Here is a 72,089-nt window from a genome sequence, read left to right on the forward strand (position 1 = left end):
ATTTTCCACCCTACTGTATGTGCATAAAAAATGCAATTCCACACCTCAATCGGTATGTCTAATCTCAAAACATTTGTTGGGACATATGCCCTATTGGTTTATAAATATTTGCATTTATTTCTATGCATGTGCCCTGTTAAAATACCACAGTATTGGTGGCCTGTTGCCATCAATTAAAACTGCATGCTGTTGTAATGTCCACTATTGTTCTATATATGCATGTGTTATGCTTGCTTTTCAACTGTTGAAAATCTGGTGTATTGGGTTAATGGGAATACTTCTACATGCTGTTATAACTAATTGGGAATGCTGTTGACTGTTACTAACCCATATCTTTATTAAACTCTCCAAAACATAGTTCGTATGGGAAGGCCGGTCCCAGCGGACCCACCTGTCCCACCTCAGCTGGCCATGGCACCTGGCACCAGCAGATCCAGTGCCCAGCCTGGGACCTCCTTCTCCATTGGCCCTGTGCCACCTTTGGGTGGAAGTGCTGCAGGGGATGGGGCTTGACCCCCCATGCAAGCGTGGGTGGAGAGGCACCTATCACCCTTCATATGGTCTGGGCTGTGGTGCATAGAGAGATTGAACGTTCTGTTGCAGAACCTCTATGCCAGCTTGAGGCCCCAGTGGCGCAACTCACGGGTCAGCCTGTCCCTCCTACACAGCCCCAACACAGCCACCTTCTGTGCTGTGAAGGTGCAGTGGTGACTGCCCATGGGTGGGGACCTCAGTCCCACTGTTTCCTTCTGGGGGCTCATGGGCTTGTGATTTCCAAACATCTCTTCCCGTCAAAGGTGTTCACCCACCACATGTGTCATATACTGCCCCTGTATGCGTCTTGTTTGTCTTGTCTGTTTACCTCCCCAACCTACCTCCCCAAATATACCTACTTCCCCTACCCCACATTCCACTCTCACCTGAAGAAAAAAAAAAGGGCAATATGTTCACAAAAAAAAAAATTACACGCCATACATAGCTGCCCATTTTGCACACATGTCCACTGGACACATGAAATGTTTACTTGGCATTACAACATACTTTGCTGTCCTCGCCCCTCTCTCAGGGGTTGAAGGGTTCATATCTACCTCCAAATTTATTGCATATGCACAGCTGTTGCTGTTGAAGAAATGGGCAGCTAAGGACCTTCCCTACACCCATCCTGTAATTCCCGAGCTACTTTCCATACTGTCTTTCCCTCTTTGTGACCCTTTTTCACCACTTTCCTATCTCCCCATTTTTCTTTTCTTTCAAAGAAATTAGCACAGGGGTGAGCGGGAGTAAACACTATTAAGCAGTAGTTAGCAGGTTTGGGCGAGTTTGTGCAGGTTTACGCTTGGCTAAGCAATGCGAGGCATTGAGCAAACCTGTGCAAACCCACTCACAACTGCTTAAAAGTGCCTTAGTCACTCTGTATGTGAGGGCCCTTGTTCTACTCAGGAACAAAATAAAACACCTCTGTAAGTCTCGAACCCCGGACCTTGCACACACTACGAAGTACCACTAAGCCACAGTAGATATACATTAAATTGGTGCTTAAATAATTAAATCATGCATCAGAATGAGTGAATGTAAAGGAAAGTTAGGAATACCATACCACATAACTTGTTCTGTGGATGTTGACCAACAGTTGTTGTGGGATTACATTACATGACTGCGATAAGAGAAGCAGACATTCTAGCAGGAAATAATGTTACACCATCACCTTACAACCCCACACAGTATCACAGCAGGACAAACACTGGCATATCTGTTTAGGGCAGAGGCCATACCTCTCAACTGTCCCTAATTTTCAGCGACGTCCCTGATTTTGACTCAAATTTAGCTCTGTCCCTCTGAATCCCTCCTAAAACTAGTGACTTTGGGCAGAAAGATGGTGAATTACACTTAATGAATAATGACAATAATTAAGAGTTACTTCAGAAAAGGTGTATTAATTCATATGCTTTGATTCTTTCTCTCAATGTTTCAATGTAATAGCACTAATATTTTAAATGTGTCCCTTATTGTCCCTGATTTTTTCCTGACTTTTCCCTGATTCTGTTCAAAATTTTCCCCGATTGGTTGAGAGGTCTGGCAGAGGCAGAAACACAGAGGCATATTAGCCTTTCTGCTGTTACACACCTTGCAAATATCTTTGGAAGGAGTTTTGGAAACATACCCTTATGTATGAATAAAACACTGAAATGCAAATGGATGTAGCCATGTACTGGTAGCAACCAACTGTAAGAATGCCATTGCTCTAGTAAGACCTGTGTGGTGCACAGACAAAAAATAACAGGCTATTCTCTGGCTACCATGTGGATAGGTCCACAGTTGGGAGTTACACAGACAGACTACATCCCTTGATGAAGTAACATGTACACAGCAACCCTGTAAGTCCAGCAAGATAAAATGCACACAATACTATTTACGCTCTCTGTACTTCTGCAATCCTACCCAAATGTAGAATTTACCTGTGTGTGCAGGGTCTACCAAGGATGTAGGTAAGCATACTCACTGTACTGAAATGAGTTGTGCTAATATCAACACTAAAAAAGCACAAAATGTTTAGAACTGTGTAAATGAATATTCACAGTATAGCAGTTCTCAAATAATTCTTGTGCCAAATGAATACATCTCTATAACTAACTTTGTATGGCAGTTAATTGTAACAGTTGCAAAGAAAGTACATCTTTCCATGTATCCTGGGGTAGCATTTTGAGGGGTGAGTACATTTTTACACTGACAAGTGGGTACTGGAAGCAGCAACATTAGGTGTGAGTACAGAATGTAAATCTCTGACTACATCCCTGGCTTCTGATATAAGAACAATTCCTACCTTCTGTCTTAAACAATGATGTCCACACCAAACAAGGATGATCTCCATCTTAGAAAGCTGAAAGGACCATGCCTATGTGAGTCAGTAATGTATAGTACTGGGTTGCTATAACAGTGATTACTTCAATTACTACACAGCAGGCTGCATTCAATTAGCAAATGGTGGGCATTAATTGGTGCAGAGGCCATCACATGCTCATGTGCAATTCCTACAAAAGCAGGCTGCAATCTATGCTAACAAACTCAATCACTCTATTGCAGAGACTGGCAGAGAGAGAGAGAGAGAGAGAGAGAGAGAGAGAGAGAGAGAGAAGGAAAAATAAATATTACCAAATCATACAAAGGAAAGGTATGTGTCACATATGTATTTATTGGCATGTAGTAGATGTTATTGAAGAATAGTCTACATAATGTGAAACATTCATATGTGGCAGCAGTTCTTCTTTCTGCACAGATGTACTGCTTAACTACTGCTATGGACACTACTGTGTGTACCTGTGGGCAGTGTGACATACCTGTGAAATGTGTAGCTCAGCATTAAATGTCAAAGATCTGATCCATGTTATCTGTGTTCTGTACAGTAGTGTGGCCAAGGGCTGTTGCGGGGATTAGCGCTGACATTATATAAACATGGGTGTGACAGAACAACACATGCATGATAATCATATTAAAGTGTAGCTTAGCAATGGCAAGTACTGTAGCAGTCTAGTATGCTTATCTAGCATCTGTTGCCATATATACCCCCTAATGTTAGTCTGTGTTCATATGTGACACCTGTTTGTGTTGCAGCAAGGCCCAACAGTTCAGCTGTGAGGTCAAGGGACTTACAACAGTGTGGACCATGTGTGTGTATGCCACACACATACAGAGAAATATATATGTGTCATATATATTCACATTAGTATATTACATAGAGCAGGGGACATATTGCAACTGTTTGCGAAGGGGGTATATATATATATATATATATATATATATATATATATATATATATATATATATGTTGGTGAAGGTTGGTATGCGCATATTTGTATGTAGGTTTTAGTGTGTGACAAACAAGACAGCATACAGTGCTGGTATATGACATGTGGTGGTTAAACACTGTGGGTGGTTCGTTCAGTTTGCAATATTGAAGCCAGTAAGGCCTGCTAAAGCTACCTGGGCTGTGAACACCTTCAATGCATTTATCCCAAGACTGTGCGATGTTATTACATTACTGTACACTTTACATCCTTTGTATAATTGATATTCTCACTATGAAAGGTGAATTGTATATGTGCCTATATATATATATATATATATATATATATATATATATATATATATATATATGTAGACAAATGGATGTGTATATGTATATATATATATATATATATATATATATATATATATATATATATATATATACATATGTAGACAAATGGATGTGTATATGTATATATATATATATATATATATATATATATATATATATATATATATATACTCATACACACCTACATCTACTTGTTGCAATAGATTCTCTGTACTGTTGACTGACTGTGATGGTCAATATGTTTGCAAATACGTCAAAGATATCTATCTGTGGGATAGCTTACTGGGAAACTGTTTATTTTATGGTATTCTGGGTCCTTGCTTTGATCCTAGCAAAAGCTGTGTATTTTGTTGCTAGGCAGAACAACTGCTATTGCATACAGTGTGATTAAGTCCCTTGGTTTTAACTACGGTGTGTCATTGGAGGCTAAAGCACTACATCTATGATTATTGATTGGTACCGATTTTGAAAGCAAATCCTGTGTGTACTGTAGTACTAACTGAAGCTCTGGGCCTGTATAGCAAAGTATGGTGTATGTCCGCATTGCTTGCATCTACTGTTTTATGTGGTCCCTGTATTCAACACAGATTACATTTCTCACGATTAAGGTTGTGTAAGTACTGACACACAGTACTGTATAGTACACACTGAAAGCTTATCTGGGTCGTCATACCTTTGTGTCCTGTAATTATGTCTGACGTGTGTGTGGGTATGTCTGTAACATGTCCTTTGACATATGTGCGGTAATACATATAACTGTGTATCTGGCAACATTCATAGTGTACTACAGCAGTAAGTGACCTATATTCCCAATTGTGCACATATTTTGGCCACGGGTTTGGCATTAGCAAGTTGTGTGGTATACTATTAATACATTTACTGGACCTTACACTGATTGTGATGGATGATATATTTCTTTACACATCAGCTTGATGTATATCTGCTGTGGCTCAGTGGTGCATCATGTTGCATACAGTGTGCCAGGTACCCTTTTATAGTCTTATATAGTGATTTTATTTTGTTGCTGTGCAGAACATGGTTCATTGGATAAGGAGTGAGCAAGGCACTTTCAAGCAGTTGTGGGGTGAACAGTGATAATTGGCAGTTACAGTGTTTCACTCTCGGTTAGCTTATAAGTTGATAAACTTTCATAAGCTGTGCTTACCCTTCTGAAAACCCACTTGCAATTGCTGAAATGTGCCTTATTCCATCTGTAGCCCTTGACCTTTGTTTTGGCTAGTAACAAAATAAAAAGCATTTACTAGGAAAAAATCCACAACCATTCACATCACAGCATAAGTGATTTGCCACTAAGCCATCTCAAATATACATATCATTTATGTATTCACAAACATAACATCCAGTACAATCATACAACACTACAGAAAATGCACTCCAACATGTAGATGTATGTGTGTGAGTAATTATTGTAATCTGTGGTCCGGTACAACATATTGTATTATGTATGTAAGTATATATATATATATATATATATATATATATATATATATATATATATATAAGGCAGTTCAGTGATATCTGTACTGTATAATGTTAAATGTGCCATATTTTTGTATTTATGTCTTTCAGGGATCATGGCCCACCACAGGAACCCAACCTACAGTACAGCTGAAGATGATATCATCACTAGCATTATGATTCAGCACTACCATTTACTCTTTTCATGAACCAGCCAGGACCAGCAGGAGCGTACTGCAATGTGGCAAGATGTTGTCCGCAGGGTCAATGAGGTAGGCCTGCATAACCGCACATATGAGCAGGTACGCCACCACTGCAGTGCTCTTCACCGACATGTCCGTCAGCATGCCGCTGCTGTGTGTACAGAACAGCTTGCAACAGGGGGTGGTATTAGCATCCATCCTCCCCTCACCAGAGTGGAGGAGCTGCTCATGAGCCTGGTGGCACCTGCCCAACAACAACAACAGCAGACATACACCATGATTGAGGTTGGAGCCACCCAGCAAGCACACATGGAGCATTCAGGTAACATGGCATATCTGTAGACTACTGTTATCTGTTTTGGTAGATCATGCATATGTGAGATGTGGAGTGTGCCGTTCAAAGATGTGGAGCCTGTTGTTGTGCAATACTGATCATTTGGAACATAATCTGTAGCCCTGTGAATGTAAACTGTTGTTGCACTGTAAGATTGCAAACACACATTAGCAATACCACAGTTGTGGCCACTGACAAACTGTCTCATCTCTATGTAGGTACCTCTGGGGTGATGTCCAGGCAGCGGACAGATGCTGGTGAGTATGTTCTACATTTATTATTGGAAATAAAAAGTGCATGTCATAGTTAAGGTGTAGGCCATGTACACATGTAACACACCTACCCATAATGCATGTTGTCTATGTTTGGTGTAAGAGCACACACATCTCACTAATGTGCTTAGCAGCCTCAAACACATACAATACCCAGACCATCTCAAACAAATGTGGCTAGACTGTAGTGACCATTGGATAGGCACAGTTGATACTCAACATCCACATAACATGCACATCTATGTCATACACAGAGCATTTTAACATGCTATACATAAAGGATTCCCAAACCCTCTGTAAAGACACACTCCAGTATCCAAAATCTCATCCACACATTACACAGAATATACCTGAGGGGTAAAGGCCTTTCCTGGGGCATTTAATCACTCTGCAACACACTACGCATTCATGTCAGGGAATGCTCCTTATTGGCCTCCTTACAAAATCACGTAACAACTAGTTGTGAAATGGTGAATTTAGCCAAGGTAGTACAGTTCCAGCACAGCAGGATTTGTGCTGGTTTGTGAAACATTTGTACCCTTGAGTGACCACCTGATGCCTCAAGATGATGGCCTATGGTACTATACCCCATCCAGTTATTGTAACCACAGTACTACACATAACTGTCATTGCTACACACCATAATGATGTGTGTGCACACATATGCACCTCTAAACAGTATGCATACCAATCACCATTTGCACAACTGACACATATATGTCTTGTGATACTATTGAATGGTTAGGTCATATGACACATATTGGGTATGTGTAGTGTTTAAATATGCAGTTGTGTTTTAGCATGCCATGTCATGGATGAGACTGGCATGCCCATAATAAGATCTACATTCACCATAAGTACAGTACATTGGGTATGTGGCCGAATGGTATTCTATCAGTTATCCATGCACCACTGATGATGTTGTTTGTGTGAATACTCATCATGCATGTGCTAAAAATGTGTGGACAATTAACACGTGTACACAATTATTTGCTAAAGACACAGAGGCGGTAATCAGCATTGGATACCTATCTGACACACAGATACACATCCAGCAATGGTATGTACACCTGTGAGTTATGGTGCACAGTACATCACTGGGTTATGAATATCTGCACAGCAATGTTGTGCCCATGTATGCATTGTGTTCCAGGGGGAGGGCCATCACCTAATAACAAAACACATGCATCAAAGCCATGTATACTTTTACTAACAAGGATTGACTACACTTGCACTGCATGCTGTTGAGCAACACATGGCCTGCATGCTGACAGGTGTGATATGACTGTTTTGCTTGTGATACTGTACTCCACCATCACCTGCTATTGTGTATGTTCTGTGATTGCTGGTGTTGTGTTTGTCTGCTTTCGGGAAGAGTGTAGTTCTGTGTGTGTGCATGTGGTCTGAAGTCATGATCAGGTCTTAAAGTGTGTTTTCTGTTTTCCTCTCACAGGTGGTGAGGTGGGGCTGTTTCAGTACAGCAGGGAACCTGATGTCACTGAGACAGACAGTGATCATGAGGTGTGTTGAGGCACAGGCAGGTTTGTCAGGGTCTATTGCTAGGCCAACAAATAACAGTACACAAGTCTCCACCCCATCCATGCACACAGTCATCCTGCCTGTACATCCATAATCACCATTGCCCTTAGCTGAGGGACAGTGTTCAGTTGGCACTGGCCAGGACAGTGTGGTATCTATGGCAGGCTATTGGGGCAGTGTGTGCACCAGTTTTTGCCAACATTGTTCTGTCTCAGTGGGAATTGTGCCAAGTTTTTTTCATTTTCAGGGATGTCCCATTGTAAGTTTTACGGTCGTTATCTGGACGACATCCTCATTTTTTGGGATGGAGACCCTGACCAGTTGCAAGAATCCTTACTGTTCCTCAATTCGAGCACTACATTCCTCAAATTCTCTATGAAACTAATTCTGACTCCATTAGTTATTTAGACATCAGAATCAGCAAAGACTACATCAATAGCATATTCTTTTCTACCATATATCACAAACCTACATACTTGAACTCCCTTCTCCACTTTGAGAGTGGGCACCTTGTGCATCAAAAATGATCCTTAGTTAAAGGCCAGGGATGAGATTAGCCCACATGGTTAGTAGGATGGAAGATTTCCAGAAGGAAAGGGATGTTTTATTGAGTATGCTTTTAAGAAGAGGATATCCGAAAGAATTTGTTACACCTTTGTTGGAAGAAGTTACTAAAAAGAGATTACAGGGACATTTCTATCCTTTATTAGGAATTGATATTACCAGATTGTGTACACCATTGGAGAACAGTAACAACCCTACTGGTCATTTTCACAATAGGCTCATCCTCACATATACTCCACAGTTCCCACTGATTTGGGACATTGTTTTCAAAAACTGGTTCATCCTTAACAGTGATGAAAGCATAGGTCAGAAGGTTGGTGAAGCCCCTGTAGTGGTTCACAGAAAAGACAACAGCATCAAGAATATTCTTGAAAGAAATCCATCTAGTAGTACCACTGGTAGACTGGGAAAAATGACAAAATATGGGCAGTGCACGCAGTCTAAGCACATACTAGAGGGAGACAGGGTTTTACTCAAAGGTTATGGATGGGTTAGATTATTTCAGAAACACAATTGTGGCAGTAAAAAAGTCATTTATGCCAGCATTTGTCAGACTTGTTTGTGCTTCTATATCGGAAAAAACAAAAATGCTTTTAGAACTCGCATTTATCAACATGTTTATGATATAGACAAATGTAACATCACAAATCCATTAGCCAAACATATTAAACTTCACCCAGGTCACTATTTCAAGTTTATAGTTCTTGAACAGATCATCATAGACGAAAGGGGTGGCCCTATTGACCATATGCTGGAGTATAAAGAACTATTATGGCAATTGAGGGTTAATGCCACCACTAGCCCAGGGCTTAACGATATGGTCTCAGCAGTTTTTTTTTTTAAATTAAAAGCAGACTTCTGCATTTAAATATTTAATGTCTCTTACAACCATGACAAGAATGTTATTGATTTTATTTATTCTTGTTTTTGAAAATATATATAAAGAGATATAACATCTATGGTAAAAATTTACATGACTTCCTAGTAAAATGTATTAAGGGAGCCTGTACCTTTAAAAGTGGATATACATTCTACAAGTGTTTTTTTAATTGATTTATTGCACTGGTTAAATAAGACTCTGAGTGTAACGTGATTTTATTCTGAAGAAGTCATAGTTAAAAACTGACGAAAGCGCTCAAATAAAATTTTACTTTTTCCTTGTTGTCCAGTTCGCTTTGAATTTTCTCAGTTTTGCTCCTTTGTGGTTTACAATGTTGTCAGCAGTAAAGTGTAATGATATCCTTGAAGGTGTAGCTGAGCAAGTGTGATGCATTAAAGCTGTAATTAGCAATGTTGTATTGTTTTCACCAATGTTTATTCCAATTGTGTTTTGTTTGCCCATGTGCCACTTGGCTGATATGTGTAGTTGTGTCAGCATGCATTATACAGTGGACAGTAAGTGTGGGGTGTGTGCAACACAGGTTTGCAGGTGTCCATTTGTGAACATGGTGGAGGTGCACTGTCTGCATGTACATGCATACTGGACACATGGGCAGGGTGACATGCCCTGTATTGGCCAGTGTTAACATTCCATAGTTTCTATTGGTGGCCAGTATGAATTGTACTACACACATTGTGGAACTTGAGTATGCATGTGTGTGTATGACACGGGTTGACACTGTGCTGTGGGTGATGCTGTTGTTGCTATCTGTCATTGGTTTGCATTACTAAGGTTAACACTGTCCCAGCTGCATAATCCTTTAGTAATGCACACTGTTCACTTACAGGGTTGCATGGACCGTGTTATCACAAACACAAGAAATACTCACTTATACAGTAAAATTGCATTAGTCTCATGGACTCCTGCCATAAACTAAATATATAATAGAAGGTGTGAAGTTGTACCAAAAATGAGTTACATACCAAGAAGGGATAACCTCTCTGGTCAGTATCATTGGGAAAATGCAAGCCCTCATTAATCATACAAGGCAGACTTCAAAATACAAATTGGCAAGGATTCCAAGGACAACACTAAAGCTTTCTTTAGTGTTGTTCATAATCTAGAGGGGAAATCTCAGATCGGGTCAGAGTTAATGTAAATGGTCACAAAGTACACTTATCTGAATGACATTACCAATATCTTGCCAGACAGTTTGAATTCGGATTTCACCACCTTGTCGTTACACAAGGGCCACATTTCCAGGCCTGAAGAATGTAAAACCTGATGATTCACAGACACTCTAGTTAAAACATCTCTTTACCAAAGTCCAAACCACAGTGGCAATGGTACTGGATGGTGACCCTGGCTGTTTCATACACAAGCTGACATATGAAGTAACCACTCACCTAAACACTCTGTTTAGATGCAGCCTCTATACAGGTTACATCCTTGTGGAATGACACACAGTAATAGTGTTCACAGTCCACAAGGGTTGAGCTACAACTTCTTCTTCTTCTTCTCCTTGTGGATGCTCCCATTAGGGGTCGCCACAATAGATCATCTGTTTCCATTTCTTCCTGCCCTCTGCATCTTGTGCTGTCACACCATCCACCTGCATATCCTCTCTCACCACATCCATAAACCTCATCTTAGGCATTCCTCTTTTCCTGTTACCTGGCAGCTTCATCCTTAGCATCTATTTCACTATATACTCTGCATCCCTCCTCAGCACATGTACAAACCAACGTAATCCTGCCTATCTGGCTTGGTCTACTAACCTTCAAACCTGGGCTGACCCTCTAATATACTTATTCATAATCCTGTTCACCCTCGTCACACCCAGTGCAAATGTTAACATAAATTGATTAAGGGTAGAGCTACAACATATCCTGGAAACTCTCACCCTATAAGCCAGACAAATGCTATCTGGAAGGCTATGGAGCACAGCATTATGGAACTCATTAGCAGAGACATTATGGACCTGCAAACACTGCACCATACCCACTTAGGTTCTCTAAAGGCCAGATCATGGCTCCTAGTAGACTTCAAGCCAGTTAACAAGGTTATAGGTAAGGGAGGGGAGGTCCACACAGCCAAGCTATAGCTCACCCAGCAATTCATACCCATCCCACATTCTGGTATTATACATAACCTCAACAGACTGACTGTAAACGACTGTTAGATGATGGATTGACAACTGACGCACATATGTAGGACACACAGTAACATTTGCAGCCTCCATGTACAATTCTATGCCAGTAACAAGTGGTATTCACCTGCACTCAGTCATAGGACAACTACTGTTTGGCATATAGTTTTCTTAGGTACAGGCAAACACAGTAGGGATATGTCTGCCCACGTATGATGAAAATGTATACTGTGGGCTATACTTTATTCTCCAGATAACACACACATCCTCCAAAAGGGTATCATAGAGACAGATACCTGGTGTCAAAATCATGCTGTAAAGCTATAAGCCAAAGAAAGCATAGTTATCCACTTTTAGAAAACAAAGTATCCCCAGAGTACCACATAGGTAGTAGCCTCCAAAATGTGGTACAGGTACTGATGTATACATAGAGCCATGTGTTTAGTTATCTTTCCTTTGATAATCACATTACCAAAGGGTTTTGAAAATCCCTCTGTGGAGCACATAAGCAATAAAGGGTTTGCATGCAGATCAACAGAGGTTGTTGCACACCTATAATGATTAGTCATCTTTGCCAGACTTTGCTTGCTTTGGAACAGGATTCAAATATACCTCAAGCATAGAAACCATGATGAGTGGATGTGAAACAGAAGATGTAGCCCAGGGATCACTGCAGTGGCTAAGCTTGTCACAAGCATATAGAAGTAACCTAAGGTCTGGAAAGCACCAGCATGCTCTGGCAAGGCTAACAGATGCTTTCATGGAGAAAGCATAGTACCCACCTATGAAAAAATTGAGGTCACATGTATGTATATGGCTTTGCCCCACAGCTACCTTACATGTGTTATGTGCATACAGTTGTCATTGTGATATGTAATACACTAGAAAAATCAAAACCCACTCTACATTGACCAACAGTGTCACACACCTGGAGCACACACAGTTAGCAAGTGCAGGATTCAAACTTCTACCTAATTACATTATGATATTATAGCAGTATGCATTTACACAACACACTATACACATTACTGGAATTTTACCTTCCCACAGGTGTATTTATAGGATGGTGACATCATCAGACTTGACAAAGATGAGTATATCACCTTTAAGGTGTGTGAGTAGTCACCAAGAAGGTTGTCTTCTCCCGCGGGGGGAGACAGACACACACTTGGCAAGTGCGGGATTCAAACCCCTATCTAATTACATTATGATACTACAGTAGTACATATTTACATGACGTGCTATACACATTACTGTAATTTCACTTTCCCACAGGTGTATTTGAAGGATGGTGACATCATCAGACTTGACAAAGATGAGTAAATCACTTTTAAGGGGTGTGAGTAGTCTCCAAAAAGGTTGTTCCCTCCCCATGGGGGGACAAACAGACACACAGAGTTGGCAAATTCAGGATTCAAACTCCTACTTAACTACATTATGATACTATACACATTTACATGACACGCTATACACATTGCAGGGATTTTACCTTCCCAAAGGTATATTTGTAGGATGAGTATATCACTTTTAAGGGGTGTGAGTAATCTCCACAAAGGCTGCTTTTGCTCCAGAGAGCGACAGACAGACACACACACAGATGGCAAGTGCAAAATTCAAACTCTTATCTAACTACATTATGGTACTACAGCAGCACGCATTTATACAACGTGTTATACACATTACTGGAATGTTATATTCCCACAGGTGTATTTGTAGGAAGGTGACATCATCAGACTTGACAAATACCACTTTAAAGGGGTGTGAGTAGTCTCCAAAAAGGTTGTACACTCCTCTGGGAGAGGCAGACAGACAGCTGGCAAGTGCAGGATTCAAACTCCTACTTGCCTACATTATAATACTACAGCAGTATGCATTTACATGATGCACTATACACTTTAGTGGAGTTTTGCTTTCCTACAGCTGTATTTGTAGGATGGTGACATCATCAGACTTGAAAACGATGAGTATGTCACTTTTAAGGGGTGTGAGTAGTCTCCGAAAAGGTTGTGCCTTCCCCAGGGAGAAACAGACACACACAGTTGGCAAGTATAGGATTCAACTTCCTACCCAACCATGTTATGATACTACAGCAGTATGCGTTTACACAATGTGCTATACACATTACTAAGAGGTCACCTTCCCACAGGTATATTTGTAGGATGGTGACATCATCAGACTTGACAAAGATGAGTATATCACTTTTAAGGGGTGTGAGTAGTCTCCAAAAAGGTTGGGTCCTCCACAGGGAGAAACAGACTGACACACCCTTCGTAAGTAGAGGATTCAAACTCCTATCTAATCACATTACGATATGACAGCAGTATGCATTTACATGATGTGCTATACACATTACTGGGAGATCACCTTCCCACAGGTATATTTGTAGGATGGTGACATCATCAGACTTGACAAAGGTGAGTATATCACTTTTAAGGGGTGTGAGTAGTCTCCAAAAAGGTTTCTCCCATCCCAGGGAGAGACAGACAGACACACACAGTTGACAAGTGCAGTATTCAAACTCGTACTTAATTACGTTATTATATTACAGCAATACGCATTGCGCTATACACATTAGTGGGATTTCACCTTCCCACAGGTGTATTTGTAGGATAACTTTTAAGGGGTGTGAGTAGTCTCCAAAAAGGTTGATCCCTTCCCAGGGAGAAACAGACAGATACACACAGTTGGTAAGTGCAGGATTCAAACTCCTCTCTAACGACATCACAATATTATAGCAGTATGCATTTACACAACACACAATACACATAACTGGGATTTCATTTTCCCACAGGTATATTTGTAGGATGGTGACATCATCGGACTTGACAAAAATTAGTATATCACTTTTAAGGGGTGTGAGTAGTCTCTAAAATGGTTGCTCTCTTTCCCAGGGAGAGACAGACACATACAGTTGGCAAGTGCGGGGTTCTTAATCCAAACTAAGTACTTTTTTACACTTCAGCAAGCAATATGGAGTTACAGGATGCAATACAGACATTACTCGCTGACAGTTTGCCCAACGGGGTTTTTCACATTTGCTAACCTCAGCAGGCTTACCATACTAGGTGTATTGTGAGTGTATTGTATGCATAGGCCATAACCATATCATATATGGGTTGATGCACCACATGCTGGCACACACACGGTCAAACTGGTGGCTAAGCTCTGTCAACCCAGTACTGGACAATACAGTCAAGAGGAGTAGGGTCATACAAGCACAACACCAACAGTCTCACATATACCTACAATATAAGCACCAGCAAAACACACACATAAATGCACATTACCATACTCGGAGAATACAAATATTAATCTGAAAAAGAGAAAGTGTCCTCCTAAGAAGACAAGCAAGCAACATGCACCTCCAAGCACACGCCCGAAAACACATAATACACCAAAGCATTGTGCCTCACAACAGGTCCTAAGGCAAAACTACATACCCAACACACTAGTAATAGATGACTCCATAGTCAGGCACACAGATGTTCCACTCACTAGGCTGGACAAGGGGAAGGTTACTGTCAGTTGTCTGTCAGGTGCTATGATCCGCCACATAACACAAGCACTTACATCTCTCCAGAACAGGTACATATATGACGCTGTCTTTGTACATGTCAGTGTGAATGATCTGAGACATACCTCCCATGGCAACATGACAAGAGATATATAGTAGCTCTATGATCATGTAGCCCAGGCTGGTATGACCCTGACCTTGAGTAGCATCTTACCTTCACCTACATGATACTGCAATATAACAGAAAGATGATAAACTTCAACAATTGGCTGAGCTTCTGGTGTCATTCAAAGGGGATCTAGTCTCTGTCTGCCTGGGATGACATGATAGACAAGCCTCGTTGCTTCACTAGAGATGGTTTGCACCTGTCACCCCTAAGCTTCTGAATACTGGCCAAGGCTCTTGCTGTCCCCATATTACCTTTTTTAGGCAAGGCTCAAAGGACAAACCAACCCCTGTAACCAAAACAAATAACCACAAAGTGAGCTAAATGCTACTCATTGCCAGAAGTCTCAGCCTCCAAATGCACACACTCGAGGCACTTCTCAGTATGGAGAATATTGATATTTGTGCAATAACAGAAATCTAGTTCAAGGCTCCAGAGAGCACACTAGCACTACCAGGATACTACTCATTCCATACCTTCTGGCATCAGAACCTGGATCATAGCACATAGGGTAGGGATGTATCCATATTCATCAAGGATACCTACACCTCTCTCTACATCCTCTCTACAGGATATGTACCCATAGAATGTTGCACAGCAATGTTCTTCCCACTCCACAGGGGTGGGGCCACAACAGACCCTTGGCATTCCCACTCTATGAGCCTGACGAGTCTGATCTGCAAGGCAATGGAGCCAATCATAATGGAACTCAACAATACAGACATTGGGAACCTTCACACAGTTGAGCACACTCAGTTTGGCTTTGTCAATGGCAGATCATGCCTCCTGAACTGGGTGGATTTCTTTGAGACAGTTACCCAGGCTACAGATGATTGAAAGGAGCTCCACACAACCTACCTATACCTTGCTAAGGCCTTTGACACCATTCCCCAGTCAGGTATCATAGATGAACTCACCAACCTGGGCATAAATCCATACATCACAAGATGGATTGCAAACTGGCTCACAGATAGATCCCACAAATTAAGAGTTGCTGGCTACATGTCAGACTCTAAACCGGTAACACCTGGTGTCCCCCAGGGTTCATTCCTGGGGCCCCTCCTGTTTGGTATATACTTCTCAGAAGTACGTGCCAACACAGGAGGGTTGTGGTTGACTAGGTTTGCTGGGAACTGTAAAGTGTGTGCCATAATAGATTCCCCAGATGACACAAATATTCTCCAGAAGAGACTCTATGAGACAGATGTGTGGTGTCAGAATCATGGCCTCAAGCTCAATGTGAAGGAATGTATAGTAATCCCCTTTGGGGAAAACAAAGTACCCACAAACTACCACATAGGTGTTACCCCCTAAAAACTGACGAGGTAATAAGAGATCTGGGGACACAAGTAGATAGTCATCTTTCCTTTGACAACCATGTTGCCAAAGTGGTTAGGAAATCCTATGTGGCCAACCTAATCAACAAAGGGTTTGCATCAAGATCAAAAGAGGTAGTGGTGGCCCTCTACTCTTAAGTCATCAGACCCATCATTGAGTACAATGCACCATTTTGGATGTACTCGACTAGGAATATCCAGCAGCTGGAGAGACCACAGAGGTACCTCACTAAGAGGATTACTGGCCTCAAACAGTTGTGTTATGCAACACAACTGGAAAAACTAAATCTGTTCTCTGTTGCATACCACCTACTCAGAGGCAAACTCTGCCTAACATACAGAGCCATGTCCAACACATAACTGTTGAACATGCTCCATCTAAGGAAAACAAAATTGAGTTGCACTACACACTCCAGGGATATGAACCTGATCACAACAATGAATACAACATGCTGGTGGGATAGAGTACCATCCCATAGACTTGCCTTACTGTGGAACAGAGTCCCAATGTACATCAGACAGAGCCCCTCGCTGACACTCCAATAGGAACCTTGATGAGTGGATGGGAAGCAGACAATTCACGCCAGGGATCACATCAGCAGCCCCACTAGAAATGGGCTTAGGGTACTAACTATTAGAACTAGGGCTTAGGAGACTAACCAATGGGGTGGTGGAAGCTGCACAACTTGCCTAGGCTAAAATATGCCTTTGTGAAGATAGTCTAGTACATACCTATGAACCTATGTTGACAGGTACATGTCTACAGATAGTAGATGTGTACTTCATTGTACAGTCATGTTGTACAGTAGGCACATGCACCACATACACTGTAATGCTTACAGATACTGGTGGCTATTATGTACAGTGGGTGAGATGTGCACCTCATGTCTTTTGTGCCATTGGGATGTGTGCTGAGTGGGACAGTCCTGGATGGCTCCTTGTCATGGTCACCCTCTTACACACATCTCTGCCCATCCATCTTTGGCTTATTATACTGTGTTCCCCAAACATATATAGGTACATAGGTAGGTAATATGCCATCTGCCTGAAGGCATATATTAGTATGGCCAGAGTGTGCAGCTATCACCACACATGGGGTTAGTTCCCTATGCCTCTGGGTAGTAGAGCTGATGAAGTGATCCATGGTGTGACAGTTCAGATTCACATACACTCATCAAGGCTCCTCTGGAAGAGTGCCAGTGAGGGACTCAGCTTAATGTAGGTTGGGAGCCTGTTCCAAAGCAAGGGAAGTCTGTGAGTTAGTAATGTATCCCCCCAACATGTTCTATTTATTGTTGTAATGATTATATCCCTAGAGCATGTGGCACAGTGAGCTTGGGTTTACTTCAGATAGAGCATGTACATCAGTTCTGCATTGGACATGGACCTGTGTGTTGGGCAGAGATCGCCTGAGTAGACGGTTTGCAACAAAGTACAGATTGAGTTACTTCAGTCTTGTTGCATGGGGCAACTGTTTGAGGCCAGTAATTGTCTTGTTGAGGTACTTCAGTGGTCTTTCCAGCTGCTGAAGGTGCCTAGTCAGATTCATTGCAAGTGTGTTGTGGTACTCTCTGATGGGTCCGATGACTGTTGAGTAGAGGGAACCTCCGTTGACCTACATGCAAAGACTTTGGCAATTTGCAGGGACACATAGCATGATTTTCTAACCACTTTGTGAATGTGTTTCTGAAAGTAGGGATGACTATCCGCATGTGTCTATAGATCCCTTATTATTACCTCCATATTTAGGGTGTTGGCACCTATGTGGTATTTGTATGACTGTAGCTCGAGGCCATAATTTTGACACCACATCTGTCTGACTGAGACCCTTTTTAAGGATGTCTCTGTTGTCCCAAACATCAATTATGACAACCTTTTTGCAATCATCCACAAACTTTGCTAACCATAGCCCTCGTATGTTTGACTGTACTTCTGAAAAGTATACACCAGACAGGAGGGGTCCCAGGACTGAGCCATGGGGGACAGCAGTTGTTACCAGCTTACAGTCCAACAGGGAGACCACAATTCTTACCTTGTGGGATCTATCTGTGCCTCAGTTGGCAATCCATCAGATGACAAATGTGTTTATGCACAGGTTGTTGATTTTGTGGATACAACATGTGTGTGGGATGTTGGAAAAGGGCTTTTCCAGGTCTATGTAGGTCATGTGGAGCTCATTTCATTGATGTATGTCCTGGGTAACTGCCTTGAAATCTGTCTAGCAGGTTTAGGGACCATGATCTGCCCCTGACCAAACCAAAATGGGTAGGGTTCGGTATTTGTAGGCTCCCAATAGCTCTGTTTATGAGTTCCATAATGATGGACTCCATGGCCTTGCAGATCAAGCTTATTAGACTTATAAGACAATAGTTCCCATGGTCTGTTGTGCACCAACACTTGTGGAGTGTGCCAAATGTTGCTGTATCCCATTCAACAGTTTCATATCCAGTACAGAGGGTGAGTCTGAACAGACTGTTCAGGTGCAGGGTCTGTTTTTTTGGAGTTCACATATGACACAGCCAGGGACACCATGTTATCCCATAGACGCCATGTTTTATGGTTTGGATAGAGCTGATTAACCATTGTATATGTGATTTCTGGGTTTTCACAATCCCCAGGTATGGTAATGGGCCCTTTTGTCAGTGACAGGTGGGTTAATATGTATGAACCTGTCTGACAAGATGTTGGCAATGTCAGTCATGTGCATGTATTCATTTACACTTTGCACTAACTCAGAACATATATGAGTTTGCATTGATATTTATGACATAGCTAAAGAAAGCTTCATGGTTCTCTATGGAATCTTTGGCAATATTTTTGGCAGAGCTTGGCTTAGATAATGTTAGGAGTGCTCATTGTTTCTTGATTATACTGATCGGAGATTTACTGATCTTCTTTGGATTTTAACTTTCTTTGAACAACTTAAGTACTTGTATTACATAGTTGGATTATGACAGGGGTCCAATATATTATATGGGTCTGTTTTCATATCACTGTGTGCGCAAGGCAGGATTGGTGAATAGTGACGTGTCTGGAGTAAGAACTGTAACTGCCAGATACTCAGACATGGCCTGTGTGAGCATGCTCAGTATGACCGCCCAGTATGTTGTTGACTGATATTTGCTTCATTTGTTAAGTGTGTGCATGCCCAGTATGACCTTTCAGTATGTTGTTGACTGACATTTGCTTTGTTTGTTTAAGTGTGTGAGCATGCCCAGTATAACCTTTCAGTACATTGTTGACTGAAATGTGCTATATTTATTTGTTTAAGTGTGAGAGCATGCCCACTATGGGCATATATACTATATGTGTGTGAAAAATCAAGTTGGTTTTCCTTCAGGGCTCACCTTTTTGTTGTACATTGACAGGAAGCACGCTGTGCCTGCAGGGCTTCCATGAGTCAATTTGCATAGACTTCTCAACATTTCTATATACAGGGGGGACAGCTATTATTTGTACATTTCTACCTGGGGGGGCACACCTGATTGTTACTGTGGATGTACATAGGATGAAGGGTACATCTGATACTTATACACATTTGCTAGGCCTGCACTGCTATGTCAGGTACTCCATTTCAATCTGTACTGTTGCCTATCATACTGGCTTGAGGCATACCACTGTAGTACAGACCTTAGATTCCAATTATTAACATATTAGTTTGTGACTTCCTAGCCTACCCAACCCACATCACACTGCCTGGCCTGCTGTTATCTGTCTGCATAGGCCTGGGGGGAGGTTACCCATATGCCTCTTCAGAGGGCATGATACAGCATTTGTTTGTGTTTGTGTTTGTCTACAACTGTCCAGCTGGCTGTGACTGTTAGGTATGTGACCCCCCCCAACTGGTATGTGTGAGTGACTTAAGTTGTATCTGTGCCAGTATTGAGGGTGGTGCTGCAGGGCTGCCTATGTCAGATGCACATAGTACACTCCCTATACAAGTTTGAAAACAGGTAGTGTCAAGTTAGGCATCCTTTTTACTGCATGTGCGAGTCAGAGAGAGGTGTCATTTCCAGGGTTCCTACTGAGTCAGTGTATGGGCTATGCGTTGCCTCTTTGCCAAGGTCAGGGCATACTGGGCATGCCTCCTTCTGCCTACTGGGGCAAGCTCAGGTTGTTCCTCCTCTGAGTCACGCTGTGCCTGTGAAGGCCTTGGCAATGGTGGGGGCTGTTTGGCCCTGCCCCATGCTGTTCCTGCTGCAGCTGTTTCCACAGGATCATATTGTGTAGCATGGCACATACCATAACAATTTGGGTACATGTAGTTGGTGAGTATTGCAAGGCTCCACCAGATGTGTCCCGGCACTGGAACCATGACTTGAGCATCCCAAACACATGCTCAATTATGATTCTTGTTTGTGCGTATGCCTCATTATGGAGTTCTTGTTCAGGTGTGTGTGCATTTCTGATGGGTGTCATCAGCCATGGCTCCAGTGCGAATCCAACATCCCGTACTAGGTGACCGTAGGGAATGTTCCCATTGACAAATAACTGGTACAGTTGGGTCAGATGCCAAATGTGGGAATCGTGATAGCTTCCAGGGCATCCAGCACACACATTCATTATTACACCCTGGGTATCGCACACAAACTGGCAGTTGATGGAGGGAAAGCCCTTGCGGTTGATGTAGACCCTACCCCATTCACCGGGTGGTGCTTTGATGCATATGTGCATGCAGTCTATTGCATCCACTACCTCAGGGTATTCTGCTATTTGGTGGAAAAGACGCATATTGTTGGCCAATTCCTCACGGGAATTGTGGAAATATATGTGGTCACCGACATGTGCTGACATGGCATCCAGGAACTGGTGGAGTACACTGGATGCCGATGCCTGTGAAATCCCCATCATATCACCAGTTGGTCTTTGGAAGGTCCCTGTAGCTAATATTTTTAGACCAACACATACCTTGGTATCCACTGGGATGGGTTCCCCTCTGTTGGTTCTGTGTGTGAGGCAAGGCTGGCACAGCTCAACAATTTGCTGTAGGAGATCCCTGTCCACCCTAGTGTGCTCCACTATCTCCAGCTCATGTTGCCCTTGGTAGGTTACCCTGGGTCTGTACACTCTTCTCCGTCTCCTCACTGTGGGTTGCTCAGCAGCATTCACAACATCACCACCCTCAGCACCTCGCACATGTTGGTTTATGATAGCAAGAGCATCCCCTAACATTTTGTCTGACTTAAGCTTTTTAAGCTTTCCCTCTTTGTATACTGCAGTGTTGCAGAGTTCTTGAGAAAAAATAGGGGGGAATGGCGTTTGCAGAGTTTAAAGTGCTGGGCTGGACTGGGCTAGTCTGCTGCCTGTGTAATTGGCTGATTCTGATATATTTCACCTGGCAGCTCTGCTAGCTCTCCTTAGTTAACTTCCTCCTACTTCTTTTCCTTCCTTTTGCCTTTCTGTTTCTGCCCGGTGGGAAGCGTCATGCAAACAAGCGCAAACGCGCAAACACATGCACACACGCTGTGTGCATGTTTTCAAGGAGTTTCCTATCTTATAACAGTGTGCACCTTGGGTTTGAAGTTTTCAAATAGGACAACTGTAAACAAGTCTCTTTGCAATCCTGAGCAGCACAGGGCAAACACGAGCCACTGTGCTCCAATTAGCTTACAGCCTGTCTGACACACACCCTCATGATGTCACCTATATTCTAGTCTTATATTCACCTACTCCAAATCTTACACTCTTGGGACATGCTTCACATGCTGGGAAAAATTGGGATTCACTATCCTTATCCTCATTTGCATAGGATTGCATAGTAATGCATAGTAACATCTCTCACACTGAGTTTCCCCCCCTTATCAACCACTAGTCAGTAGCCATGTTGTGTTCAGCCTGCCATTCACCTGCATGGCAGAATAAGCTTTTTAGTGAAAATGCCTATTTTTGGCTTTTTTAAATGATTTTCTTGTTTTTTAAAGCACCGCACGTTTGCGTGGTACTGCACTATGCTTAAACATCAGAGATCGGGAAAAAAAAAGTTAAATTTTTATGTTTTTAAACATTTTTCAATGCCAATGGCCTTATATTTGGCCATTGGCATGCTTCCTCAACTGTATGCATTCTTTATTTGGGGCTGTCATAACTCCATTTAGCTATTTGCAGAAATGTACACCTTTACCAACGGAGTACATTTCTACGGGTAACACTAATCTTCCACAGACAGGTTAGTGTTTGCTGGATCGCAAATTTACCTCATTTGCATGGCTTTCACCAGCAAATGAGGTAATTTGCATACCATGATGCTGTCTGTACAAGACTAGCTTTAGCAGCTCTCATGCACGCTCCTGCCAGCTGTTCCTGGATCGCACAGCAGACATATTGCCTGTGTGAGCTCCTACACTCATCTTGCACTCCGTGCAAGTTTTGTGAATCCGGGGGTGTGTCATTAAACTAATGTAGTAAAAAGTAACTGTTCGTCAGAATCTGATTTTTATTCATCCATCCATCCACAACCCCTTTTCCAATTTTTACACATGGGGTTGGCATGTCACTTCAACGTTGGGCAAACATCTGGAGCCAAGGTTCACATCACTGAGTGGCTAACCCTGCTACAGCTGTTCTCCCATACTCGCATGCCCACTCACACCTAGGGCCACTTCAGAGTGCTCAGTCTACCCACTGCATGTCTTTGGAATGTGGGAGGAAACCAGAGCACTTGGAGGAAACCCAGTCAAACACAGGGAGGAAATGCAGACTCCACACAGAAGGCACCCCAGCTGAGAATCAAATCAGATAACCTCTTGCTGTGAGGTGGAAATCTTGTCCTGATTTGATGCTAGATAAACATTGGTTCATAGGTTCATAGGTTGGTACTGGGCTATTGGCCCTAGGGCCTATACAAGTCTAGCCATGACAATTCCCTAGATATTTCTTCCAACAATATTTACTTCCCTGGACCCCTGTCTAGCATGGCGACTGACATGATCCCCTTGGAGAATTTCCTATCTCCCAGTCGTCAAGGTTCCTTTTGAAGAGGGCCAAGGAGGCGCACTGCTTGACATGTATGGGCAGTCTATTCCAGAGTATGGGGAGTCTCTGGGTCAGGAACCTATCCCTCAAGCATGTTTTGTTCATTGTGATGACAAGGTTTAGATCCCTGGAGTGTGTGGCTCTGAGGGATTGGGATTTCTTTAAGTGGAGCATGTCCAACAGCTCCGGGCTTGACATGGCCTTGTATGTTAAGCATAGATCACCTCTGAGTAGAAGATATGCCACAGAGTATAGCTGGACTTTTTTTAGCTAGTCATCTAGGGCATCTGCTTTAGACCTGTGATTCTTTTAGTGAGGTATTTCTGCGGCCTTTCAACCTGTTGCAGATGTCTTGTGAGGTACATACCAAACGGGGCATTGTACTCCATAATGGGTCTAATGAGGGATGAGTAGAGTGGGACAATGACCTCCTTTTTTCTGGATGAAAAGCCCTTAGTGATGAGTAAATGTAAATGTCTATTCTGCTGCAGGGTTTACAAGTATTTATGGAAATAGATTCCAAAATTATTTAGATGTATGCAAAACTTTAACAAAGTTACAGTCTGTGTGTGCCAGAGAGAACAGTAGTATCAATGTCTTTCAGATGAGACATTAAACTGAGGCCCCATCACCCTAAGTTGTTGGTAGCCAGGTGACTGTGAATGATCCCATGGTAGCTATTGCTGACAACAGGGGATGTTTCCTGGTGCCCTGACCAATTTTTCAATCATCAGCATGGATACCACCTTGGGTGTCCCCTGAAAAGAGGCAATTGACCTTGTCAACAAAGTATAAATTAAAAAAAAAAATAAAAATAAAAATAAATCAATACAAAGTATAATGTAAGAAATATTTCAAACAGTATTTCAGCAAAGAAAATTAATGTTATGCATAAGAATGATGACACAGTTAAAAATAATATGCCTTCAGTTCAACAAGTGCCATTTTGTTCAATGTGCAGTTATTAGCATGATACAAAGCCATGGTTGGGATTCAGAAAGGCTTACAGTGAAGGTAAAGATTTAACATGGGGATATCCTCCCTTACAGTAAGGCTTTCTGATTCTTAGACTGCCCTGTTCCTTAAGATTCCCATTAGTAGGGACCTCAACCAGGAATGCTGTCTCACCCATTCGCTATTAATGAAACAGTCATGGTACAGCTACATTCAGTGATGACATTGGGATGGTTATGTGTCAGTATGTGTATTGTGTTGATGTGTGAGTGGAAGTGTGTGCTTATTGCATCAGTCACCCATTTTTGTGTGTGAGTGTTTCTGTGTGTGTGTGTGTGTATATCCCTGGGATTCATGAAGCTTGCGCCAGGCGCAGGCGTGGCGTAGGCGGTATAATGCTAAATATGGCCGGCGAGCGATTCAGGTATGATCCAATTCCACATGCACTACCAGCGTACGCCATATCTGCACAGCCCTCGGCACAGGTATGCTAATCACCCCATGCGCAGTACTGCACCATGCAAATGAAGGTACATAGCGATTCATGTAGTGGTGCAGGCGTAGCGTAAGTCCACAGAAATGTAAACCACAAAAAACGGTTTACATTTTGCCAAACAGACCATCGGAACTATGAAAGCAGACCAGGCACATGTAGTACTAAGTTAGCATATGCCAATGGCTAAATATACAGCCAATGGCATAAGAAATGATACACAACACCTAAAAAACAACATTTAATGTCATGTCCACAGTAACGCAAAGTACAACCGCAGGGCATGTGTGCGCAAATGGGAAAACAAGGAAAATATACACAAATGTCATAAAATCGCAATGTAATACAAATCATGATTTTACCATAATACTCAATGGTATGCATGGTACACCACAACCAAGCTGCAAGGGATTCTAAGGGTCTGTGACAGTGTTCTGCATGATAACTATGAATTAGTAGTCAATGCAATGTAAATGAGCCAAGTAATAGTGAATCGTAAACGTCCCGCCAGACTAAGGATGTACCATACGGCGCAGGAGGTATACATGACATCAGCAGTGGGGTGTGCCACTGTACAGTAAGCACATTGGAGCAATGCAAATCCAGCCTGCCTGTTGCTAAGCAAAGCTGCAGGATAGGGGTGGGGATGTAGGTATAGCATCGTTTAGCTGAGAGCAGATATGGTGCCTGAAAGTGCATGTGTAAGCGGATGAAAACGTGCCCGAAACCCGGTAATGGGACGCACGCGCTGCTCACCATAGCTCAAACAGGAAGGTTAGGGGAAGAAAATAAGGAAATGCTGCAGTAGGGTAATTGGAATACAACTGAGCAATTAACACCTATTAACTCACAGTGGGCAATCGACGGCAGCTAACAAGTCTGCTAGCAGCAATCTACAGAACATGATAGGGGAGGTGTCGGATTGCAAAGAAAAGAGAACTGCCATAGCAGAGCAAAGCAAACCTGCAGTAGATCGGCCATAGAACACATGTCATAAGATAAGCCAGGTTTAGGAAAATACAAATGAAAGCAGGCTGCTGGACGCATGCCAGAAAATGGGAGGGGAATCGTTAAGAAATGTTAAGGGAAGGGCAAGAGGTAATCCACGGCAGCCAAATGTAATTCAACACCAAAGGCACGACAATAGCAGTACCTGTGGTAAAACACATAAGATACCCTGTAGCTCCGATGGTACATACACACCCTATGACATCATCAGTGTTCACAGCACAATAGTATAAAGTGTGAAGGCACCTCACACACACCTGTCTATTCCCAAACACTGCACCATCGGTGTAAACAGACGGGGAACTTTTACAATGTACATGTTGGGAGCTGCCATAGCTGTAATTCATCACCATGTGTTAGAGACTGAAGGTGTTGTGGAGGATGAAGCTGACAACCACCGCAGGCTCCGGAGGAAGAGAAGAGTGTTCAGACCAAGGGTAACCTACCAGGGGCTACATGATCTGGAGATAGTAGAGCATTACAGGGTGGACAGGGATATCTTACAGCAAATAGTTGAGCTGTGCCAGCCACGCCTGAGATCCAGAAACAACAGAGGGGAACCCATCCCAGTGGACATGAAGGTATGTGTAAGCTTGCAAATACTAGCCACAGGTACCTTTCAAAGGCCAACTGGAGATATAATGGGGATCTCACAGGCATCAGCATCCAGGGTACTACACCAGTTCCTGGATGCTATGTTACCACATGCCAATGAGCATATATACCTCCCCCGAACTCAGGAGGAGTTGGCCAGCAATATGCGTCTCTTCTACCAGGTGGCACACTACCCAGAGGTATTGGGTGCGATAGACTGCATGAACATACATATCAAGTCACCACCCGGTGAGCATGGTAGGCACTACATAAACAGCAAGGGATACCACTCCATCAACTGCCAGGTCATGTGCAATGCCCAGGGCATCATTATGGATGTGTGTGCCGGCAGCCCTGGAAGCTACCATGACTCCCACATCTGGCATGCCTCACAGCTGTATCAGGTATTTGTCAGGGGGGACATCCCACATGGCCACCTTGTGGGGGATGCTGGCTATGCACTGGAGCCGTGGATGATGACTCCCATCAGAAATGCACCACACCCATGCAAGAACGCCATAATGAGGCACACGCACAAACCAGAATCATCATAGAGCATGTGTTTGGGATGCTGAAATCATGGTTCCCTTGCTTGGATATATCTGATGGAGCCTTGTAGTACTCTCCAGGCACGTGTGCCCACATCTTCATAGTATGTGCCATGCTACATAATATGATCCTGCGGAAACAGCTGCAGCAGGGACATAATGATGAAGGCCCTCACAGCCATCGCAATTGCCAAGGCCATCAGAGGCACAGAGGGATTCAGACCACGAACACCCTTTGCCAGCCCCAGTAGGCAGATGGAGGCATGCCAAATATGCCCACGCCTTGGCAAAGAGGGAATGTATAGCACATACACTGACAGTGTAGGCCCCTACCAACTGACACACTTCTCCACCTGCACACACAGTAAACTGGATGTCACACACACGCGACCACCTGTAACGTGTAATGTATAGGTGGCCTACTGTGTGAATCCTACATAGGCAGCCCTTAACCATTGCACACACAACAGCTATTGGAACAAGGAATGTCAATACCTGAACAGTATACGCACCTAACAGCATATGTTGATACTGTATGTATAGGTTCCTAGGTACATCGGTAGGTACACACCCGATTGTCAGAGGCCATTCATCAAACGAGGCACACAGTACCTGCTGTCAACACCACATCGATTAACCAACTGTCCCTCAGTGGAGCAGAGGCAATTGCGGGATCCATGTGTGTAATCACTGTTCCCCAGACACTCTGCATGGCTTACCTGGTGTGTTAATGAGGGGCTCCATATAATGTAATCAGGGATGTAGTGGCAAAGCATGGGGAGTACCCATGACAGGTATCTGTCACCCCAGCATGCTCCACCTATGGTTGTGTGAAGGTATAACACATTATAGTGTGTGGCACACTGACATACATTACCAATGCTGGAGCACATCCATTAAACATCACTTGGACATACCATTAATAGGTCTCATCCATATACATTTGATTGCAGTTTGGAGTAACAGCCGTAGTACAGTCCACATACAAAACACCATAACACGTGTACAAATCCCAGATGCCCAAGTGATAAATGCACTGACTGTCGTGCATGTTCCCGGTCCCACGTCCTGCAAGAAAAGTTACGTAATCCCGAAGGCATGAATAATGGATGTTGGATGCAGGTCATCAGATCAGGTTTAGCACATGTCAGTGGGATTATGTGTTGGCAAGTGCTGGTAAGCGTCGTTTAAACTTGAATATACGGATATGCGTGAAACAGGGCTAAGCTTTTCTGAATATCGTGCAGATCACAGTCAACGATGTCCAGAACAGGTGAAACTAGCATTATTCACCCCTGTACTAATAGTGCCTGCTCTGAAGCGTAGAACAACCACTGCCAGGAGTAGAACACGCAATCATGTACACAATCACCTAACATTAAGCTACCTGAGATGTACCAATGGCAGGTGTGTATTGTGACAGGTCAAAACACAAACGTGCGGAGTCCAGGAAACAGTATACACTGACATGTACACAATGAAAGGTGTGTTCTCCCTCTCAAACTCTCTCTCTCTCTCTCATATATATATATATATATATATATATATATAAATATGAAGGGTGATAGAGAGATATAAGTTAATATATACGTATTCACCTATATCTGCAAATATATAGATAGGTCAACGACATGTACACAACCATGGAGGTACAAATAAATAGGATACTGCCAACTATCGAATGTGTCACATACTGACACGTGTAATTACGAGGCTGAAATACCAAAAGACCACAGTACCGGAACACTAGAACCGAGAGTAATATTATCACGATGTTAAGGGACATGTAGTTATCACTGCCGGTGCTGCGGTCCAGGTAGGTACTGTGTTCAACTGTGTATGTGATTGTTGTAGTCTGTGTATGTGTGTGTTGAGGGTGCCATGTGCGTTTCTGCACGACTGTAATGTGTTTGTGTGTGTGTGTTTGCATCGTGTGTCTGTTAGTGCTAACTCTGAGGTAGATCAGTATGGTAGGTGTGGTCATAGCTGGCCATAGGCATATGGTTACCACCTGTCCCACTTTAAGAGGGACAGCCCCTCCCTGGGCAGTTGTGTCCTGACAAAAAAATTAAAAAGGGCAAATGTCCGAGATTATAGGACATAATTATGTCCCATATATTATGTAATAGTTGCATTAAATAGTTATGCCTGTATCTAAAATATGTAAATGTTACATGAAACATGATAAGTAGCTAAAGTGCGTCAAGAATAAGTATGTATTCAGGATAAAAGTATGTTCTATCATGTGTACTGACCGTGGGTATGTGTCGGCTTGGAAACACCGATGTGTGTCCTGCAAATGACCCACTATGGCCATTTGAAAAGGTGGCAACCCATGCCAAAGAGGTTCAGTCACCAACACAACTGCAATGAGTGCAAATATCTGTGACAGAAATACACGAGACAGCTGTCATTTAGTAACATTCCCTTACATATCGATGTATTTCCGGAGGTATTGAAGTATCAACCTCACCTGCATGCTATACAGAAACCAATTAACAATGGCTCAATGTATAAGCCCATAACAACCATAGTTTCTCAGTCTATTAAATGATAGGTCTTCATTTAGGGAAGGAGCCCACACACATTTATGGAATATGCATAAATGCAGTCCCCACAAACCTGTATATGCTATGTACACCCACCTACATCTTCCCCACATCCGAAACAATTGCAATACAGACTGTAATAACATCACAAACATCCACTCACTCAATTACATCTGCAGAACCGTTAACATACCTTGTGAGAGCCACATTTGTAATGGCGCCATGTGAAATCGTAGCTGTTGTATAATGGAACAGACGGCGATGTTATAGGTTTTGTTTGCAGTAGTCCCTTATCAGACGGTTGAGATGACAGGTATGCTCACATGTAGAACCACATACTCTCGCCGTCACACACAATCCACGGGGGGACATAAATTCAAAATATCCATGTCTCTCCAAATAGCAGTTGCAATTCCTCACAACAAAACACATACAGGCCGTCTCCCTGAACGTAGGGCAAACGGGCAATGCCCAAGTGGAGAATTCAATTATACCCCACTGTTGCCACGTAATTTGCGAATGGAGTAGCGGCACAGCTGATGTGCATGTAATAATTTACTCAGGAACACCAATTGGCGGCAGAATACCACATGATACAGGTATTGACGTATATAAGGATGCCTTGCCATACATTCAAACCGTAAGCTCATACCATAGAACCGTTTAAACAGTAAAGGTGTAAGAGAGATATTTTACGAAGACTCAGAAACAAGGTATGTAGAACACTCAGTATGTCAGTGTATGTAGAGCCTGTTTTGTAGTAATTAAATTGTACGCAATGCATAAAGTGGGAAAAGGTATTATGTAGTGATTTCTTGTTGAGCATAGTAACGCTTGTAGAAATTGTGTGTCCTGCTGTGGGCCACAAGGTAAACATCTCATACACCACAAGGGATGCTGCATGAGGGCTTTAAACACAACAATTCCACACCACCCGCCGTCAGTGGTAGGGTTTGTCCAACATGTACGTGCCATAGCAGGGGATAGTATATGTTGATATACTGTCACAGTAGGCATGTGTAAGGGCATATAATGAGAATAACATGCCTAGGGTGGTCCTGCTGTGCAAGTATGCTTTGCATTACAGGATAGTGTTTAAAATATGTGTAATGTACAGTATTGTAGGTAGATATGTCAGATATTTTACACGGCATAACTGTTATATCATGCAAACAAAGGGTATCATTTATTGGCATGTAGAATACACAATAACAGGATACATATGGCTTGTAGTCACGGGACATTGTAACAGCATGATAGCTAACTGAAATGGAAGAGCTACTCAATTATCCATGCACAAAGGACATGTAATAGCTTCATAGGTTCATAGAGAGGTACTATGCTGTCTGGCCAAGTCCATGTGTAAGCCCAATGACAGTGTTTCCACCAGTGGTACCTCCCTAGGGTAGTGTCCTGTCTGTTAACAGCAGAGCCATGTGTTACCTGCACCTGTGTACAGTACAGCCACTGCAGTGATTCCTGGTGTACATGTGTGTCTCCCATCCACCCATCAAGGTATCTCATGAAGAGTGCTAGTGAGTGTCCCTGCTTGATGTACATAGGAATCATGTTCCAAAGCATGGTGAGTGTCTGGTTCAGGAATGTATCCCTCAAGCATATCCCACTCATTATTGCGTTTGTGTACATATCCATGAGCATGTTGCTCTCAGTGGCCTTTGCTTATGTTGCTTATGTGGAGTATATCCATAAATATTGTTGTGGACATGGGCCCTGTATGTTCAGCAGAGGTCACCCCTGAGTATACAGTACGCAAATGTGTACAGTCGTGGTGTCCGTAGTTGTGCCGCATACGTCATCCTTCGGAGGTCAATAATCCTCATGGTGTGTTAATGTTGTGGTATGTAAAGGCATAGCTGTTCTGTAAGGTACACCCCAAAAGGGGTGTTTTACCCCTGAATGTGTGTCATACATCAGGAGTATAGAGGTACAATGGGTGCCTTTGTTCCAGCTGCAAACCCATTACAGATAAGGGTGACCACGTAGAAGGATATCCACGTCACATTGGCAATATGGTTATCAAAGGAGTGGGTGCTATATACGTGTGTACTAAGATCCCGTATAATGTCACATGTATGTAGGGGGCTACCACCTATGTGACAGTCAGTGGGTGATTGGTGTAATCCAAAGGGGATGTCTATGCACCTTGTGTTATGCAGCTTGAGGCCATGTTATTGACATCAGGTATCTGTCACAGTGACACCCATATGGAGCGTGTCTGTATCAGCTGGTGGATCAATCATGGCTCCTTGTTTGCAGTTGTCTGGAAACCTATTCAGGGAAAGTCCCTCTGTGCTAGCCTGTACCTCAGGGAAGCATATACCAAACATGAGGGGCCCTATGACCGAGAACTGTGGTACGCCAAGTGTAACTTAATTACTGTAGGTACCACGGTATGCTACCCTCATTGTGTGCGTCCTGTCCATGAGCCACTTTGCATAACATCCCGAGACGTAGGGGTGGATGTGCAGGTGGATGTGTATGTTGTCAATACCAGAATGGAGAACGGTGCTGAAAGCCAATGAGAGGAAAATGTAGGCTGTGTGGACCCCCTTACCCTCATCAACTACCCTGGTAACTGTATCAAAGGAGTCCACCAGGTGTAGGAGCCATGGTCTGGCCCTAACAAATCCAACCTGGGTGGCATCAAAGGTCTCGAGGCCACCAATGTCTCTGTGAATGACTTCTATGATGATGTGCCCCATAGGTTTGCAGAACAGTCCAGTCAGGCATATAGGGCAATAGTCCCTGTGGTTCATTGTGGTGCCACCTGTGTGGAGTGTGATGACTGTTTCTGTGCACCATTCAGAGGCCACAATGTTTGATACAAGGGTATTACTGAATCTGGTGGTCAAGTGGGCAGCCATGTCGTTCTGAGGTTTGTGTGAATCACAGCCTGGGATGTTGGACGGTCACATGGAGTCTGTGTTCCAGGCCTTAGAGAGTGCAGGTTGGAACTGTGTAGTTGTGACTGCAGGGACTCTGCATTGTTCCTGTATGGATTTTGGCCTTGTAGGGAGTGAGAGGGTGTAAAGTTAGCATTGAACCTATCTGCCAGGATGTTGCCGATAGCAGTCGGTCTGTAATGTTCCTGCCTAACCGTCGTATGTCAGAGCAGATGTGGGTATTGCCATTGAGTACTGACATACCTCCATAATGCTTTGTGGTAGTCCTTGGAATGTGTTGCAGTAATGTTTACGTAGCTAGCTTTGGAGGATGTGATAAAGGATCCCGGATTCCTACTGAGGCTGACCAGTGAGCTACCCCACCTATGGGATTGTACTCCACTTTGCAACAGCCACCACCTTCTGTTGTACATTATGTGCATGGAACCGGACCCCCAGAGTGGCGTCCATTATCTGGTGGGTACCATCATGGCTCTGTTTAGGATAGCATGATCCATGCAGTCGTGTAAGTGCTAATGAAGTGCACTGGTGTATGTTTCAGCATTTGTAAGTGCATTGTCCATCTGCACGGGTGTCATGACATTTACTACTGCTGTCATAAGACGTCTGATGTAGGCATTGTAGAAATCATCTACTGTGTATTCCGTGAAGGGTGTGGTGCCGGGATGTGGATAACAAGGGCGATTAGCATATGTTCGGAAACTACCAACGAGGGGATAACCCCAGGTGTGGAACACCAGTCACATGTCGGTAATGTCCATGTCTAGGATATTGTTGGTCTTGGTGGTGGTGTGTATGGGTTGATCCAGCCGAGTGGAGGTTATGAATCCCATAAAGCGTTGGCCTAATGTGTCTGTACATGAGTAGGCATCCCAGTTAAGTGTGGGGTAGTGTCAGTCTCACATCAGTAGTACCTGTCTGAACCCTACTGTCCAGTACACCAAGAAATGAGGGCCAGTAACCGTGGGGTAAGTTGTTGAATCCATAGCAAGTTACAATGTGTATAGCAGTTCTGGCCACAGTTAGTTGCGCGTGGATCACCTCTGATGCATTGTGCTAAGGAACCAGCCTGGAGGTGTGTACATCCTTGTGAAATATGGACACACCTCCGCCGTGGGTGTTCCGGTCCTGGTTACATGACTGAAAGGTGTGGTCTGTGTGTAACCTGTCAGTGCAGGTGTGCTCTCCAGAGCCTAGAGGCAGGTCCCAGTCACTGCAGAGATATTGAAGTGGTCCATTATAAGCTGTGCCTCGCCTGAGTGCATTAGAGATGAAGATGTCAAGCATTGAGTAACAGTACCCCAGGTTTTGCTTGCCTGTTCCTTTTCTGGTGGTGAATGTTATTGGAAACTGTCCAAGACAGGCAGTATAGGAGCAGCAAGAGCCTTACATGTTATCTGTACTCCCAGGGCTGACAGGTGCAGGTTATCTGTACCAAAGCATCGTGCTTTGTTGACCATGTCATTCAACACAGACAGATACTGGATGCCTGTGGAATGACAGCAGATGCATAGGCAACTTTTGAAGTGAAACATTCAGTCGTTGCACAGTGGTATCAGTCTGGATGAATGCAGAATGCTTCTCAGGGCTTGGGCGATACCTTCTGGGCTACAAGACCGGAGAGCTATTGCATGTCCCTGTACATGTAGTCCAGGAAGTTACATCTCAGGGCAGTCACACTAACATGGAGAATGACAGTCAAATCGTACCTGGTGAGGTGTGGCATGGGAGCATAGGTTATGTTGCGGATCCTGTAACCCGACAGCCAGATGTAAACGACTATCGCCTTGTGTAGCCTGCTGAGTGGGACATCAGTGTGACCTCCTACAGAGTTACCTATGACTGGTGTGTTGTGTAGGTTATGACACCCTATTGGCTGTAGTTGATGTGCACACATGAGTCTGTGGGCTATAAGTAATTGGTGTTGTGTTTGGTGATGGGGGCTGCCTCTGTTGCCTACACAGAGTATGGAGAGGTTCTGCAAATGTTGTAGTCATACTATGTGTGGCCTGTGGTGGTGGAGATCTAGTGAGACTATGTGATGAGTGGGGTGTGTTGCAAATGTTAATCATCCCCACATGAATATCAGGTTCAGTCTGGGTTGGTTAGAGCATTACCCCTGGCATGGCTACATATGTGCATCTCCCACAGGCTGTAGTGTTGTATGTTGGGAGGTAAGCATTGACTGTGTACATGAGACAATTGCTCTATTGCCTCATGTTTGCCATATTCATCATATAGACAGGCAATAACACTGGTAAGTGACACTTGGACATGCCTGTATATTCAATCATGTCACACAAGATATATGAGTTACGTGTGTACAACAGCTGTTGTACTGTAAGCAAGCTGGAAATGTGAGGACAGACAGTGTACCTGTAAGAAATGAGTTGGAATGTGTGCTATAGTAATAAGTACCTCATGAAGTGCTTGCATGTTCTGAACAAGTCCTGAGCATGAATATGCAATACAGATAGGGTGTTGGATAATATAAACCCACTGCAACCCACAAGCGGAGACGCCAGTCATAATTGGAGGCACTGCACTATTACCCTGCTGAGTATGGTCTGCAGGTCTATGAACCTTTATCAATGTAGATGTTAGCAGTAGAGATGTAGATGACAGTACGGATGATTTCACACTGCATAGCATACCTGTGACAGGTCATAGGACATCACCCATACTGTGTTCCAGCTACACTGAGTATACTAGATGTACCTTTGTATGTCACAGGAGTGGTCTACCAGTGGCCTGTTGATAGAAGCAACACTACAAAAGGTGTCTGAGTGACATGTGCATATCACACCAGTGGCAGCTACAGTAAAACAGGGTTAATGTTTTGTACCCCCCCTCATTGTAACCCATACCACACAGACAAATGGGAGGCATCTGCGTATGTAAGGATGTGAATGGCCATGACCTAGGAGCAATAGCTGTCTCAGTGTTGTGGACAACATACAGAATGGGCTTTGTGGGTGAGGTGCGTGACATATGTGCACAATCTGACAGCCGATAATAGCATTGTCACCGCTAGGTGAATAACCCTGTACCTATTAACTACCACCTAGGCAGCGGTCAACATTATGGAAACTGTGTGTAAGGGATGGTGCTGTGCAGTTCACCTCCCTGAGCTGGTGACGTCTCCAGGCCTATTAAGTAGTCATACAAGGCACCCAAGTCATGACAGGGTGCGATCCATGAGCATGGAGATCATTGGACAGGCATACTCAGCACTCGGGTGACCAATATTGGATCACATATCACCTTTCAGGGGTATTGGCCATGCGTGGATGGGCGATACCAGCCTTCATAATCCTCACCTCTACTATGCAGCATGCTGGCTACCTTGCATAAAGACATGTGCTAAACTGTGATGTTGGACATGCTACACGTACATATCCTGATCTGAAAGACATACGTCATGGACAGCCACCGTCCTACTACAATGATCACCACATGCTGGACAGATCCGTGTTGCATACATGTTACATACACCTGCCATACCATGCAACCCTGTCCATCAAAGCTGCACATGTCATCTCTGTCAAACATGGTGCGATGACCGCATGGTAGATGTATCATTAACTGTCTGGATCAGTAATGTGGCACTGATGCACCTGGCAGTGGCAAAATGGCTGTTGGATACAGCTAGTAAACCTTGCCCATACATGCCATGGTTGATAACCATCCCTGCGAATAACATCCGGCTAGCCATTGTCCCATGTGTATCACATGTGCAACACAGGCGATACGTGGCAGGATGTTGAACTGCTGTACAGTGCCGTGTAGATGTATATGGCAAAACACATGCATGTAATGGTTTCCGTGCGCATGTGTGCATTGTCACTGCTCATGTCCATTAAGGCAGTGTATGTGTTGATATGTGACATATACACAGCATCAAGGTCAACAGCATTACTGTGGACACATCCAGGCATGTGCTGATAGGTAAGAACACCAGTACAGGCAAACAGACATGCCCACATCAAGACAGCATTCACATTGAGTATGAGCAATGTAATGAGGTGACACACATATATGGTGATGATATCCAATGCACAACGGGTGTTACATGTGTGTGACACAAACATGTCAGTCGTGTCAGTGTCATGACGATTTGCAAAGATAACTGTTCATATGTACTAGATTTAATACAAATGTATGTGCAGCTGTATCTCTGTACATCTCTGTGATACTGTGACCTGTCTCCATCATTATGTCTTCCAGATAATGCCTCGTTCACGCCTGCCAGCGTATAGCCACCAGGAGGATGATGCCCTCATCCCGTACCTCCATGATAACTATGAGGTGTTGTTCAGCCATGTGCCACAGCATGCCCAGCAGCATGACGACTTGAGGCAAGAACTACACAGGAGGGTTAATGATGTGGGTGACCATAACTGCACCTACCAGCAGGTGCGCAGACACTGCACGGACCTGATACGACATGCAAAACTGTGTGCCAATGCAATCACCAGGGAACAAGGTAGAACAGGTGGTGGGCCACCATACCAGCCCCCACTCACACACACCGAGGAGCTACTGGCCAGCCTGGAGACACCCACAGAACAGCATCCACAAACAGTAGCTGCCATCGTGGAGGTGGGTGTCTCCCAACCACTGAGCCTGGAGTTACCTGGTAAGTCACTAATGCACATATGACTATCATATCCCATTTAGTTGCATGTGTCACTGTACAATATGTAATGTAACATCATATGCAAGGTATGTTTACACACATGCCGCATACTATAGTTAGGTACCCTGTGTATGCGCACATGTGCATATTATATGCTATTGTACAGGTGAATGTGTTAACATGCACAGTGCACCCTGTAGCTGTCATACAGTCATGGATAATGTTCAAATCGCTGTGTCACCCCTATACAGGTACCTCTGGCATGCCGCACAGACATCAGTCCATTGCAGGTGAGACAGTTATCAGTATCAGGCATGTTAATGCATATATCTATTTGCCATGTGGCGAGTTAACACATGTACACATAATTTATGGTCCAGTCATGATATACAGGTCGCATCTGTCATCAAGCACACTGGCTACCCATGTGCAATATATTCAGACTAAATGAAACACCGACATGAGACCAAAGTATCTGTCATTGCTAGATGTGTGGACAGCTGTGCATACAACAGTGGAGGTGTTGTTCAATGTAGGCACATGTACTATACATTGGAACAACACATGTGTGGTACGCAAACAGTACCACACAGTGAGCTGGGATGTGGACAGCCCACAGGATTCACCATTGTGTAATATGCCCCTGCAATGGGTGCACACATTGTGATGTGCCATTTGACAAGTCCCAGACATGTAGTGTTCCGGCTGCAATATTGTCTCACTATCCCATAATACATACCCCACATACCAAACTTACAACCCTTTGTCTGCATAATCCTGTGGACAGTGATGTATCTGACATCTATGGGTGTATGTCATATGGGACAACACAGACATGTGAGACGGCCATCACAAACATTTGGCCAACACATGTTCACACATGGCTATGGAGGATGGCCAGAGACATGTAGCCACACAGTAGATGTGATGTGTATACACCCTGTTGCACATTGTCCACACATGGTCCAACTATAGCCTTTGTTGAATGGTTATATAGTTGATGTGGAACACTGGACATCCTAAAAGCTTGTGCACAGCTTGTGGAGGTGTCACTTAATTCAACCATATAAGATGTGTTGAACATCAGGACTGTGTCATAGCATGACAGTAGTCACCTGTACAGCTTCCACAGACATAGACACCACATCAGGCCACAGATACCGTACATTTCCCTTGCTGCTGTTGGACATCACTGTCAGCCATGCACCTCGTGTGTGTGGTACATAACTGTCATGTGGGACATGGTGTATTGACATGTCTGCCATGTGTGGACATGGTTGCCAGGCAGCTAAGACATGTTAGTAGTTGTGCAGGGGTGTCATCCGTAGGTCTTCCAGTGACCTGTCACATGACACAGCATGATTTAGTGTGTATACACCTCAGCGATGTGGGTCACAAGCCACAGTAGTTATGTCATGTGTTTGCACGCAGTCATGGCTATGCACTGTGTGTGTATTACACACTGTATAGCAATATAGGTGCCTCATGATGCCATGCAATGGCACAGTATCTGTACTTCACACTGTATAGCAATGTAGACACCTCATACTACCCATCAATGCTCATGCACATCTGCTAAAAGTGCTTTCTATCTGTAGGGCATACAGACAACACTGCAATGTGATACCCATTACACTGCTGTACATGTGTCAGGACACCATTGTGTCAGACATGTATGCATGTCAATGCACACGTCCACAGATTACATGTCATACAACATGTCAATGTCAAGGTCACATCAGCCATGTGTACTGTTAACCTGTGCTGGTCCACATGGTGTATCACAGGGATGCATGCTTACTACCATGATTGTGTGAACTGCATGGCTTCTGATATGACACCTGCTTGCTGTTGTGTGCAACCCAGGGAGGTATGCTAACTACCATTATTAATGTCTGAGCTGCATGCCGTCTGCTGTATCACATGCATGCTGCATGCCGTCTGTCAAATCACATGCATGGTGAGTGTGTGTGTCTGTGTGTGTGTCTGTGTGTGTGTGTGTGTCTGTGTGTGTGTGTGTCTGTGTGAGTGTGTGTGTGTGTGTGTGTGTGTGTGTGTGTGTGTGTGTGTGTGTGTCTGTGTGTGTGTGTCTGTGTATCTGTGTGTAATGTAGAGTCATTCTTTGCATTCACAGGTGATGTAGGTGTGTTACCCTCCTGCGGTCCATCTGATGTTAGTGTCCCCACAGATACTAGCAGTGATGAACATATGCATGAGGTACAGGCAGGGTTGTCAGGGGCTGAATCTGTGCCAATGATTGCCATCCCTGCTATACCCCCCTCTTCCCTGCACACAGTACTCATGTCAACACATACCCCATCACCAGTGGCCATAGAGGAAGGACAGTCAGCATGTGTTAGCTCGGAACAGGAACATGTGGTGGCTACAGAAGGTGTGTCTCCACATCATGGTGTCAGTGTAATGACTGCAGATGTGCCATACAGGCATGTGGCCAGTGCTGCCAGTAGGACGGCCTCTGGCAGACATGCACCTGCAGGACAGAGTGCAGCAGCTGGTGTCACCAGACGCATGTTCCAGACTGTAATGCCAGCACAGGCATGTGCTGAATGTCAGAACACAGAAGGGCAGAGGCTTCAAAGGGCTGCTATCCGTTCTTTAAACAACAACATCCAGGCATTGGCAAATGCTCAACAGCAGATCCCTGATGTTCTGGACAGGCGATTGGGTGACATGGTTGGAATCCTTGACCGTGGCATGGCAATCTGCGAGCGTGAGCTGTCTGTGCTGGAACATCTGGTAGGAGTGAGGCGTTGGCCACGTGGACGTAGGCCAGCTACACCACCTGGTGCAGGTCAACGTGAACAAACCACCTCACATGCCCGCTCCCACAGTGCCGGTAGCAGTAGCAGTGCAGCTGGTGCTGCACTGACCACACCAGGACACAGCAGGCCATGTGGACGTGGCCCTAGACGTTCCCAGCGGGGACACGGTTCCAGTGGACATGTGTCATCGGACAGTAGCCAATCTGTACCTCTGCCTGGTAGTGCCCATGCAACCCCTGGCAGGCACAGGTCACGTGGCTATGGCCAGACACAGTGAGCTGTACATCCTGGTCTGTACAATCTGGAGCTGTCAATAATACCCCTGTGTAGGCTGGACACATGGCAGAACTGTGTGCACACACACACGCACACAGCAGAAACATCTGTAGGGCACCGCAACACCCACATGCATAACTACCACACATGTCCAATCAGATCACCGGCCCTAACCCACACACATGATGTCATCCACCGGTGCAGCCTATGCCCCTGGCAAACATTATCACCCTGTGCATATGATGATGCCTGTGCCGCATCCCTGTCATCCACACCATCGGTGCAGGGACATGCTCATATGGTCTGATGCACAGGGTGAACAGAATAGTGAGTAGTGTATATTACATTTGTTGTGTACTGTTGACACGCACCAGACATACCATGTAGTACAGGTTTAGAATGCATTGTTATATGTTCACAGTATGTGTCTTGGTAACAACAGTAACAGCATGTTGGTAATGATGCCCTGCTTCCCTCCTTAAGGTCAACTTGCATGTACCAATAAGTAGCAGTGTTTGCAGCTAGAGTGCATTGTTGTATGTTCACAGTCTGTGCCTTGGTAACAACAGTAACAGCATGTTGGTAATGATGCCCTGCTTCCCTCCTTAAGGTCTACTTGCATGTGCCAATAAGTAGCAGTGTTTGCAGTTTCCCATGTGTAAATGTGGTGTACTCACAGGCATGTATAGCAATACCAGCATGCTATATGTAGCCTCAACTTCACTGTTAGAAAGGCTACCATTCCACAGATGCCCACACATCTACTGACCCATAAGCATGTGAGCTGTTCAATAGGCTACAGTGGCTAGAGACGTGACATCCATACCGGGTCACATCACAGGTATGGTGACATGGTGCGGGGGGTTTACACAGTGGTCTGGCTGATGTCAACGTTAGAGGCCAGTTGATAGCATGAGGCCTCACTCTGTAGCAGTAATACACTGTCACATTACAGGATGAGAACACGCACAGACATACACAGAAACACACAGTAACATGACCACACTCACGGGGTCAACAACACTATAACGCACACTTGATAGTGTTGAGGTGAGGACCCCTGCCTATGTGGTAATCACCTCCACAGTACTGTGCACCCACATGACGCGACACAGAGAATGAACATGTACAGGTAGCCAGTAAGGCTGAGACCGATGGCATCAACAGGGTAGTAGACTGCATCACCATGAGGGGTTAGGGATCTTGTCTGTTCTGTATGGTAGCATACGCCCTCACTCCATGCACCAGACAGCCATACATACATACACACACACACACACACACACACACACACACACACACACACACACACACACACACACACACACACACACACACACACACTGTGGAGTCCACAAATGTCATTCACATACAGATAGCTGACATGTGTGTGATACACACCACCCCTGCCTACGTCTTGCTTTCTACACTGCAGTATGTACAGATCTCTACAACAGTGTACAGGGGTGTGTAACAATTGAGATGTATTCCCCACCATACGTGGCATATATGGTCACACAAGCAAACACACATGGCAGTACTGTGAATCATACACCTGCTATATGATGATACGTCTGACAGACATGCAGCTGTATTGGCCACATTATGTGTACCAACACTACCTTTGGCAATTGTGCTGCTATATGCACACGGGAGGACATAAGTGTTACAGGTGTCAAGTCATGTACAGTCAGTAACACCCTGACCACTGTGTAGGTTGTATGTCTTCACCTTCAGGTAACAGTAACATAGCTTACTGTTTGCACATGTAATGGTAGGATGGCTTGTGACACACCTGTGAGCTGTCCTCAGCAAACATCCATCTGCAAAGGTGGACCACCACTTTATGTACACACATCCATCCATACCTGATGTACATCCTACCGTACTGTCAGTATTTCACCATATACAGGTATCAATGATGGGGATACATTGCAACTGCATGTTGTAGTTAGACACAGATGAACGACATGCATCAGCTACTGCATATGCATGGAAGCTGCATGCACACCACTACATGTACATGTGTGTTGGTCCTACATTCCTGTCATGTAGCCATGTTTGTATGTATTGCAATTGGTGGACATGTGTGATGACATACATGACACATGGACTGTTGTATGATATGTTGGTTGTCATAGGTAACTGTTACAGAGGGAATGTTACCTCAGTCAACATTGCTACCTTATGTACTGTTAGCATTCAACAGCCATTGACCTACCTTCCATGTGCATGTGTGTGATTGCTGTAGCCACTTGTCTGCACAGAGGACAGCAAAAGCTTTGCTATGTACATATGCATTCTGTGTGTGTGGACCATGTACGTATCCACTGCGATTACATGTATGTCATATCCAAACATGAGTGTTTTCTGGTATACAGCGACAGTCATCTGTTAAATCTGTGTAAGACCCAGGGCCCCTGTTATGTGTAGAGCTAACCTGGTTATGAACTGTGGTATCATTGCATTGCATACCACATGATGGAACCCTGTCAGTACATGTGTAGTCTGCACAGTTGCTGTAGACCCATGTACAGTCCACTGGTCATGAGTAACATGGTGGTGTGGTAATGTATGGATGTGTGTTGCTGGTCCAAGGACATGGTGATGTCCGTGGGCTACAAAGTAGACTGTGGCATGTACTACTGTGATCTGCACCTGAGACATCTGTGATGGCTCTTGAGTGTGTACTGGTCAGTACATGTGAGTGGCCTTCATGTACGTGGGGACAGTAACACCTGGAGCGGTCCATCACGGTGTTATGGCCCACATGTCTCTGAGGTATACGGTGGTAGTGCTATTGTGCACAACTGTGACATATGCCAGGTGTTCCTCACTGCAGAGATGTCCGTATTCTCCATTGTTGGATCTGGATTGTCAGCTGTGTGATCACGAATGCTACACAGCTAGCACTGACGACTGGTGTCAGATGTGTGCAATGCAGCGTTCGTGCTAACAATGTTCACTATCGACACACTGTGCCCTTCTGTGTTTAGAATCCATGTGCATACAAGACAGCCCTGTGCTACTACTGTGTGTGAGCATGCCCAGTACGCCGTTGTGTAGATGGACACACAGTACATTCCAAACGGACGTGTGCTACTAAGTGTGTGAGCATGTCCAGTGACACCTTGTGTTGGTTATGTGCCTCTGTGTATGGGCATGACCATTGAAATCCTGTATAGCGATAGTGGTCATCCAGGCAACAGATGTCCATACCCCACATCAGGATGGATTCCTACATTGAACACACTGGGACTGTCTGGAAGGGTGTACTGTCTGTGGCATGCCTTGTATCCATGTAGTGTTGTAATAGTGCTCCGTAGATAGGCAGTTGTCCCACTCACACCACTGCCGTGTGTTTGTCTACATCAACCTTGGGACAGTAATATGCTTTTAGACTGCTCCCTCTCCATACATCCCCTATCGGCATCTTTGCCTTTGCTGATGATGTCATCCACCTAGAAGTATGCCTCTGGGAATGCTGCATTCCAGTAATCTCAGTAGCATGTTCTGTAACTGCATAATGCTGTAGTGTGTTAAGGTAGTTAGGTGTATGTTCGACTCCCAGCCCTGCTGTGTGTGCATTTCCAGCTGCCTGGGGACAGAGTAATGCTTTTAGATGGCTCCCTCTCCATACATTCACTATCGGCGTCTTTGCCTTTGCTGATGATGTCATCTACCTAGAAGTATGCCTCTGGGAGTGCTGTGTTCCAATAATCTCAGTAGCGCATTCTGTAACTGCGTAATTCTGTAGTGTGATAAGGTAGTTAGGTGTATGTTCGACTCCCGGCCCTGCCAAATGTGTATGTGTGTGTGTGTGTGTGTGTGTGTGTGTGTGTGTGCATTTCCAGCTGCCTGTGGACAGAGTAATGCTTTTAGATGGCTCCCTCTCCATACATTCACTATCAGCGTCTTTGCCTTTGCTGATGATGTCATCCACCTAGAAGTATGCCTCTGGGAGTGCTGCGTTCCAGTAATCTTGGTAGTGCATTCTGTAACTGAGTAATGCTGTAGTGTGATAAGGTAGTTAGGTGTATGTTTAACTCCCAGCCCTACCAAGTGTGTGTGTGTGTTTCCAGCTGCCTGTGGACAGAGTAATGCTTTTAGACGGCTCCCTCTCCATACATTCCCTATCGGCGTCTTTGCCTTTGCTGATGATGTCATCCACCTAGAAGTATGCCTCTGGGAGTGCTGTGTTCCAGTAATCTTGATAGTGCGTTCTGTAACTGCGTAATGCTCTAGTGTGATAAGGTAGTTAGGTGTATATTCGACTCCTGGCCCTGCCAAGTGTGTGTGTGTTTCCAGCTGCCTAGGGACAGAGTAATGCTTTTAGACGGCTCCCTTTCCATACATTCCTTATCGGCATCTTTGCCTTTGCTGATGATGTCATCCACCTAGAAGTATGCCTATGTGAGTGCTGTGCTCCAGTAATCTCGGTAGCGCGTTCTGTAACTACGTAATGCTGTAGTGTGATAAGGTAGTTAGGTGTATGTTTGACTCCTGGCTCTGCCAAGTGTGTGTGTGTTTCCAGCTGCCTGGGGAAAGAGTAATGCTTTTGGACGGCTCCCTCTCCATACATTCCCTATCGGCGTCTTTGCCTTTGCAGATGATGTCATCCACCTAGAAGTATGCCTCTGGGAGTGCGGTTATGCTGAAACTCGGTAGCGCATTCTGTTACTGTGTAATGCTGTAGTGTGGTAGACTAGATAGGTAGGTGCTCTATTCCACGGCATGGCAGGTGTGTGTGTTTGGTAGTTATACCCTATGTGATATCTCTGGGTGGCTAGCTGTGGGATGTGTTTAGTGTGTTTTGTTGCTGACATATATAGTGTCCACAGCCCACATATTCTGCCAAGACACTGGGTTGTCAACACATACATTTGCCAACAGGTCTGGTGAGTAAATGTCAGCAGCCCTACACTTACCCTTAATACAGTCTGACCCATGTGACGCAACAAAACACACATACCTTGATAGTAACAACACTACATGATGCAGGTGGCACATGTAGTTTCCTTTTCATGCCTGTCTAATGCTTTGCTGTCATGTGGACCGCTGTTGTGATATAAATGCAATATCTACATATGTGTGTACATGTATATGTGTGTATGTATATCTATGTATATATGTATACAAATAATATATATGATATATGTTGATATGGAGAGATAGAGATAGATATAAACATATATGTCTGGGGACATCAGCACTATTGAATGTATGTGCTGGATGATCTGTACGTGATAACCTGGGATGTATGTATATCTGCCATGGCATAGTGGTAATGCACATCGTCTGTTGTGTGCAGGGTCCCGGGTTGTAGTCATGTAGACACTGGGTATTTTGCTGCTGGGAAGACCATGGGACATCGAATATGGTGATAGTAAGGCACCTGTTACCAGTTGTGTATGGATCTGAGTGGGACTAAGCAGTGGTTATTAATTTGGAGGTTCGGTATGGGTCATATAACTATTCATTAGAAGACTATACTATGCAGATGAGGTTGACAATAGTGTATCCCATTTATCCCCAGGGTGTGATGCAGATACCTGGAGCGTATGTGTGTAGTTAGCCGGGTGCAGGGCTCGAATATAGTTGACAGCATGGGAGGGGGGTCAGACATACTGTTACGTACATTGCAGAACTGTGCCTCGGGAGTGCTCCTGCCTTAGCACTCCTAAGCTAGGGGTGTGTCTATACTTGCCTGGTGACATTGGGAGGGACAACAGCAGTGGTGGGTTTGTCAGGGTGTACAGGCTGCACAAACAGCTGATGATCAGCACAATCAGCAGATGACATGGCCAGCCCGCACCTGAACAGTACGGTAATGTGAGCAAGCATCATACACACAGGTTTCTTCCGCACTCTACACCACCGGTGTATACCTGCGGGGACATTTCACAACACAATCCAACCGAATGAGTAGGGCTGCAGCAGGCAACATAGACCATTATGTGCAGGAGGCTGAGGGCAGTGAGGATGTGTATGCTGCCGAACATCCCTTACTGGGGTGACATAAGACTTTATAGACCCAGGGTGACTTACCAGGGGCTACATGAGCTGGGGATGGTGGAGCACTGTGGGGTGGACAGAGACCTCCTACAGCGGCTTGTTGACCTGTGCCTGCCACACCTGACACATCAAACAGGCCGAGGGAAACCCATCACAGTGGATACCTCAGTATGTGTTGGCCTGGGTATACTAGCCACAGGTACCTCACACAGCACAACTGGGGATGTCATGGGGATCTCACAGGCATCTGCATCCAGAGTAGTGCATCAGTTCACAGACGCCATGTGAACACATGCTAGTGAGCACGTACATGTCCTCAACACACGTGATTAGTAGACCAGCAATATGCATCTCTTCAACCACATGGATGACTACCCTGGGGTACTGGGTGCTATAGCCTGCACACACATACACATCACAGCACCACCCGGTGAGTGGGGTAGGGCCTACAGTCACTGCAGGGGCATACCCTCCAACAGCTAGGCCATATGCGATGGCCAGGGCATTACACTGAATGTGTGTGCTGTCTGCCCTGGAAGCTATGATAATTCTGATATATGGCTTCTAACACAGCTGTACCACACCTTTGCCAATATGGACATCCCCTACAGTGCCCTAGTGGGGGATGCTGGGTAACCACTGGTGTTGTGGCTGATGACACCCAGCAGCAATGCACACACACCTGAACACTCACACCATAATGGGGTGGATGCACAGGCAGGACATGTAATTGAGCATGTATTTGGGATTTTCAGTTCATGGTTCTGGTATCCGGACACATCCGGTGGTGCCCTGCAGTATTCACTAGCTACATGCACACAATTTGTTATGGTATTTGCTATGCTACACATTCTGATCCTGCAGTAATGGTTGCTGCAGGAACAGCATGGGGCAGGGCCACATGGCCCAACACCACTGCCAAGGCCTGTATAGGCACAGTGTGAATTGGCGAAGGAACTACCTGAGCAGGGCCCAGTCAGCGGAAGGCCGTGCACAGCATGACCTGCCCTTGGCAAAGAGGCAACACAAGGCATATGCGCTGACACAGTAGGTACCCACGGATGTCCCCTCTCTGACCTGCACACAATACAATGGATGCCAAACATGACACTACCTGTGCTCGGCCATGTATAGGAGGTGCACTGTGTGCATCCAACATAGGCAGCCCTCCAGCACCGTCCTCAGGTCCAGAACACCCCCAGGGTACGTCTATCGACCTAAAAATTGGCAGTTGTATTAGAATGTGTATTTACCCATTGCTATGGTATGTATAGGTTCATAGGTTCATAGGTTCATACTAGGCTATCTGCCCAAGGGCATTTACAAGCTTAGCCCATAGTTTTGTGGCTTACGCCACCCCTTTAGTATGGGGAACTATACCCATTATTTTGCTGTGCCTCTGTTGAGCAGTGACACTGAGGTAATCCCTGGGGTATATCTGCGATCTCCCATCCATTGGTCAAGATTTCTCTTGAACAAGGCCAGCGAGGTGCTCTGCCTCACATATACTGGGATTTTATTCCACAGCATAGGGAGTCTTTGGGTGATGAATCTATCCCTCCAGCGTCCTATTAATAGCCGTGTCGAGGTTTAAGTCTCCGCCCTTGTGGCTCTGACGGATCTAGAGTTTTTGAGGTGAAGCATATTCATCAAATCTGGGTTTGACATGGCCTTGTATGTTAGGCAAAGTTCACCTCTGAGCAAGCGGTAAGCGACTGAATAGAGCTGGAGTTCTTTCAGTCGGGCAGCATAGGACAGATGTTTGAGACCCTTTATCCTTTTGGTGAGGAACTTTGTGGCCTCTCCAGCTGCTGCAAGTGTCGGGTCAGATACATTCTGAATGGGGCATTGTACTCAATCATTGGTCTGATGAGTGATGAGTATAGGGAGACTATGACCTCCCTTGATCTAGATGAGAATCCCTTCATGATAAGGTGGGCAATGTAGAAGGTCTTCCTAACAACTTTAGCTACATGGGTGTCGAATGACAGACTACTATCAACCTGGGTCCCCAGGTCCCTGATAACTTCTTCTATGCTCAGTGGATTGCCACCTATTTGGTAGCTAGGGTAACCTTGTTTTTCCCGAAGGGTATGACTATGCATTTTGTGGCATTTAACTTTAGGCCATGGCTCTGGCACCAGTTATCCATTTCTGTGAGACCCTTCTGAAGGATATCTGTGTCAGATGTGTTTTCTACTATGGCCCAGTTTGCAGTCATCTGCGAACTTTGTCAGCCATAACCCTCCTGTGTTTGCTTGTACTTTGGAAAAGTAGATGCCAAACAAGAGTGGGCCCAGGACTGAGCCCTGTGGTACACCACTTGTGACAGGCTTTGAGTCTGACATGGCGCCAGCATCTCTGACCCTGTGGGTTCTGTCACTCAGCCAGTTTGCAACCCATCTTGTGATGTATGGGTTAACATTTAAGCTGATGAGTTTTTCAATGATACCCGAGTGGGGTATTGTATCAAGGCCTTCGCCAGATCGAGGTAGGCTGTATGGACTGCCTTTCCCTCATCAATGGCTTTGGTGACTGTTTGAAAAAGTCAACCAAGTTTAGAAGGCATGATCTGCCTTTGACAAAGCCAAACTGGGATGGATCCAAAGTCTGCAAATTCCCTATGTCTTTATTTATGAGGTCCATTATGATCCTCTCCATGGCTTTGCAGATAAGGCTTGTCAAGCTAATGGGCCGGTAATTTCCAGGGTCGGTGGAGGCACCGCCTTTGTGAAGTGGGACCACAGTTGCAGTGCGCCACTCCTGGCACGTATCCAGAGGTAAGACTATGATTAAACAGCTGTCCTAGCTGTGGGTTTAATTCCTCGTTGAGTTCGTGGAGCACACAACCGGGGACACCATCAGGTCCCATGGATGCTGTGTTTTTTGCTTTGGAGAGAGCAGTTCTCACTTGGGCGTTGGAGATGTTTGGGGGCTGCAATCGCTTGGTATAGATATCTCTCCTTTTGGGGAGGGGAGAAGTTTGCACTGAACCTGTCAGCCAGTATGTTGGCAATGTCTGTAGGATCAGTAATCTTCACATCATTTTGAACTAGTTCTGAGCATATCTGGGAGGTTCCTCCCAGGTTTCTAACATAGCTAAAGAAGGCCTTATGATTGTCTTTTGAGTCTTTAGCTATTTTTCTCTCAAAATTTGCTTTGGATGATTTTATGAGAGCTCTTAGTTTTTACTTATAGTGATCAAGGGTGTCTTACCTTTTAAGGATTTTGCTCTATCTTGTAGTAGCTTCCTCCTTTTGTTGTAGAGTTTGTTTATGGCTGGGGTCCACCAGACTGGACGCTTGCCTTTGGTACAGAGAGTCTTTGTTTTGCTTGGGATTGCCTTATCCATGCAGTCCTGCAGGTGCTGGTAGAAGGCATTTGTAAGTGATTCAGCGGCTTGAGTACTGTTTTCCGCCGGCTCGGGGAAGGAGACCACACTAGTCTTTAGTAGTGTGAAGTCGGCTTTCAAGAAGTTCTTTACTGTGGTCTTTTTATTTCAGGTGGGGTGGGATGAGGACCTCCAGCGAGATTAGTTTGTGATCTGATCTCACCAGTGAGGGGTATACTTCCGGTGTTGAACATTGTGCTCCCATGTTCGTGATGATGAGATCAAGTATGTTTTCTCCTCTTGTGGGGATGGTGACTAGTTGTTCCATGGCATTTGAGTTTATGAATTCCAGGAACTTTTGGGCTAGGGTGTTTGGGCTTGAGTAGTGTTCCCAGTCTATATTAGGGTAATTGAAGTCACCTAGTATGATGGTGTTTGGTGATACATTTATCCCTCTAGTGTTTTCAGGAAGGCCATGTGAGGTTCCTGAGTTTGTGAGGGTGGCCTGTAACATGCTACAATTTGCAGAGCCGTCTTGCCTATGGTTAATTGCACCTGGATGGTCTCCGATGCATCGTGCGTTGCCACCAGTCTTGAGGTGTGGGTGTCTTTGATGAATATGGATACCGCCCCTCCTTTCTTGGTATTGTCCGGCTTTTGGGGCCGGAACGCATGATAAGAGGTAAAACCTGATAGTGCTGGGGTGCTGTCAGGAGCCTTGAACCAGGTTTCTGTCACTGCACAGACATCGATGTTCTCCATACTGAGAAGGGCCTCGAGTGCGTGCATTTTGAGATTTAGACTTCTGGCATTGAGCAGCATTACCCTTAGTTTTTTCCTTTTTGTGTTCTAGGGTGGTAGGTTTAGAATTTGAGCCTTGCCTAAAAAGGCACTATGGGGTGGCAAGAGCCTTTGCCAATATCCGAATCCCAAGGGTGACAGGTGCAAGCCGTCCTTAAAGCAGCGTGGCTTGTCCAGCATGTCATCCCAGGCAGACAGACATTGGATCCCCTTTGAATGACACCAGAGTTTAAGCCAATTGTTAAAGCTGATCATCTTATCTCTGTATTGTGGCATCATTCTTGGTGAAGGTAGGATACTGCACAAGGTCAGGGTCATACCTGCCTGGGCTACATAATCAGAGAGCTCCTCAATGTCTCTTTTCATGTAGTCCAAGGAGGTACGTCTCAGGTCGTTTACACCAGCGTGGACAATGACTGAGTCGTATTTGTACCTGCTGTTGAGAGACCTGAGTGCTGCGTTATGTGGCGGATTCTAGCACCCGACAGGCAGCTTACTGTGACCTTCTCCTTACTCAGTCTGGTGAGCGGGACGTCAGTGTGTCTGACTATGGAGTCACCAATGACTAGTGTGTCTGGCATTGTGTTTGGCCTTAAGGGCTGTGACTGTTTGACACTCTGACTGTGAGGTCTATGTGTTGCAGGTGTTGTGTTCTGAGGTGGTGGTTGTTTGGGTGTCTGCTTTGGTGGCCTCTGCTGTTTTGGTAGATTTTTGATCAGAGCCGCCGAGTATGTCTTTGTGTGTTTATGTGTATGAATTGAGGTTGTGATGGTACTATGTGAGACTGGGTCTATAGTGTGTGTGGTAACCTTCTCCTCCTGACTGGTCTTGCCAGTCCTATGTTGAGAGAGCTCAGCCTCCAGTTTGGCCGTATAGTTGCATCTCTCACATGTATTTGTGTTTTGTGGGAGGAGGAGAGGGTTGTCTGTGTACATGAGGCAATTGTAACATTGCCTCAATATTCCCAGGTTCACCAGCTGAGCAGGAGAGGACACTAGCAACTGATCCTCGACATGCTAGAAGGACTAGACAAAAACTTTAAAAGAGATTCCGGGATGTGGGTGACCGAGAAATGGGGTTTTGCCTTTTGGGGTGCTATCTATAAGAGTGCCGTATCAAGGTAATAAGTACTGTAGGAGCAAGTGCTAGGTTTAACAGATAGAGAAAAGTCTACTTGGAGTCAAGTAGAGATGATCATTTTAGGTATTAGAGAAAGTGCTAGTAACAGGGATGCTTAAAGGTAAGATTGAAAAGAATGCACTCTGCAGTGTGCACTAGAGAAGTTAGATATGAAAGTAGGTAACTTGAGTTTTACCTGTTTAAAAAGTTAAGGTTTAGTGGAGAGTTACTATTTTTAAAACAGCAAGATGGACTGAAAGGGGTGGTTACTTTTGTATTTTGGTACTATGAAATACTGTAGGATGGCCAATAAATTTAAATAATTGAAGGGGTGGGATTTCAAAAGTGATGGTTTTGTGATTACTCACATAAGCCAGTGAAAGTAGAGAGAAATGAGATATATGGTCAGATTAACATAAGAGGCGGCAACTAGAAAGACAGTGGTATTTAACAAGACAACTTAAATGGGTGGGAGGGAAGGAAAAATTCTGCTTGACTCAGAACAGAGAGCTGTGGTCTCTTTTGAAGTTTTAATATGCTGTTTAAAACAGAATGCAAGCAAAACACAAGATAAAGAAAACAAACTACAGTATTCAAAATATAGAAAGGCAATACAGAAATACAAAAATAACAGCAAACTAACCTTTCCTTCACAGCAAAGTGTAGCAGAGTCTGGATGAGCCTTTCTGGTAAAGCTCTGAAATGTTTTAGTTTACTCCTTAAATAGAAATTTTAGTTCCTAGCTCCACCCCTCTGTTAACAAGTGATTAACCTTAAGTGACCTCTTCTGTCTTATGAATGAGTCCTTAATTAATCAGTTCTTATTTCTGCCTGACTCAGAACAGAGAGAGCTGTGGTCTCTTTTGAAGTTTTAATATGCTGTTTAAAACAGAATGCAAGCAAAACACAAGATAAAGAAAACAAACTACAGTATTCAAAATATAGAAAGGCAATACAGAAATACAAAAATAACAGCAAACTAACCTTTCCTTCACAGCAAAGTGTAGGAGAGTCTGGATGAGCCTTTCTGGTAAAGCTCTGAAATGTTTTAGTTTACTCCTTAAATAGAAATTTTAGTTCCTAGCTCCACCCCCTCTGTTAACAAGTGATTAACCTTAAGTGACCTCTTCTGTCTTATGAATGAGTCCTTAATTAATCAGTTCTTATTTCTGCCTGACTCAGAACAGAGAGAGCTGTGGTCTCTTTTGAAGTTTTAATATGCTGTTTAAAACAGAATGCAAGCAAAACACAAGATAAAGAAAACAAACTACAGTATTCAAAATATAGAAAGGCAATACAGAAATACAAAAAATAACAGCAAACTAACCTTTCCTTCACAGCAACGTGTAGCAGAGTCTGGATGAGCCTTTCTGGTAAAGCTATGTGAGCATACAAGAGACTTTGGTGGCCGACTGTTAGGGCAGCAGACAGTACACGTCCATAGTGGCACCATGACATCTGTAGCACATACGGCGGTCACAATGGTAGCCAGTAGTACACAGGGTTTCCTAACCCACTGCAGATTATGTGATGAACATCATGTGTGTCCATACAGCCCGCACACATTCCATGCAGCTGGATGGGTGTGGACCAATACAGACAAATGATATACAATGGCCTATGGATATGCCCAATGAATGACCCCAACCCCCAAAGACACACACAGACTACAGCAGGCCAGGCAGTTTGATTTAGGTTGTGAAAGCTAGGACGTCCAACACCACTGTACTGGTATTTCATGCTGGGATCTGACGTACACTGGTATCCCTCCAATTGGCAATTTAGGTAGGTCCACACACTGACATGGAGTACCTGGCATACCAGTACAGTAGTGCCAGATGTGTACAACTGTCAGCTGTGCCTCCCGTCCAACCTACACATGTGAGAGTCATGTGCACCACCCACGGTGCTGTGTAGGACTGTGGATGCGGTTGGATGTCCCCCACACTATGCAGACATGTAGCAACTGTCAATGCCACATGATCATTAGCTACCCCGCAGACACAGCATGACACCTGTCTGTGTAGAACAGAGGGGTCGGCAACACAGTACTGACTATCTGGACATGTGAAACATGCGATACAGTTGTCCATACTTGGCATGCTCACACACATGATGGTATGACGGTAATGTCGGTCAACAACATGCATAACAGTCATACTGGGCATGCTCACACACTGACACACAGGACGGCCAGGCATGCATACACCAGTGGTCTGGACATATCTGCCAGTACATTGCTATACTGTTGCATGACTGCGCTGCATGGTGTGTGTGTGGTCTATTGTCTGTACCTATGTCATGGTCTATTGTTAATTCACATGAGCTATGTGCTGTGTGCAGGGTACTGCTACCAACACGTGAATAGGGCGGTTCTTTGTTTGCTGACAGACCAACGCCTTTGGATACGGACTGGGTAAGGCACATTCCAGCAGGTGGGAGCAGTTGTGCGTGGGTTTGCACAGTGTTAAGCACTGCTGATTTCTGGTTACAGCACCTTTTACCCGTTCTCCACATTTCTTTGACAGTGTACTACTGGCATACGGGTAGACAAACACGCTTACAGCCGCTCGCTCACCAACATTTCTGCTTACATTTGTCACTCACGCTGGGTGTGTGCGATCCCTTGTGATGCGTATTACATTGGGCTACATGACTACAGTATCGGGTATGTCAAACCATTTGGCGACGGCAGGCGTTCGGCTGTATGAACTCGGCGGCCTTTCCAGTGACGTACTCATATTATATGAGTGTTCCTCATACGATCTGCTCCCATCTGCCTGATACATGGGAACTGATACTCTGCAATGCTGACATGTGAATATGATTTTGTTAACGCAGCTGTCCGGCGAGTCATGCTACCGCATACCTACTGTATGTTTCCCACCTTTCAGATTGCACGACGGGAGACTGTAGGAATGGCACCTTTCCCACTTTGCATGGGACAGTCCCTCATTAGGCATATGTCATGTGACGATAATCTAGCCATTGCAACTGTCCTGATTAGGACACATTCTCATATTCTACGTGTCCGTAGTGGTTACTTGTTACAGGTCTTGTATAACTGACACGTCGATATGTTTTATGTAGTGGCATAAGCAACTTTACAGCTGCTAGACTACGCTTTGATTTGTGCAGATATGTATATTGCTGTACTATGCATGGCTGTAGGCATGTTCTGCCCTCGTACGTCTGACATTTCTACAGAGCAGGTCCCACTTTGGCCATTCAGACTTGTGGCAGCCCTATAGATCCTATATGTAGAGCTATCACATGTGTCAAGGCAACACATACCCACAGCCAGTTGTGAACTGACTACTTCCATGGTTTGCATACGTTAAGGTTATTATTGTAGCATTATAATTGCTAATACTGTTTCCTATTACATGTAGCTGTTTCTGGTACAACAAATGAATTTCTGACACCACTACACACAATATATGGCCTCCTTTCCCGAACTCACAGGCCATGGGCCATAACATTCATTTTGCAGGACACAACTGCCCAGACGGGTGTGTCACTCACAGGCGTACAGGTGTGGAACCATGTATTATGCTATCATCTATCTGAGGTGGTCATCAAATTATGCACTTTCCGTCACTAGCAGACCTCACATACCAATGGGGGAGAATGAACACTGTATCAGGAACACTGCATAACACCCTGTGGGACACTTTTAGACAATTGGTTCTATTAACCAGACACATTGACAGTCACAGAGCATATGTATTCATTCACGTTTGTCTAGGTACATGCCGTTTATGACTCGTACATGTCATCTGTCATAACCTGTATTCCGCCACCTGTCCGCCTAATATCACTAGTTCTGGAAGTGTTTATTTGGACTTTGTTACATTCTAATTCATAACTATGGACGTCCATACTAATCGGGTACACGGCACTGATTTGGTCTCTATGTATTCCCCCGATGGTTTACAGTATATCCGGTAGATGTGCTCTTCAGGTTTGGGACATATAGGCGTCTGCTATGCCCACATAGGAATATTAATGACTTCCACTGGGTGGGCCTACTATATCTCTGCCAACCAGCACCTGCACATTTAAGCCCATTATTGCATACCCATGGTCCACCTACCTGGCACCCCTCTACAGCACTCATGCCATATACTTACTGTGAGTGCAGCTGGGGTATGAGTACACCACTACACATTGCCCACTCTCCTCGTCTCGGGACACATGTCGTACGTTTTGTCAACCCATGTATTATCACACTTGCACAACCTACTGTTCCATGTACACCTACATCCTGCTCACATCGATGACACCAGGTTGACACATACACTGAATTTTACACCGTTATCCATGTTTAAAGTGTAGACCTTGCAGATCTCTCCAAATGCTACTTTCCTGCCGGTGTTTTGGACAGCAGCAGTGTAGTAATCTTTATTGCCTATCTGTATGTCTGACCGGCCTATGTGTTTCCCTTCCCATTTGACTATTTCATTAATTTATAGATACAATGAATATTATTTTGGACATCAGTTATAAATTCACTACAGGTTTGCAATAGTCCTATCAAAAGATGTGACAGTTGGTTGGTGTACTTATGTGTACGGGCCTCTGTGATACTCGGGGACTCGTTTCTACAGTGACAGGGACACGGCTATGACAACTCAGGGACAATCATAGATACTTCTACCATATTAGTACTATTAACTTGGAACATGTTGACAGATTCATAATACTACTAATTTTCTGCAGTTAAATGCATCTATTACTCTTTATTGTTGTAATTAGTCATTCTCATTCAACACCTTTCCTCCAAAAGTCACTGGCTTTGTGAGTGGTTAAGAGGCTGGCCAGTTATTGTGCGAATGCTCTGACCATTGGTAGGGTTGACATTGTCATATGTACAGGTTGGGATATATTCTGGGGGACACCAGATTGTTTAGGCCAACACATAGCCACAGTCAGTGCAGGTTTAGAACATTCATTAGTTTCCTAGCTGTGACCCTATACCTTTAGCACTTTAGTTGTTTGCCTGTTTCTTGTACGAATTACGTTTATTCTATCCTGATGTGACCACTTTAGGCAACTGTTACATGCAGTATGGTACATAGTTATTTCCCACAATCACAGGACATTTGGCATTGTATCATTGTTGGTCCGGTCACACCTACCCACACAGTAATTGTCCCTCACACAGTGGATAAGGGGGTATCCTGTTTACGTCAGTGCCTTCATCACTCTTATTCCATGTGCCACTATGTGAATGTGTGCAATATATTCTCTCGCTTATTCGTGTCGGGACATGTGCATCACGGGCAGGTGTTTGATCCTGGGTAGTAGGTTCTGCATGACCATCTAGGGCTGAATAGTCTCGTGCACCACTACTGCACATTCCAACTTGTGTCCAGATGTCCACAGGACTGGAAATCGTGTCTTGATACCCATTCTAATATTTACACAGGTTACTTATCCCATGAGGGATATCCAAAAATTTAACAAGACCAAATAACAAGACCGATACCGACCATTCTTCTGGCATTACGAAAATGTGCTGGGGGTTTTACATGCAAGGGATACATAGTTTGCAATCCTGAAACTGCCTGGGGTGACACTATCTACTACATATGCATAGTGGTCACTATGTGTAGATGTGGCTGCGCCAAACTAGTAGGCCAAGTATGGCTAGATTTGGTGGACGTTCAGGTATGGGTGTGGGTTGTGTGCTGTGGAGGGGATGCTGGGTAGTCCATTATGCATCCAGATGTGTTGCATTTGATATGGCCAGTTCAATCAGGACCAATCTGTGGGTATGTGCCGGTGACATTTCTGTACATTTGTATCGCACATTTTAATATTCATATGTTTGTGAGATTGTGTTCTACAGTATGGCCTGTCTGGTTGTATTGCAGAAGTGTATACATGTTGTTTGTGTTTCTTTCTGCTTCACCCACTGCTCCCTCATACACCTCCAGTTCACCTATTCTGCATACGACACAGTCTCGCCTTTGAGGATTATACCATTACCCATCCCCCCCACACACATATTCCTGACACTCCATCCATCACTGCTTTGGCTGATGGCCCATGACACAGTCAAGGTAACACATTGCATACTCTACATATGTCAGGTACCTGTATGGTTGTATGGACTACCCTGCCATGTGTGACCTTCCACATGTTATACCTCACGCACATAGGTACACGCCCATACTGAACTTTCATGACATGGCTGGTATACCCGGGTAATACCCGTTCAACTGTGACACATCCTGACAAGTACGGCTTGGACCGCAGATGTGCAGATTTTGTTTGACTGTTCTAATCATTGGTAGGATGCCACCTTTTCCTATGTCCAGGATGGGATATATTCCGGACACATATCTAATTGTACTGGACAACACGTACCCACAGTCAACGCTACGGATAATACTGTTCCTTTCAGCCTACATGTTGCCTTATTGTTGTAGCAGTTTATATGCTCCTTCTGTTTTGTTTACATGCTTATTCTATTTCTTGTCACATATGGTATGTTAAATACGGACATACCTATTGTATGTGACTATTACATGCGTTGTGGGATATAATTTGATCATACGGTCGCTAGATATTTACATTTATCGTGTTTTTTGTTATGGACACATCTGCCCAGCTGTGTACTCTCCCTCACAATATGGGTCAGCTGGTGACCCTGACCATTGGGCTGGACATACCTATTGGCAGCGCGCTAACATATGATGCATTTCACTTCCACTTGGTATAACTATCTACACTGCGTTGGACTATGGGCACACGGTTTTCAATGTCATTAGTTCGAGGGATAGGGACCCGTTATTCCCTACCATGTATTTGTGTTTGCTTCTTCATTTTGTGTTCACAGGAACTATCTTGCATGCTTTGCATACATTTCAGTATCCATGGACACTGACAGATGTGATTACTATTGCTTGCAAATTGTTATATGCAAACATTTTAGGTTGTACGTAGACAGCTGACATTTCCACGCCTCCGTGCGGCACTTCGACACGCCCTATGCACTCGCGTTCCTTTCCTATGCATGTGGCTGTGGTGGCAGTGTGCTTTCATTAATATGCATTTGGCACTACTGCGCCATCTTCATGCCACACGTTCGGCGCAAGCCTAATGCCGGCCTTGCACCGAGCTTCATGAATCCCGGGGTTTGTGTGTGTCTGAGTGTGTGTGTGTGTGTGTGTGTGTGTGTGTGTGTGTGTGTGTGTGTGTGTGTGTGTGTGTGTGTGTGTAAGTGCATGGGTGTCTAAATGTGTGTGTTTATGAGGCTAGGAGGTGCCTTTGCCAACACAATATAGGAGCTACAAGAGGAACACTCCGGCCGTTAGGTCTAATGGAGCTAATGCTAACTAAATTGCTATTTAGAGAAATGCTATGGGCTGATAATCATACATTTGTCATTGCAGCTTCATGTCTCTGAGTCTCATTTTCTTACTGTCACAGTAATTAACCTACCTGCAGTAGGCAATTACCTTTGATGGAGAGCTTTTTTCTAACCTTCAGAGTTCAAAAAATGTGGGCAACTTTTTTTTTTTTCTTGGGTATGCATGTTGAAAAAAGAGTGTGCTCGAGGCTGGTTTTTTTTTTCTTTACTGACCCATATAAGGCAGAAAATTATTTTTTTGTGAATGTCGCTGATATACAATATTCAAATTTACTAAAATTTTACCCACCAATCTCTTGGCAAAATACAAACTGGTTAACAGTTAATGTTAGGACCACCCTACTATTAAGTTCATTAACATTTTAACTTACAAATGACCCACACTTCCCCCATTTAAAGAACAAGTTCATATTCCAACACGATAATTATTCAGTGTAAGATAACATAGCAATATAGCATGCTTGGCCTCCTTCTCCCTTTCAACAACTGAAGATGCATTCTCTAAAACTGCCATAGCTTTCTGAAACTGTATTCTGCAGAAGATCTGAGAAATTAAATCCATGTCAACATTTAAGAAAAAAAAAAACTGAAAGAAATGTTAAAGAAATATGCTTTATGAATACTAGATATTACTGTGCTTCATCAATGCTACAAAATTTGCAGATTTATTCTATATTAGCCAGCATCCCCAATAAATATATCGAATACATATGGTCATAGGAGATTACTAGGCTATCAAACAGGAGGTCATTTTCAAGCCTAGCCATTTCATCCCAGTGTAATACCATGGAAACGTTAGTCAATACCCAAGATTGCATTTAGTGATGGCTGCTCATGTCCAGGAGGACTGAGGGCTCTATACCTGGTTAGAATTTATGGTGCCCCATCCACTCGTCAAGGTTCCTCTTGAATAGTGTCATAGAGGTGCTCTGTTTCACATGAATTGTTAGCCTGTTCCAAAGATGCAGCAGTCACTGGGAGATAAATCTGTCCCTCCAGCATGTCCTATTTAAGTTGCAGGCCATATTTAAGTCCGTGGATTTGGTAGACCTAGATCTATTTGATTTATGGATATGTAGTAAGCTCATTAGGTTTGGGTCTTGGGTTACTCTGTAGGCCAGGCATAGGTCTCCCCTAAGAAGTTTATACAATACAAAGTATAACGACAAGGGTCTATACAATACAAAGTATAATGACAAGGACTTTATTCAATCTGTGTAAGGCACAAGCTAGAGCACCTTGATCTTCTTTGCTAAAAACCTCTGAGGTAGCTCTAATTGCTGTAGGTACTTAGTAAGGTACATGCCAAACAGAGTGTTATACTCAATTATGGGCCAGATAAATGCTGAGTATAGAGGTTATAACTTCTTTTGCTCTCAAGGCAATGTCTTTACTAATCAAGTGTGCTATGTAGAAAGCTTTCCTTACTACAGTAGACACATGGGGGTTGAAATTAAGGTTGCAGTGAACTTGTGGTCCCAGGTCCCTTACCAACTTCATGGGTACTTAGAGTTTTGTTGTTGATTTGATAGTGTGAGGGGACATTGTTTGTGCTGAAGGGAAAGATGATGCATTTCTTTTCATTCAGTTTGAGACTGTGACTAATGCACCTGTCATTGGTTGGCATGAGACCCTCCTGGAGGGGCTCCTATCAGCATCTCGAATGTTGACAATATCAAATGCGATATTGTCGACGCGAGAATGCTGAAAGTGCAGAACATCGAACGAGTAAACGGAAATCTCTGTAAGGGGAGATTTCCATTTACTACAATGTAGTATGGTCTCAGAGTTGGTATATTTAAGTAGCGGGAGTGTGGGGGGTGCAAGGGGGCTTGCCCCCCCCCCCCCCGCCTACACCCTTCAGTTTTTTTTTTGTTTTTTTGTTTTTTTATATTGGCATTCAAAAATGTAATGGTTCGATCATTTCAGTTCGATATTTTGGATTTGAACTATTAAATTTTTGATATGCTGATATAGACCCTCCTGGAGCATACTGACATAATTTGGGGATTAAATGATTGCACCTAGTTTGCAATCATCTGCAAATTTGATCAGCCACAACCCCTTAGTTTTGACCTGAACTTCTGAGAAATATATACCAAAGAGTAGAGGCCCAGCACTGACCCCTATGGCACCTCATTGGTAACAGGACTGCTGGGTGATGCGGTGTCACCCACTTTGATACTGTGTGTCCACTTTGTGAGCCAGTTGGCAACCCATCTTACAATGAAGGGGCTTACATTTAATTTGATAAGTTTATCAGTAATGCCTGAATGTGGGATTGTGTTGAAAGGCTTTGCCAGGATGAGGCATGCTGTGTGCAGAAATTTGCCCTCTTCAATGGCCTTGGTCACATTTTTAAGGAAATCCACCAGATTTAAAAGGCAGGATCTGTCCTTCAGAAAGTCGAATTGGGTAGGATCCAGGGTTTGGAGGTCACCTATGTCTTTATTTATGAGGTCCATAATGATATGTTCCATGGCCTTACAGATGAGGCTGGGCAGGCTTATGGGTCTGTAATTCCCCAGGTCTACTGCTAGGTCACCTTTGTGGAGGGAAGTAACTATTGCTATCCTCCATTCTGCAGGAATAAAGCCTGTAGTTAGGCTATGGTTGAAAGGGTACTTAGCGGTGATGCTAGTTCATGTTCTAGCCTGTTTAGAAGACAGCCTGTGATGTTGTCTGGTCCCACAGAGGCTGTGTTTCTTGCCCTGGACAAGGCTTTGAAGACCTGCTCCTCAAATATGTAAGGTGAGAGGAGTTTGGTGGAAGGTTTGTTGTAAGTTAGGAGGGGATAATGGAGTGAAATTTTCTCGAAACTTATCCAATTGCAGGTCTGCTATTTCTGTGGGGTCAGTGTGTGTGATACCATTGGCCACTAGTTCTGCACATGCTTGGGTCCCACCCTTTAGGTTACATATGTAGCTATAAAAGACCTTATGGATATCCTTGGCTGTACTTGCTATATTTCTCTCAAAAGTGCCTTTGGAGGATTTGACAAGTTGTCTTATTTGCCTGTTGAGGCTGAGGAGGGTGCTTTTCCATTGTTTGGGCCTTGCCTTTGTTTTTTGGACAGCAACTTTTTGCATTTTATTGTAAAGTTTGTTGAGGCTGCATGTCTACCATGGCAGCTTGTTTTTACTTGGGGCTCTGGCTTGGATTCTTTCTGGTATGGATGATTTCATATAATTATGCAAGTGATTGTACAGGGCTTTAGTGTAATCTTCAGCATAGTTACCACTTCCAGCTTGGGGTAGGGCTTGGAATGCATTTATACCTTCACCTAGAAGGGTATAGTTTGCCTTGGAGAAGTTTTTTAGTCTGATTTCACCCTTTGTGAGTTATGGAGTTAGTGCCAGTTCGAAGGTGACTGATTGGTGGCCAGTATTAACTAATGAGGGTCTGACAGTTGTGGCAGTGCATCTGTTTGACATGTTGGTGAGGACCAGATCCAAAATGTTTGTTCCAGTTGTCAGGAAATGGACAATTTGTTCCAGGGCATTTGAAATGACAAAGCCAAGGAAGTTTTGCTCTAGCGAGTTAGGGCTAGCGTAGGTATCCTATTTGATGGTGGGATAATTGAAATCCCCCACAGCCAGTGCATTTGGTAAAATTTAGTCTGTTTCCAGTTTTGTCAAGTAGGCGTCATAAGGGTCATGACCCATGGATGGGGATCTATAACTGGCTATGACTTGAATGGGGGTGTTATCCACTCTAACCTGGATCTTGAGTAACTCCATGGAGGTGTCCAGTCTAACTAGATGGGAGGTGAATTTATCTTTAATATAGATTAAAACACCACCTCCTTTGATTTTCACATGCTAATTTTGTGGTCTAAAGGTGTGGAAGGCATTGCAGCCTTGTAAGGCTGGGGTGATCTCTGAGGCCTTGAACCAGGTTTCTGTGACTGCATGGATATCTACATCTTCTAATGATAGAAGTGCTTTCTAAGGAGTGCAGTTTTTGGTTTAAACTCCTAGCATTTAGCAGCATGACCCTTATTTTGTTCTGACTGGTTAATTTCATGTCGGTAATGTTGTTTATGACCTTTCCTAAAAAAGGCACTATGGGTTAGGCAAGAGCCTTTGCCATCAGTCGAAAGCCTAGAGGTGCCAAGTACAAACCATCTCTGACAAAGCAGCAAGGTTTGTCGACTATGACTTCCTAGGCTGACAGGAACTGGATCCCCTTTGAATGACACCAAAAACTAAGCCAGTTATTGAAATCAATAATGTTTTGTTTATACTGTGACATCATTCTAGTTGAAGGTAGTGTGCTGCAGTTGTTTACAGTCATCATACATATTGTAAATACTGTTTATATGAGTCTATATTGCTTCTTTGAAGAATCATACCATCGAACGGCATTACATCAGAAATGCCTTTCATTGAATCTCCCTCCTGATATTCTCACTCCAGGGTCAAACTGCAGTGGGGCAGGGGCTAAATACCATTTTCGACCATATGTAATTCGACCAAATGTGCTTTCATTCAAATGAAGTTTCAGTGAAGTGGGCTGCCTGAAATCATTTTTGGCCAAATGAAATTCGACTAAAAGCAGTAGACCCATATATATATATATATATATATATATATATATATATATATATATATATATATATATATATATATATATAAACATATATACATACATACATTTATGTGCTGAGACTGTGTGTACAATTTGTTTAATGGGCTCAAAACAGAATAATTAGTGGAATGAAAATCTGTTTATAAACGTGACATTTTCACATTTACGCTCAACACTGGTGTGAAATGTAAAATTATTACCGGAAGTGCATTCATAGGTTCATAGGTAGGTACTAGGCTATTGGCCCTAGGGCCTATATAAGCCTAGCCAAAAAGGTACCCTGGCTTTCGCCACCCAAGAAAATTATTTTCCTGTGTCCCTGTTGAGCAGAGCCACAGAAGTGATCCCCAGGGTGAATTTCCTATTTCCCATCCAATCATCAAGATTTTTCTTGAAGAGTGCTAATGAGGAGCTTTGTTTGATATAGATAGGTAGTTTGTTCCAGAGTATGGGAAGTCTCTGGGACAGGAATCTATCCCTCCAGCATGTTCTGTTTATTATAGTGACAAGGTTTAGGTCCCTAGACCGTGTAGCTTGGAGGGATTGGGATTTCTTTAAGTGGAGCATGTCCAAAAGCTCTGGGTTTGACATAGCTTTGTATGTTAGGCAGAGATCGCCTCTGAGTAGGTGATATGCGATGGATTAAAGCTGGAGTTTTTTGAGAGGGTCTGCGTAGGGCATCTGATTGAGGCCGATAATCCACTTTGTGAGGTATTTCTGTGGCCTTTCCAGTTGTTGTAGATGTCTTGTGATGTACATACCAAAAGGGTCACTGTACTCTATAATGGGTTTAATGAGTGACGAGTAGAGGGGAACAATGACCTCTTTTTTCCTGGATGAGAAACCTTTTTTGATGAGGTGTGCCAAATAGAAGTATTTGCTGACTACTGTAGTGATGTAATTATCAAAGGAGAGACTACTGTCCACCTGTGTCCCAAAGTCTCCTATCACACTTTCGGTGTTAAGTAGACTACCACCTATGTGGTAGCTCATGGATACAGAGTTTTTCCAAAGGGGATGACAATGCACTTTTTGGCATGGCTTTGACACCAGACATCTGTCTCAGTGAGGCCCTTGTGTAGGATGTCCGCATTGTTAGGAGTTTCGATTATGGCTCCTAGTTTGCAGTCATCTGCGAACTTCATTAGCCAAAGACCTTCTGTGTTAGCCTGTACCTCAGAAAAGTAGATACCCTACAGGTGAGGACCCAGGACTGAACCCTGTGGTATTCCACTTGTCACTGGTCTGAAGTCGGATTTGGAGTCTGCTACTTTCACAGTGTGGGTTCTGTCAGTGAGCCAGTTGGCAACTCATCTTATGACATAGAGATTTATATCAAGTTTAGTGAGTTTATCTATAATTCCAGTGTGGGGGATGATGTCAAAAGCCTTGGCTAGATCTAGAGAAGCTGTGTGAACCACCTTATCCTCGTCTACGACTTTGGTGACTGCTTCAAAGAAGTCTATCAGGTTTAGGAGACATGATCTGCCTTTTACAAACCTGAACTGGGTGGGGTCCAGAGTTTGGAGATTACCAATGTCTTTGTGTATAAGATCCATGATGATACATTTCATGGCCTTGCAGACCAGCCTCGTTAGGCTAATGGGGCAGTAGTTCCCGGGGTCCATGGTGGCTCGCCCTTTGTGGAGTAGGATAACCGTCACTGTGCACCATTTAGTGGGCACAAAGCCTGAGGTGAGGCTATGATTGAACATGATGCTTAGGTGGTGTACCAGTTCATTCTGCAGTTCATGTAGAACTCAGCCTGGGATGTTGTCAGGTCCCATGGATGCTGTGTTCTTGGCTTTGGAGAGTGTGTTTTTTATCTGAGCAGCAGTGATTACAGGAACTTTGCATTCTTCCAGATTAGAGATGGGCCCTTTAGGGGGTGAGAGGGGGGCTAAAGTTAGCACTGAACCTATCTGCCAGGATGTTGGCAATATCAGTTGGTTCTGTATATTTAATGTCATTGTGCTGTAGCTCAGAGCAGATCTGAGTGTTGCCATTGAGTTTCTTGACATAGCTATAGAATGCTTTGTGGTTATCTTTAGAATCAGTGGTGATTTTGTTTCCGTAACTAGCTTTGGAAGATTTTATGAGGGATCTCAGCTTCTTACTGAGACTGACCAGGCATTTCCTCCAATCATGGGATTTTACTCTTTTTTGCATCAGTTTCTTTCTTCTGTTGCAGAGATTGTCTATGGCAGGGGACCACCAGATTGGCTTCCTTTTTTTGGAGGACAGCATCTTGGTTCTGTTAGGGATAGCACGATCCATGCACTAGTGTAAGTGCTTATAAAGTGCATTTGTGTAGGATTCAGAAGTCATACCTCTATTGTCCATCTGCATTGGTGTCGTGAAGTTTGCTACTTCTGCCTTAAGAAGTGTGAAGTTGGCTTTGGAGAATTTTTTTACGGTGGCTTCCATAATGGGGGGTGGGGGCGGGATGTGGATGTCTTGGGTGATTAACTTGTTGTAGTATCTGACCAATGAGGAATTGACCTCTGGTGTGGAACACCGGTCACCCATGTTGGTAATGACCAGGTCTAGGATATTGTTGCCCCTAGTGGGGGTGTGGATAAGTTGATCCAAGGCATTGGAATTTATGAATTCCAGAAAACTTTGAGCAAAAGAGTCAGTACATGAGTAGTTTTCCAGGTTAATGGTGGGGTAGTTGAACTCACCTATTATTATGGTGTTGGATTGTACCCTAATATTTTCCAGTGTATCAAGAAATGAGGAGTGGGGATCCTGGGGCTTGGTGGGGGATCTGTAGCAAGTTACAATTTGGATTGTGGTCTTGCCCAGAATTAGTTGCACTTGGATAATCTTGGATGCATTATGGTGAGCAACTAGCCTGGAGGTGTGGATATCCTTAATGAATATGGACACGCCTCTGCCTTTAGTGTTTCAGACCAAGTTAGGTGGCCGAAAGGTGTGGTATGAATTATAGCCTGGTAATGCAGGGGTGCTCTCTGGAGCCTTGAACCATTCAAAAAATGGGTTTGAGAAGTTTACTGTCAGACACCAAACCTTGTCTGATGACCTATTCTGGACATAAACTGAAACTACTGGGTCATACTCAACTGTATAATGTTGTATGTATAAAAAAAGAGTCCATTTTATTGTTTCAAGTGGTATCTGTATAGCAACCTAATATAGGCCTGTTTGTAAAGAGTTGGTACTGCATATACGCAAATGACCCTTAAAGACATAGTAGTGTTCCAACTGCAGTACATGTAATCCAAAAACTCCAAGGAAAGGGTGCCACAGAACCAAGAACCAATAAAACCACAACAGGCACCCAAAGAGGCAGAAGGTAATAATAAAACACGAGCCTGTAGCTGTAAGCAGCAGCAGGTTTAATCACATAAACGCCACACAATACAAAGCGTTTTCGTCCACCAGACTTCCTCAGATGTAAAATGAAAGAATGAAGACTGTGCCTGCTTATATACCCCTCCCAATCTAATTAGTAGTTAAAACAATTGTTTAATTGACACCAATTAAATCCTGTAACTAAAATATTCATGACAACCTTTTCCACAAATACAGATGAAAGTAGATAAAAACATGCACATTTTTTAAAGGAACTTTAAAATAAATATATAAATACTAAAACCATCACAATGTGTTGGACAGATAAATAAACTTGAATCAAAAACCAACAAAAAGAACTTGCAAAACATTATATATGCTTATTTTATACTTTTGCAGCTCTCATTTTTAAAATAGGGGCAATGGATATGTATTCATTCAGCCCTGGGAATCTATTGGCTTCCAATAACAACTGCCAAAATATTTCTCTCACCTCTATCCTATTTTCCCACGGCCCCCACCTCACATCACATTGCACCTTCTCTACAACAAAGAAGCCCCATTTTGCTTGGGGACATGTCAGTGTATGCTTAAACAAGGCATTTTTAATATCTTCGACTCTAATAGCATATAAATGCTCATAAATCCTCCTTTTGAGTTTACGAGTAGTTTTTCCAATGTAAAATGCACCACAGGTTTTACATAGGGCCAAATAAATCAAGCCTTCACTATTACAATTGGAAAAACTACTACTCTGAATCTGATGGTCTCTTGACAGGATGTATACAGAATCCTGTCTAAGTATATATGGGCATTGGGCACATGCCCCACATTTGTAGGTTCCCAATTTCTTACATGAAACAATAGAGCCATTATACTCCAGCAAATCCTTGAGGTTCCTGCCTTTTTTATATGTAAATCCTAGGGTGTTGGTAAACAAAACATCCAACTCTGAATAACACTTAAACCTGCTCCACTGTTGAGTAATAATGTTTTTAACCCTAGAGGTATTCTGATTATAAAACATCACATAGTTACCCCCAAGGTTTCTTGATTTCATCCCTGGTAACGTCACCCCTGGTAGTTGTGTGGTACTCTGCACATTTATTGGTACTATCACACTGGTATCTCCTGTTCCCAAAATTGGGGCAAACCTATCCTTTCTCCCATTCTTTATTTATTTTATTTATTTATTGCAGTTGGTTTATTGCAGTTGGTTTACCAGGATAGTCCATTGGGCCTTGAAGAACCCATTTTCAATGGAGTCCTGGGGAGAAAAGCTCCAAACAGAAAATAGATATACATTAACATTTGATAGTAATTTTTAGATACATTGAACTAGCAAAACATAATGACAGCATGATGTAACAGTAAAAGCATTGGTACAATCAATTGAAGGAACAGAATACAAAAACATAAATGCAGTTTAATGAACACACATAGAAGGTGAATAAGGTAGATTATGGTATTTAAGGGCATTTAGTAGAGTTGGTTATGAGGGGTGGGAGCAAGAGCATTCCCACTGAGACGCTAGATGTAAGAAAAGTGACTTCTTGAAGGTAGAGTGGTTAGAGGTAATGCGGATGTTAGGTGGTAGAGAGTTCCAGAGGCGAGGCTGAAGGAAAGGAGGTTCTTGCCTGGGGACGAGTGGGTTTGTGCACTTCTAGTAAATTTTGATTATTAGACCTTAGCACTCTATTTGGTAGGTGCATTTTAAGGGCAGAGGCAAGGGAGGGACACTTGGAGGGGTTTAGGATCAGCTTATGGGCTAAAGTTAGTTGAGTGTAAGTAAGATAGTTGGGAAGTTCTAACCATTTTAGTTTATGGAGGGAGAGACAATGGTGAGTGGAAGACCTTTGAGTGGTGGCGAATTTAGCAATTTTATTATAGCATGAAGAGAGCTGTTTTTTTAATGAGGACTGAAGGTTAGTAAGTAGTGGAGTACCATATAGAAGGGAGGGGATGAGAAAGGAAGTAGCTAGAGTGATTCTAGTGGTGGATGTAAGGTAGTCCTTTTGTCTATAGAGCATGCCAATTTTTTGATGTGTTTTTTTGATGTTTTTTTGTAGGTGGGAATTGAATTTTAGTTGGTTGTCGATCTGAACTCCGAGTAGTTTGGTGTCTGATACTATTTCGAGAGGCAAGTTATTTTGACTGGTAATTAAGAATGAGTTCATGTTGGGGGGAGTGAGTTTGGAGGGGGTAAATAACATTAATTTGGTTTTGGTGGCATTAAGAGCTAGATGATTACTAAGCATCCATTGCTCTGTGGAAGCAAAGGCGTCTTGAGTAAGTTTTTGTAGAGTGGGGATAGAAGAGGCAGAGCAGATGATAGTAGAATCATCAGCATATTGGATGATGCTGGAGAAAGGGATAGCTTTGTGGAAGTCATTAATGAAGATATTGAAGAGAAGAGGACCCAGTATAGAGCCTTGTGGAACTCCGGTAGGGGTGGTTAGAAAGGAGGAAGTTGCTTTTTTCCACTTTGCTTTTTTCTTGATTTCATTTACTTCTTCCAAAACCTCATCAATTAAATAGTTAGGATACTTCCTAGATATAAACATTTCTTTGACTCTCTGACTTTTGTCTTCGAAGTCCGAGTCCAAAGAGGTCATCCTACAACTACGGACAAATTGTCCCTTGATAATACTTCTCTTCTGTTTAAATGGATGGGAACTGGTGAAATATAGGTACGAGTTAGAAAAGGTTTCCTTTCTATATACATTAGATGTAAACTGCTGCCCTAGGATGTCTTTTTTAATAGTGACGTCCAGAAAGTTCATATAGTCATGTGTAATATGGGAAGTAAATTTCAAAAATTTAGTGGTATGGTTTAGATAGTCTATGAATTCTGGGAGTGGCCATGGGGGCAAGTTGTGCCCCTACTTATGCCAACATTGTGCTCATGGTTTGGGAAGAGAAGTTTGTGTTCCAGTCTGAATATGCACAATATTGGGTATATTACAAACGTTACCTGGATGATATTTGCATTTTTTGGAAAGGTAGTATGGAAAAGTTAACAGAATTCATAGACTATCTAAACCATACCACTAATTTTTTGTAATTTACTTCCCATATTACACATGACTATATGAACTTTCTGGGAACAGGAGATACCAGTGTGATAGTACCAATAAATGTGCAGAGTACCACACAACTACCAGGGGTGACGTTACCAGGGATGAAATCAAGAAACCTTGGGGGTAACTATGTGATGTTTTATAATCAGAATACCTCTAGGGTTAAAAACATTATTACTCAACACTGGAGCAGGTTTAAGTGTTATTCAGAGTTGGATGTTTTGTTTACCAACACCCTAGGATTTACATATAAAAAAGGCAGGAACCTCAAGGATTTGCTGGAGTATAATGGTTCTATTGTTTCATGTAAGAAATTGGGAACCTACAAATGTGGGGCATGTGCCCAATGCCCATATATACTTAGACAGGATTCTGTATACATCCTGTCAAGAGACCATCAGATTCAGAGTAGTAGTTTTTCCAATTGTAATAGTGAAGGCTTGATTTATTTGGCCCTATGTAAAACCTGTGGTGCATTTTACATTGGAAAAACTACTCGTAAACTCAAAAGGAGGATATATGAGCATTTATATGCTATTAGAGTCGAAGATATTAAAAATGCCTTGTTTAAGCATATACTGACATGCCCCCAAGCAAAATGGGGCTTCTTTGTTGTAGAGAAGGTGCAATGTGATGTGAGGGGGGGCCCGTGGAAAAATAGGATAGAGGTGAGAGAAATATTTTGGCAGTTGTTATTGGAAGCCAATAGATTCCCAGGGCTGAATGAATACATATCCATTGCCCCTATTTTAAAAATGAGAGCTGCAAAACTATAAAATAAGTATATATAATGTTTTGCAAGTTCTTTTTGTTGGTTTTTGATTCAAGTTTATTTATCTGTCCAACACATTGTGATGGTTTTAGTATTTATATATTTATTTTAAAGTTCTTTTAAAAATGTGCATGTTTTTATCTACTTTCATCTGTATTTGTGGAAAAGGTTGTCATGAATATTTTAGTTACAGGATTTAATTGGTGTCAATTAAACAATTGTTTTAACTACTAATTAGATTGGGAGGGGTATATAAGCAGGCACAGTCTTCATTCTTTCATTTTACATCTGAGGAAGTCTGGTGGATGAAAACGCTTTGTATTGTGTGGCGTTTATGTGATTAAACCTGCTGCTGCTTACACCTACAGGCTCGTGTTTTATTATTACCTTCTGCCTCTTTGGGTGCCTGTTGTGGTTTTATTGGTTCCAACTGCAGTACATGACTTCTGAATGTCCATGAACCTCCATGACAACATGTTTAAGGTATTGCACAATGAAGATTTTAGTTAAGCTGTGCCTTTCTTGCAGTTTTTACTGAATGGTTTGTTCCTGTTACTGTGTCATTTTGTTGACAGATTTCAGTGTGTGGTAATAGTGATTTGAATGAGTGGATGTTTGGTTGAGTCATGTGATGCTGGAAGAAGAAAGTTACATTACACAAGGTAAATGTTTTATTATTGTAATGCTAATACTTTTGGATTTCTGAAACTTTCTCCTTTACTGTATATATGTGTGTGTGTGTGTGTGTGTGTGTGTGTGTGTGTGTGTGTGTGTGTGTGTGTGTGTGAGTGCACATGTGCACACACATGTCTTTTTGTTGGTTAGAATTAACATATGGTCTAGGGAATGATACATTTAGTGTTGTCCATGTGTAATTTGTTTGTTATGTGTTTGCAAGCAGGAGCTGTGTCTGAGAGTGGAAGGTAAGCATGGGTGTGTGAGATTGTTAAGTCTAGGTAAGGGGAAAGATACAGTATTGTGCATGGATATTGATGACTATGATGTGTATATGACTGTCTTGTCTAAAGCTACTGTTACAGAAAGGGTTCTTATAAGGTATGGTGAAGGGTCGGAGGCAGAGTTAGGGTTAACACACATTAGTAAGGTGGGATGGGGGGTTGCTAACCCTGCCCTTCTCCTATCCTAACTCTGCACCTTACATAACACTACCAGTATTCAGACAAATTTAGTCTGAATGCAGTGGTAGAGTTCTACACACACACACACAGACACACACACACACACACACACACACACACACACACACACACACACACACACACACACACACACACATTTTATCTATATCTATATCTGTATCTATATCTGTATCTACAGCTGTATCTGTCTATACATCTATATATACAGAC

This window comes from Protopterus annectens, chromosome 3.part1 (assembly GCF_019279795.1).
Source record: "Protopterus annectens isolate FY-2018-M chromosome 3.part1, PAN1.0, whole genome shotgun sequence".
Lineage (NCBI taxonomy): Eukaryota > Metazoa > Chordata > Ceratodontiformes > Protopteridae > Protopterus > Protopterus annectens.